The sequence below is a fragment of the Condylura cristata genome, unplaced genomic scaffold (genome assembly GCF_000260355.1).
Source record: "Condylura cristata isolate star-nosed mole 26May11 unplaced genomic scaffold, ConCri1.0 scaffold00002, whole genome shotgun sequence".
NCBI classification, from domain to species: domain Eukaryota; kingdom Metazoa; phylum Chordata; class Mammalia; order Eulipotyphla; family Talpidae; genus Condylura; species Condylura cristata.
In genome coordinates this window covers 86,433,701-86,505,311 of record NW_004567103.1, presented here as the reverse complement: position 1 = coordinate 86,505,311, position 71,611 = coordinate 86,433,701, and the positions used below count along the sequence as shown (strand labels likewise).

Genomic DNA, 71,611 nt, shown 5'->3' with positions numbered 1-71,611 from the left:
TGCCTTGTGAACCTTGATGACTTGAGAAGCGTGATGTTTCTCTCTTTTTGGAGTCCATGTGCCAAATCCTTCTCTGAAGGTTGTTCAATGAATCCTTCCTCTTCAAAGACTGGGAGCATAATACTTCTTTCTTCATAAACTAGGAGCAGAATGAATCAAGCTGACCTGGTTCTGCCTTATGTCCCCTTTAGGGCACCCCACCCTACAAGTCTGACTGGACCATTTCAAACCAAACTGTCTCATGGAACCAGCTAGCACCAATCACCTCATTTTCCATTTTTTTTCAACCCAAGTAATTAACTAAAGAAATGAGCTTGAACCTCATTGGTCCACTTAGTTCATATCTGAGTCCTTCTTTTTAGAATCCTACTGCCAGATATGAAAGGGCAAAGTGCCCAGCCTTCCTGTACTCAGATCAGGGCAGGCTGGTGTGCCTACTGGCCCCAGGCTACCATGGATGGAGTCAACTTTGCTGGGGCTGTGGGAAGGGGCTTGGGGCTGGCCTGCCTCAACCCCAACAAGTGACCTTGACCTGCAGTCTCTGAGGGCTGTGAGAACCCAGTCACAGTTTAACTTTTTTTCTTGAGAAGTCATAACCAAACCCAAGGTCACCTAGATTTGCGAGCAAAAGCAAAAAACCTGTGGGCTTTTAAGATGAGCAATTCAAATATCTGGTCCTTATTGTATTTTACTTGCAAGTTGCATGTAATAAAGTGGATTTCTCCTTCTTATAGTTCCTATAATTCAAACTTTGGACACCACACTATGTTTTTTTTTTTTGTCTCCCACACTTTGTTTCCTTGGCTGATTTCCCCTTAATTCCTTATTCTTTAAGTAGAGGAGAGCCACAGGGATCCATCCTATGATCTCTTCACTTTTTTTTTTTTTTTTTAACATCTGCTCACAGTCTTGGTGAGGCCATCCAGTCCTGTGTCTTTAAACATTATCTATATATTGTTCACTTACAATTGTTTCTATCCTTCTAGGCCCTCTCATCTTAATTACAGGTGCACATATGCCTGATTGTAGCTCTCCACTGATTGCATCTGGAGCTTAGTGGGTCTTAATCAAGGTCCTCTTGTCTAGTTCCTGTGCTTGTACTCCCTGGCATCGTCTCATTTCAGTTATGTGCACTGTCAAGGGGTCAATATTTACCTGGATGGTGGAAATTAAAGATGGTACTATTTTTATGGAAATAGTCTGGGGAATGATCTCTAGGGGAAATAATAACTATTTCCTGTACTTGTTTTCTGTGGAAGATGATTGACCTTAAGTTTGCCTACATCATTTTCCTTTCTATACTATTGAGTCTCCTCCCTGATGACTCCTGGCTTGGCCATGTGATTTACTCTGATCCACAGAATGTAGAATAAATAATATCCTATAACTTCTGAGTCTTAGCTGTGAAAGGATGTACAATATTTGTTTTCTTTTTCTTTGATTACCCCTCTGGGAGAACCATCTGAAAAAGCCTGGAAAGACAAACAGCTGAACTTATCAGCTGAGCCCAGGCCAGATAACTGACCCATAAAATTATGAGCAAATGAATTCATTTTTGTAGTAAATAGTAAGTTTTGGAGTGGCTTGTTATGTAGCAAAATATAACTGCATGGAGGGATCAAGCTGAGCTTTTTATCCTCTGTTTCTTACAAACTCCAGTACAAGTTTAAGGAGCTTTGGAGTGAGTGTTCACTGGGATCCCACCAGGTGGCCTCTGTTCTGTGAGTTGAGAAATATTTTGCTCAGAGAAGATGCATTCTGTACAAATCATGTTCAGCTTGCGAAGTTACAGGGCCAGTGTATCAAAGAAGGGTGAAGTTCTCTTCGGGTCAGTGTGGGGTTTCAGTAGGAACAGAAAGAGAGAAGCCAGCAGAGGTGAGGCTAGCCAGAGTCTGGTCATTCAGCTCCAACTTCTCCCCTGATGGCAAAGGCCTTTCTTACTGATGAACTCATTCTTCCTATATTCCTTTGGATTCTACCATTCTTCCTATATTCTGATAGTCTCCCTTCTAGGTGTTTGGTTCCTTACTCATCATTCATTCATTCACCAAACAGCCATTAAGATCATCCCTAGAGTCAGTCTCTGTGGACCAAGCACCACAGAAATTACTTAATTTTAGCTCAAGGAAACAGATAAATAACACAACAATTTTAATATTTTCTAGTAAGCAGAGTTACAAAGGTCAAGAAGCATTTTGGAGACATTGAGAGGGAACAAGAGAGTCAGGAAATGATCTCAAAGGTGGGGCCATCAGGGTGAGTCCAAAATGGAATGGAAAAGAGAGGGACATTTTCCAATATAGAAGGACATTGAAGGCTGGCGGGGAAGATACATAATGCCAGCATGGAACAACCTAGAGATCCGGATCAAGACTGATCCCATGGCCCTGTATCCTCTGCAGGGGGGTCTGTCTGTGTGCTCGCCTGGAGCTATGGTCTGTTGGCTCACTGCTGGGGACATTCCATGCTAGGTCCACACACCATTCACAGATCCATCCCCTGCTCATGGACATGTGGCTGTCCTATTCTGGAACTACGATAGGCAGAGCCTGAAGGAACACATTTGACAATGTTACTTGGTGCACACATTTCTGTTAGGACTATAACTAGCAGTGGAATGAGAATGTTCAGCTTTAGTAGATACTACTAAACAGTCTTCCAAAACAGGATTTCACTTACTTATATATTTTGTGGTGAAACAATCTGAATTTCATCCATCTGCTTTAATTAGAATTGTGGCAAGAGTCCCAATCCACCAGTGGTCTTGGCGAACATTTTTGCCAGCTCCAAAATTGCTGGTAGGCACTGAAATATTAGAACATGAAAGGATTTTGGAACCAGAAAGGCTTGGAGTCAAATCCTGCCTCTGTCATTGGTTGGTGGGGAACCCTGAGCAAGACCTGCCTCAAGGGCGCTTCCCCGTGAGAGACTGTGGTAATGGTGCCAACCTCATCAGGTTGTTGAAAGGAGTTGAATGCCAAAGTCCTAGCCCAGAGCCAATGTCCATTAAAAAGCCACTGTTAGTAATGTTGCAAATTATTTTGCAGGTGATAGCCAAGGACATGCCAACCAATAGTGCAGCAGACCTGTCCTGTCCCGCTGCTCCCCTCAGCTGTGTATTTCAGTTGATTCACCTATTCTGCTTCCCACTCTGTCTCTGGTGTATCCTCTCACCCTCAGCTCCCCACCTCTGTTCTACACCTCAGTTTTCTTCTTTGCAAAAGTAAATAAATAAAATACATAAAAAGAAACATTTCTGTGGAGGAGACTGAATACAAAGGCACGTGGACTATCTCTAGGCCTCCAGGCCTGCAGTACGCATCCTCCCTGGACACATGCGCCTCACTCCTCAGAGGTGACCTGAGTTGTCACATGTACCTGTGGGCAGTCTCTGCTGCCCATATCCCTAGAAACCCTGACCGTGCACACATGAGGAGGGGCTCCGGCTTGAATGGGTCTCAACCTTGGGTTTTTGAATAAAACATAGGTAGATTGAAAGGATTTAACAATTTCAGTTTTGTCAAATTGGAATATTGAAAACAACAACAAAAAATGTTAGTTATAGTAAATGATTTCTATAAAGATAGGACATTTCATTACCAAAAGAAAGTATCTCAGCATAAAGGGCAATCCTAACTAGATACACTAAGTTTCGGGTGTTTATTTTCTTTTTTCTCATTTCTCCAATAATTAGAAAGTTATTTGTGGACCAGAATAGCTAAGAGGATTTCAAGCTGTCCTACATTCAAAACTCTAGGCTTCAGAAAATATACCAGCCTTTGGGTACAGTGCTTATCCTCTCCAAGTATGCCAGCAGAGTGTGTGAGAGTGTGTGTATGTGTGAGCATATATCCCAAAGGCTGTTTGCATCTCAAATTCCTTTTCACTTAGGAACACTAAGTCATTGTTCTATTCAGACCTTCAACTGATCAGATGAGCTCCACCTCCCTCACAGTGGGCAGTCTGCTTCATTCAGAGGCCACCAATTTAACTGTAAATCTTAACCAGAAAACATCTTCATAAAAATATCCAAAACTATGTCTGACCAAATATATGAGACATGCCATTTATGAGTTCAACCAAGTTGACACAGAACTTAACCTTCACCCAGAGCTATTTCTTTAAAATTCAAAATGAATTAATGAAATGAGGCAGAAAGAAAAAGAAAAATACTGATGGTTTCACTCATGATGGCTTCACTCATAGCAGGAGTGTTAGCAGGAGGGTAAGGGTTCAGTATATATATATGTGTGTGTGTTACACAACACACATATGTATATATGTACACACATATGTATACACACATACGTATGCACACACATGTAGCTATACATATATGTGCACATATACACATCACACACATATATGTACACACATATGCATAGTGATTATAATAAAGTAAAAATGAACAGCAACTAACAACTAAAAACCAGAGACATTCTACAGGGGAGGAAAGGGGAAATAGGATCAAAACTGGGTTGGAAAGAGCACATGAGACTATGGTGATGGCACATGGGTGATGTGGTGGGAAGTCCACTGAAATGAAAAAATGTACAATATGAAGAATAATGTAAACAAATACATATAAAATAAAAAAAAATGAAAACAGTATTCTTTATGAATAAGATTGATTAAGAGGACTAGAAAATAGCATACACAGGTTGCCCCAGAAAGACTGCTTGGGCCTCCTCCAGACTCTAGGGGGCTCCTGTGAGCAGTCACTTGCTTCTAAGCCCAAGCGGGTGGGGCTGACAACCCTCCCCAAGCTCAGCCAACTCTGCCATGACTTTGCCAGGACTGTCTTATGCTACACCTGATGCCCTACTCAAGTCCATGGTCAGTGTCCAGCAGGACCGACACACTGTCTGTGTGGAGAGACTGAAGAAATGGATGAATGTGACATTTTAGGTGAACTTGGGGAGCTCTTAATAGCTTTCCAAAAGCTGGGCTCTCCCTTCATGTCTGCCTCTGCCTGCTTCTGCCCTTATGGCTGACAGGTGGATTCAAGCTGTGGGTGCTGAGCAACCATACCTTTTCCATGTCCCCTTCCCTGTGTCTCCAAAGGACAGCCACGGATCACATATACCAGCTGTCTGTCCTGACTGTCTAGCCCCCTCCAACTTCAGGAGTCTATCTAGCCCATGCAGGGCTGCCAATATGTCTGTGCTATTCCTGCCTTCTCTGGGCCTCAAAAGTCTTCCCTCTGCTCCCCAGAACTTCCAAGTGTCTCCCCCAAATCCCAGATGATGGTTCTGTGTTGGTGTCCTGTTTTACTGGACTTCTGCTTTCCAATGGGCCTGTCAGACACCATCACTCTGTACTGGGGATGCAGAGGACAAGACCCTGACTTCTCTCCATCTCCCTCACTGAGGACCCTGTATTCTGGTGAGTACCTGCCATGCTTTCTTCCTGCTGTCTGTCTTGGGAACAAGATATCTTCTCTTGAAAGAAACCCATCTCTCCGGTCCCACCTGAGCTCTGTGAGCTCGCTGAGCAGAAAAGAAAAAATCTGCAGAGTCAGATGGAAAGCCAGTTCTCTGGAACCTTGCCCTTCATTCTTGTCATTTGGTGAAGTCATGACCCAGAGTATATGAGCCACTAAGCTTTCTCATGCTTGGCAGGGCTTGACAGAGAGGCATGGGAAGGACAGTTCCCACCACTAGCCATGGCTCCCCAAACACTCAAATCCCCACCCTCACTGGTGTGAAAACGGACCTCAGGGTCTAAGGGTGTCTATGGGTATCCGTCCCCTGCTCTGCCTCCCCCTACCTTCTCCGTCCCCTTCACTGAGGACAGGACAGTGCTCCCCTCTTTCTCCTGTACAGAGCAAGGGTGGCCACAAGCCCACTGTGGCCTGGGAGCAACACCTCATGGCTGGATGGCCTCCCTCAAGCTGGCCTGGCTCTTGCTCACCGGGTCTGCTCCCCTGCGCACTGCGGCAGCTGCCCTCCCTCCTGGCTCTTCTCTGAAGGCCTAACTCCCTTGGGCTGAGTTTGACCTTTGCTCCCTTGCCCTGCGTCCTGCAGCTGTCTCCCAGGGCTCACACCACCCACCAGCAACCCTTCACCACACTGGCCTGGTTCCACTCCTGTTTCTGGGAACCTCCCAACCAGCTCTGCCCTCTCCCTGCCAAAGACCTCCCTCTACATCAGGCCCCTGCCCCTGGTCGAGAGGCACTTTGGTGACCCTCCCCTGGCAGCTTCCTGTGCAGACTGGCTGGCCAGGCATGGGCAGGGACTGCATAGAGTCTGCGCCTGTCATGGCCCCCACCATGTGCATTCATTAAACAACTCAGGCTCAATTATGTAATGACAACTAATTAGCAGAAAATCCTGGGGAAAAAAAAAAAAGCAAAAACTAGTGTGTAAGGTAGAAACAACTTGATTTGGATTATTTATTCAGTGGTGGAAAGAAAAGTGTGTAATTAAACATTTACTGAAGATCAGGGCTCATCATTAGAGCTGCTTCAAGTGCAGAAATTGCTACAGGCTTAGGGTTGTGCTTGTGCCACATGCTGGGGGAACCTAGGGTGTCTGGGGCTGGGGGTGGCTAGGATGGTGGGTGGAGAAAAGCCTCCAGGCCTTCAGAGGCAGCAGCTGGAATCCACCCTCACTTCCATGGATGGGAAAAAGAAGTCCAGGATGGGGCAGAGTTGGGCAGCCCAGATGCCATGCTTTGCCAGTGGGGAAGCCCACTCCATCTCTCTAGCTCCACACACAGTATAGAGCCCATCACAAGCAATTACACTTATTTGTCTGCAGGGACTGGGTCGTTTTCATTTCTCAGCCAGGCATCCAATCTTTTGCTCTTGTCTCAGTAACTCTTCAAATCCTGCCAGCATGGGCAGTGAACAGGTAGGCTTGAGCAGGCAGAGGCTGGAGGAGCCCGAGATCCGTGGGCACTGAATAGTCGACTGAGCTGCAGCTAGTCTGCACAGTGCTGATGGCCTTTGATATTGCACATGGCAGTCCCCATGGCTGTCAGCGTGGGTGAGCAGTTCTCCAACACCACCTAGGGGTGGATGGAGTGCTTACATGTCGGGCCTTAGATTCCCACTCAGTGACATCTGTTCCCTCCCGGAGTGGGTGGCTGAGCTGCTCTGTGACTGTTTTTGCTTTACTTCTTCCTGAAGTGGAAGGATCTGCCTGAGGACACAGGGGAGACTTGGGACTGGATTCAAGAAGCTGCCCACCCACTGTTTAGCTGGACACTCTCTGCTCAGCCCTGCTATTCTAGTCCAGCGCCCCAGGAAGGGCATGGAGCCCATGTGGGCGTGCCACCAGTCCTGGCATCTCCGCCACTTCTTCCTGCCCGTCTGCCCTTGCATCCTCCAGCTGCACACTCAGTGCCTTGGTGCCTGGGAGGTGGCTGCTCACTGGACTCTCTGCTTGGGGCTTGATCCCATCTCTGGCATGTTGGCAAGAGGCAGACTGTGGTTCTCAAATGCAGTGGCCTCCAAAATTACCCAGAGTTTATGATTTAGGAGGTCACTAAACTTTGTCTTTTTTTTTTTTAAGGTTTATTTATTTATGCATACAGAACTGGGGTACAGGCTAGAGGGGCAGGGGCAGTGAGAGGATTCACCAGAGACAGAGTAGAGAGCAAAACAGGCAGATTGACGAAGTACACTGCTGAGGGGAGCAGAGGGCTGGCCAGGAGAGGTACTGTGCTTTAACCCAATGCATCACCAGGGAGGGCCCTAAACTTTGTCTTTCTATGAAGTATCCAGATGTTGCTGCTGGCTGTAGGGAAAATAGGGACCACAGTGGGGTGGGGAGAGCTGGACCTGGCTGGGGAGAGCCAGATTACTCTGCTCTCTGTCTGTGTGGCATTGGGCAAGAGTCAGAGATGCTGGGCTGACACCTCATTTCTAATGTGGGATACCCCATCTCTCTCGTGTCATTGTTTCTGGAGGGACAGGAAAGGAGGTGGTGATGGGGATCCCCTTTTTTCTTCAAACAGGAATACCCTCTGTGTCAGGGTTCTCAAGTCGCTCTGGCCTCCACCCACCAGGGTAGATGTGTCTTCTGGGCCCTCCTCGCAGATAGCACTCTCTCCAGGAACAGGAGTGAAGGAAACTGAGGAATCAGGTCCTACTCACTCCCCACTTTCTCTGTGATAGGAGAGTCTGTCACCAAACTGCAGCTACAGGTCAAACACACAAGCAAGGACAAGTAGCGACCAGCTTACTCTGAGGCGTTGCCACAGCCACCAGCTGGGGCCTGGTCAGAATCCTCGCTGCCCTGTGAGTGTGTCCCAGCTTCTCTGGGTGCTACATAGGGCTCCGGGGCACACACTATTCATGGGGATCCAGGACTGGTGGCCAGACACCCTTGTTGGGAGCCTGGGGCACCGGTCTCTGCACTGCCTCTGGTTAGGCGCCTGGCCTTGCCCATGGCCACTGTCCTCAGAGGACTCTGAAGGCAGCACCACCCTCCTCCACCCCTCCTCTTCCTGTTCTGTGACCTCAGACACCCTGTGTATGCCACATGCTCTGAACTGGTATTTCAACTGGTATTTCACCAGCCCAGGGGAGCTCAGTTCTAAATTCCACTGACCACAGAGTTCCTTGCAATCCTCCCTCAGAGGCGTCCTTGCCTCCTTTCACTTTTCTTCTGCCAGCACCTCCCAGGAATGGTCAGCCTGGCCTGTGTCAGGATCCAGCTTCTTCTGGAACCTGTGTGAAAAATTCATAGGCAAAAAATGAGGTGGTTGATAAGAGTGTCTGGATTGCAATTTCTCCTTCATCTGACTCTGAAATAGCAACCCTGGCTAACTAACTAAACCTTATGCTTATATTCCTCCAACTCTATCTGTTCTTCTGCAAATGAAGAAACCCAGGGGTGCTGGGCAAGGTCACGCAGCAAGAAAGAAGCTGTGCTAATTGTCTGGCTAGTGAGAATAAAGCCTTAACCAGCATGTGTCCTACCGTGGCCCCACCAGTCTTGCCAGAACACCCTGGAAGTCTCTGGTACAGAGGGATTGGAAGCTATGGCCTTCCCAGATAACCTGTCTCCCCAGGTCCCTACCTCTCTAGGGGAGGCTGGGCCGTCACTCTGACTGACCATTTGCTCAATGCTGTGTGGCTGAGCTGTAGTTCCAGGCAAGGTCACCGGATGCATCTCTGTACCTCTTCATGGAGCCCAACACTGCCGTGAGCTGCTGCTTCCCCTTGCAGAATGCTCTTTGTCCTGTTGGAGCCCATAGCTACCACAGAAATAAAATCCGTTGCCAGATAATTCATTGCACACCCTTCACAACTCAACTTAAGACTGCCCTGTCCGAAGGATCTTGTGATCTTCCTGAGGCTCTATGTTCTGTGCACATGTGAGCTCACAGGTGAAATTAAACAGGGTGTTCTGGGCATGGTGACCAGGTCGTGTGGCCTTGGAGTGCCCAGCCTTCCACAGAGTCCACTTCAGCATGTTACAGGGATGCCAGTTGGGGCCCAGTCACACCAGGGCCTGCTGTGCTGGGTGGAGATGGGTGCAGTTGTAGGAGACAGGGTGGACCAGGGTCTGGTCAGCTTTTATTCCACAGTGATCATTTTCTTGCGGGGCTCCTCACTGCTCAGAGCTTGGGGTGTTGGTCTGATTCTACCCTCCTCCCTTGGTGGAACACTTTTGGGGTGTGAGTCTTTGTAGAGGGGACAATGGGGAACAGGCTTGCCCTCAGGCAAGGTCATGTCAGAGGCTTCTTCCATCACAGGATCCAGAAACTAATGTCATCAGGCTGGATCTGAAGAGAAACATTAAAAAAAAAAGGCCTTCAGAAGCCTGAGGCTGGAAACAAAGGAGCCCCCACGGAGAGCAAGGAAAGAGGTTCAGGTCGATGGTTCCAGAGTTCACACACTGCTCCAAGGGTCTGGGGGGACCCAGAGGTTTTCCATCTTGTCCCTCTTCTACCCTCTCCTTGTGAGCAATGTCACCCCCTGATGAAGGGAGACCACAGGTTTTTCAGTTGACGGGAAAATGGAGTGCATTTTCCGACACCCCTTCTCAGGAGGGAACACCTCCGCATCCCATATGGCCCCTGAAGTGCCATTGGCCAAGAGAGCAGAAAACTCCCCACCCCTGGTGCTCTGAAGCAGCATGGGAAGGGCAGCGGAGCGTGGGTGTGCCCTGACCTCTGCAGGGCAGGGGGGCTGAGCTAACCAGGGCCTAGGTGGTGGGTGTGCCTGCAGCTTCACCACTTCCCAGTTATCATTCAACAGCCTGGGGTGCATTCCCACTGTCTCTCTGTTGGGATTCACAACGCAGTTCTTATATCAAAGCGGGTGGTGATGGTGGTGGTGAAGGGGGCTTACTTTTATAGGGTTGGGAGTGAAAGATTCGTATCCTGTGTCACAGACAGGCTTCGGGGGACTCCCACGGAACACAGAACCACTAATGTAAAGCTGGCAGGCTGACTGATTGGGAAGCAGGAGGCCTGAGGGCTCTGATCTGGCACCCTGAGCAGACCAGGGCTTAAATCAACAACCAGGTGGCGTTTTGAAGTGGCAGTGTTTAGTCCTAGGGAAGAACTAGTAGCTACTGCTGTTTGAAGCTTGCTGTGCCAGGCAGCGTGGGAGTTCTGTGCTGACAACCCCTGCTTCTCTCCCATCCTAGCCTGGCCAGGTGAATGTCACACCTGATTTGCCAATAAAGACTAGCACCTGTTCGCCTTCTCTTTTCTTTCCAGACCCCACCCCCAAACTTTCCATGTGACTCCACATTTGTAGAGATAGCTGATTTCTTGGGAGGGAGGTGCTCTTGTTCCGGGCTCCTTCCTGGTCTGGGAACTCAACCTGAGACCACAGAAATATTATTGTCTGTGATTATTTTGGGGTTGTTGGCATTTTGTGTGAGCATTGAGGTGTTGCTAGCAGGGGCCCCAGCTCCCACAGAGTTGCAGTGAGGGAGGACAGAATTCTAGAATTGCAGACTCCAAGTGCTCCACTCTCTCTCAGCCTGGCTTTGCTGAGCCCCACCTCTTTCCCAGAGATCTGGGGATTTGTCCGGGCTCCCTCTTGTCCCTCTTTTTGGAGCTGTGACTTATCTGCTTTGTTGTCCTCTACCTGCCTGGCCACCACCACATTGTCCTTGGGCCCACACATAGCCCTCTTCATGGTGTCTGCTCAAGGGGCATTTTGGAAAACTTTTCAAATGTGGGCATGACCTAGAAGGTGACAGCATACTTATAAAAAGTTGTTTAAAAAGTGCTTCCCATTGGTTTGAAGTAAACAGTGTTTTTTATGTGGAAGAAAAGTCAGATGATTCTTGCCTCTCAGTCCTATTTTCATTTCCTAGAACACCTAAGCAAGTGTTGCATTTATTTAGAAAATGAAAGAAGACAAATGCATGAATGTCCATACAAATGAAGGAACGTAGGCAGAAAGAACAGATAAAGAATCCCTATCCCCAAATAGCCAAAACCTGGTGCCTCACTTTTATCTTCCTTCCTGAGTCTCTCCCCTCTTTATAAAATATTTGAGATTGGGGGGTGAGCTAACTTGACTTGATTTCATCAGTTCAGTACTTACTAACTGAATCTGGTCAGCTCAAATAAATCTTTTAAAATCACCCCCTCCCCATTTTATCAAGTTTATCTGTTTAGTCCCATTCATTGCTCAGTGGATAGCCCCTTTCTATCCTAGGCATTTTTCTTAAGGAACTTGGAGGGACCATCTGAAGCCTGAATTCCACAGCCAGATTATCAATGGCTTCTGGCCACATTTTCCGGCTGTCTGTTACTCCTGCTAGCTGAGCTATTTATACTTTGTCGGTCAGCTGCCTTGGAACAATGCACTGTAAGCAGTTTAATCCCTTGGCTGACTTCTTCATCCACAGAGTGTTAGAGAAAAGCTTGAGGAGCCCTGGGGTGGAAGGAGGGGGAGGGGTGGCCCTGGATCTTAATGCTATAGTTTCGTCAGCACCTCACTCTCCAGCAAGTCACATATTCCTAGCACCTAAATTCTTTGTGTCCTTGATCAGTTGTTTTCAGTGTCTTAAAGGATTTGGCTGATAACTGAGGACTTATAATTAGTGATATCCATGGGTTGTCCTGACTGGGCTGTAATGTAGGTGGCAACTTGTAAGGAGATACAGGGAACTCCATTGGCTCCATAACCTCAGGTTAGATGCACACAACACAAATGGGATATCCACGACCCTCATCACTTCTACCCCAGTTCCCAGAGTTATTTATGCTGTCACCAAACACTACTATCACCACTGAGTACACTTCCCAACCCCTACGTTACACCATCATCATCAATACCTCATGCCCACTCCAAGCATGACAAGTCATCATCCTCCATTACCAACACCAGCAGCAATCCCACCCCAGTCCCAAGACCACCACACCATCAGCCCACGCCCATTTTCCCTATTACCTCAGCTGTCCTTAGAATCACCATGTCTAAACAGCCGAAATCTACCTTCCTTGTAGATTTCCTTGTAGCTGCTTAAACTTCATTTTCCTTTCTAAACTGTCCTCGAGATATATGTATAAAGCTAATTTCTTTTGTGTGAAAGAGGAGTTGGCTTATAACGTTGCCAGGAGTGGATGATAGCCTTGGAACGGCCTACTTACTCTAGACCGCAGAGTATACTGAATGCTGTACTGGTCAGTGCGAACCTGATGTTCATGTTATTATTATTATTTTTTAATCTAGAGAGGTTTCTATGAAGAAAGGCACATGAAAATATTTATAGTCAAGGGCCACTGAAGCAATGACCATTAATTGGGCATCTATGAAGGATCAACAAGGAAGTGTGAGCAAGGGCTGCTAAGGGCAGAAGACCAGGAGCAGAGCAGCATGCTGAGAAGTTCATTTTTGTGAGGAGCCAGAGTGTTCCTCAGAAAAGAGTTAGCACCTGCAAAGGTGCTGAGGTGGGAAGAACTTGCCCTACCTGAGGAAAAAAATAGGAGGATGTGCTGGAGCCCTTTGGTCTTGTTTATTGTAGGGTAAAATTATACATCCCACACATTCCTTATATTAGATTTAATTTGGATCCTGTGTGCTTAACATCTGCTGTCAAATTTAACACATGCTCTGCATGTGCTAAACACTAAATGATGAGCGTTCATTATATTGCCTTTCTTTGACTTTAAAATCTTTCACCCGTATGCCTCTTTCAACTCCTGGCACCTTGTGGCTAGAGGAGGGATGTGATGACTATGATGAGCAGTCGACTGGGGATGGCATGTATAAAGCAGTTAGTGAATTTCATTTTTTTATTGGAAACTGTGAGAAGTCAGGTTGAGGTGGGAAACAAATAATAAAATACGATTTGTATCCCTCTCCTACAAGATCTTGCCGATGAAAATGTACCTCTTGGATGTGCATTGTTTCCTGAAAGATTATTTTTAAAATGTTGGTAGAATGAGCTATTTGACTTTGTTGACCACAAGCCTCTAAGGGACAAAAAGCAGGATCTTTACCTTTCATTACAAACCCTCATGATTTAATTTTCCATATGTAAATATAGATCCTTGTGGCCACCTTCTGCTAATGACACAGAACCCACTGTTGAGGTGCTATCTGCTGACCTTGAGTTTGAATTATTGATTCTCCCAATGATTTATATTCTAGAAGAGATATTGCAGGACTGAATAACCAGAAAGGCCAAGCTCGTGTTATACTGAGTGAACAGGAGTTGACAACTATTCTCTTCATAATGACATCTTTAACTGTAATTTTTGCTATAGGTTCTGCTTGCTTGTTATCATGTAGAAACATTCATTCCTTCCACAAAGAAATACTCTCTTTTCCAAACTTCCTGAAACGATCAGACCGCCTATCCTATTTTCCATGATGAAGCAATGCAGGAACAGTGATAAATGATAGTCAGGAAGTAATGGGGGGAGTCGAAGGTCACGGTCACACAGTATGAACCACCAACAATGGGAAGCAACCACTTAGTTCCCGCAAGCCAGGAGAGGAAAAGTCCAATTTCTTGCTACTGTGATTTCTTTTTTAAAGATTTATTTATTTATTTATGAATACAGAACTGGGGGTTAGGCCAGAGGTGTGGGGGTGAGAGGATTCACCAGAGACAGAGTGGGGAGCAGATTGGGCAGATGTACTGAAATACACTGCTGAGAGGAGCTGCAGGCAGATCAGAAGAGGTCTGCTGCACCATGTGGGGCACCTCCCTGGCTGGGAATCAAACTCATGCTGCAGTGGCTGCAGTGTTGAGCTTTAACCTGTTATGCCTCCAGGGATGGTCTGCTATTGTGATTTTTTAAAAGACAATCCAGAAATCCAAATATTTCTGGGATGCCTTATAATTTTAAATGTGGGAAAGTAATTCAGTGTTTTTTACAAAACTCATGGTGGAGTTGTGAGTGGTCTTCCTGGGCAGAATGTGGAGTTCTACTCTGAGCAGAGAGCAGGAGCCTTTCTGGCTCTCTCCGAGTTTCCCCAAGTCTGCTCCCTGAGGACACAGCATGTGATGCATATAAGCATGGGTTAGATTACCCTGACCTTCTCAGAATTTTATTTACAACATTGAGGCTTTAGGGACAGGAAATGACATTAGAGGAGGTCCCTTGCTTTGCTCCCCAGAGGATCATCTAGGTTCACCAATGGAGTACTACACTCAGAGACCACTGAGTCATTGAGAAAAAAGCTCAACCACCTCTTAGACACGGGAGAATAGTCACACTGAACCAAAAGGGACACAGAGGAGACTCATGCTTCACTGAACAAAAGGCAGTGCAAAGAGACATGTGGAGGCTGTGTTTAGGGGCAGGAATATACCATAACATGTGTTTCACTGCCACTTGATTAGAAACCCAGGGAGGGAAGAGTTGAAAGGTGTAGGGTTACACAGCTTTGAATGAGGGAATATATGTGACAGCGATGCTTGCTCCCAGAAGGCTAAATCCCCTTTAAAAAGAACAAGGACAGGGCCCTCCCTGGTGGCGCAGCGGGTTAAAGCACTGCACTGAGAATCTAAAGCCGCTTCCACATGAGTTCAATTCCCGCCTGCCCCGGAGGTGATCACATGGTGTGGCAGACCTCTCCTGACCCGCCCGCTGCTCCCCTCAGCAGTGTACTTCGTCGATCTGCCTGTTCTGTTCCCCACTCTGTCCCTGGTGAAGCCTCTCACCGCCCCTGAGCCTCAGGCCTGTACCCCAGTTCTGTATGCACAAATAAATCTTTAAAAAAAAAAAAAAAAAAAAGAACAAGGACAGTGTTGTGGACTCTGGTTCCCCACTCCCAGCCCTTGGTTTCATCACTGATGACAGCAGAATCCAGGATCTGAACCCCAAAGAAAGAGGCTATTGGTGGTGCCACAAATAGGAACCTGCCTCACTTCAGGGGACTTAGACCAGTTGCTTGACCCCTTCAAGTTGTGCTCCCCTCCCGGAGTCAAAAGCTGCAAGTTCAGGTCTCCAGAACTACAGAATTGCAGAAAGGTCAAACATCAAAAATTACTGGCAAAACCACCAAACCACCTGTAAGAAGGGTATACATAAATAAAACCTCTAAGATCTATAGCAGCAAAATGGGTAGACAAAAACCAAAACCACATGGTAACTTGAAACCTCAAGGCAATATGAAAATACCAGGAAAGAAAGAACAACCATCTAGAAAACACACACACAGAAGATTTTATTTTCTAGGCTGAGAAAGATTGAGAGTTTAAAACTTATATGTTAAAGAAATTCAAAGAGCTGGAATAAAATGCAGAAAAGTAAATCACGGTGATACCAGAGGATTTCAAAAAATCTAATAAGAAAGATACAAGAAAATTCAGAAAAAACAAATCAATGTCATGAGAAACAAAATTAATGAATAGAAAACAGAAATTGAAGATTTAAATAAAAGAATAATGGAGTTGCAGTATGTAAAACGATCAATAGAAGAGGTAAAATAAAAACATTCTGGAGAAAGCTATGGAAGTGGAATACTCCAAATGGAAGATCTAATCAATGCCCTTAACAATAACACTCAAAGGACCCAGATGGAAGAAGAAAGTGAGACATGAAAAAATAAATGAGAAGAAACACTTTGAAAGCTGTCTCACTCTATCAGGAAAGGCGATTTAAGGAAAATGTTTAACCCAGAAGGGGAGGAGAGAAAAGGGAGAAGAAAATTTATACAAGAAAATGATGGATGAAAACTTCCTAAACTTGAGGAAGAAACTAAATATAAAATCCATAAAGCTAAAAGAACACCTGGCTATGTAAATGAAAAAACGAGACCTATACCAAGATACACAGTCATGAAAACATCAAGAGGTCAAAACAAAGAAAGAATATTGAAAGTTGGCTAAGGGGCACTCAACTTCAACAGAGAAAGAAAAGTAAGAATTGGTAAGGATGTGAAGTCTCCTTGGTGGGAATAGAGGTTGGTCCAGACCCTGTGGAAAACAGTACAGAACTTTCTCAAAATATAAATATATCTACCATGTGACTCAGCAATTCCACTCCTAGGTACTTGCTTGAAGACTGAATAAACATGAATTTCAAGCATTGGGTATGCATTTCTTTTCATTGCAGCACTGTTTACAAAAGTCAAATTATGTCAGGATTCTAACTTTCCTAGGGCACATGAGTGGATTAAGAAGATATGGTGAGCTCTGTTGTCACTTGTTTTTTCTGTACATGTGGTCTGTCCCTTGGTTCTCTATTCCTTCCCACTTGTCTTGTTTGCTTCCTGCTTTGATGCTTCACAGTCTAATTATGAGACATTTATAATATCACCTGTATAGTATCTGCTAGGATAAATCTTCTCATTTAGTTGTGTTTCTTCAGCATGCTCTTAGCTCTTCTTACCCTTTGTTCTTCTATATAAGGATCAGAAAGGACAGAACAAGTTATGCAACCACACACATGACATAATGAGAGAAACAAAAATCTCAAGTACTTCCGGGTATTTGACTGGAGATCATTGAGGACAGATGAGTGCTGTTCTTTAATCTAGTGTCTAATTTTGTCCATAGAAGTCATCTATACCCACTGTTAGATTTAGTTATGTTGATTTCTTATTCTTGAGTCAACTTTAAATGTTAATTCCCAAAGCAGCATTTTTGCCAACAGTTGTTGCTAGTATGCAGTTCAATGCAATTTAAAAATCTCACCTTGAATCCAGTAATCTTGCTAAAGTCTCTTATTAATGCAACAATTCATCTGTAATTTCTTTAGGTTTACTAGATACATTGTCACATTATCTGCAAATAATGACTGTTTTGGTTCTTCTTGTTCATTCTTTATAATAACATTTCTTCCTTGCTTTCTATTCCAGCTGGGATCTTCATAGTTATGTTCCATGTAAATTATGGTAGTGGGTACTGGGGCTTTTACTTATTCCTAACCTTAGGGAAACACTTTGAATGTGTCACTATTGTATATGATATTTGCATAATCAGATTGTAGAAATGTCCTTCTACTTCTTGTTTGTCAAGCATTTTAATTTTTAAAGATTTATTTATTTGTGCATACAGAACTAGGGCACCGGCCAGAGGCTCAGGGGCAGCGAGAGGCTTCACCAGAGACAGAGCGGGGAGCAGAAAGGCAGATCTATGAAGTACACTGCTGAGGGGAGCAGCGGGTGGGTCAGGAGAGGTCTGCCACGCCATGTGGTCACCTCCGGGGCAGGCGGGAATCGAACTCACGTGGAAGTGGCTTTAGTTTCTTAGTGCTGTGCTTTAACCCGCTGTGCCACCAGGGAGGACCTTGTCAAGCATTTTTATAATGCATGCATGCTGACTTTTTCTTCCTCCGATAGCGATATTTTCTCTAGATTTGTTAATAGAGGACTTTCATTCACTGACTTGTTTAAAGTTTCAATCAACCTTATTTTATTTATGCTCCTAGAATAAACAGCATATATCATATGATCTTGATATAACAGCTTTCACATGTATTGCTGGCTTCATTTTGCTAATACATATTTTAGGATTTCTTACATCTATATTCATCAAACATAGTTTAATTTAATTTTCTTATACTGCTGAGGTTGAATTTTAGAATCCAGTTTATGCCAGTTTTCCACAATAGCCCATTGCCCTTTCTCTGGAACTAAAAGCATGTGCCTGCTGCATATCTGGTACAGTTCTTGTGGGCCCCATGCTCCTGGGTGTCTCTCATGGGAAGATTTAACTATTGGCCTAGTTTCTTTAATGGCTCACAATTATTGTTTTTATTTTTTCTCAGCACTGACATTTTAATATTTTTTAAGAAATTGAGCATTTCATGTAAGTTTTCAACTTTATTGTTATCAAGTTACTCATAACATCATTGCATTGCCTTTTTAATATCTGTAGCATTTAAAGCTATGCTTTCTGCTTTATTTCTAAATTATTTATTCATGCTTTCTCTCATACTTTTCTTGAGTACTTTTGCCTGAAGTTTAAAATTGGCCTTTTCAAGACCACCAACTGTTGGCATTATTTTTCTTCCTAACGTATGTTCTTATTTTCCATTAATTTTTGCTTTCAACCTAAGTATATACACTTCTTTCCATTTTCTTCAGGTATATTCTATTGTTATACTTACTATTATTTTAGGCTATAGAGTTCCATCTATATATCAAATTAATGTTCTATTGCACTTTGATATGAACTCTTATTAATTCAGTTTTTAATGCTTGTCTTTGCTCGTGTAAAGTTGTGGAATTTATGTCATATAGTAAATATATTTATTATTGATTTATAACTTAGTTACACCATCATCAGAGAAGACAGTTTTTAAGTTACTCAGGTACCAGTGCTTTAAAAGAAATTGAAACTTTTAGTCTTAATATGTAAACAATTGCTGTAACTCTTCCATGCACACCTGAAGAGGTTGTGCATTTCTCAACCTCTGATATGGATATTAATTGATTATCTATTTATCTAATATTATCATCACTGTCTATAACCTATTCAATACCTGTTATATAAAGATTGATGTGTCTGATTTTCAAATCTTTTGTCTCTAATTTTTTTTTGTTTGATTAATTGACAATAGCTATTCCTGAGTTAGTTGTGTAAGTAACTTCTAAGTCAATGTTAATTCTTCCTTTTTATCCTTGCATATCTATCAACACTCACTTCACATATGTTCAGATTATAATTTTAAATGAATATATGTTTATAATTTTATGCTAGCTTTTGGGGTAATCAGCATTAACTTGGTGTGGTATATTTTCTCATTGTTCTACTTCTTTCTTCATGTGTCAGTATGTTTTAGACTTGTTTTTTGTGACCATCTATTTTAATGATGCATTTTTAAAAATTAAAATTAATACATTTTTCTGAAAGAATTGGATTATTTCCAAAAACCTACTTTGTAATTTATGTCTAATCTTTTTCATGTTTCTTCTTCTTCTTTTCTTTCAAATTCATGAAATATTTTTTCCTAGTGCTCATTTTATACCTCTAGTTTAGAATTTAGACATTTTCCTATTTTATTTAATATGTATATTTAAATCATCAAAGTCAGAATTTAATTAATATCATTGTCATTTTTCCAAACACTAGAAGATCCAAGAACATTTTAATTTTAACTCCCTTTCTAAAGGTGGTGGTTTGTAGGTTTAGTAGGAACATTTTTTTTTAGTTTCATATTATTAGTGTTTTATAAAGCATTTACTTAGATTTGCTTACATATTTGCCACATTTTTCATTTATAATTTCGTCATTTATCTTACTCTTTTCATTTGTAATTCTTTCTGCTGCCTAAATTATTTTAGAATTGTCTTTAGTCATGTTCTTGAAAGATACCTTCATAAGTACACCATTCTACAATCCCTTTTAAAAAATGAACATAAAAGTTATTTTTTACTAAGGGAAGGAGTAAATTAATCAAATACAATATTTTCCAGGCCACATTAGTTTGCAGGATTTTGAGCCTTCCTGGCACAGCTGTGAACAACAAAGCTGTTTAGTCAGAACGAAGGTGTTTACCACAATTGAGTGTTCAAAGCAGACATTAGAAATGGATAATTTTCCTACTTTTTCTTTGAAAGTATTGTACCAGGGTCATCCCCAGGTGAGAGGATGTGGCAGATGACAGAAACTATTTAGAATGGGCAGGTTTGGGGGTTCAGGGATACCCCTTTCACTGTCCTGTAAAAATAAATGTTATCTGTAAAAAAAGTTACCTGTAAAAATAATTGTTGATATTTTTATGTTTCATATCTATTTTTGTTCATTACTTCTTTTATGTTTCATTAATATTTTTGTCTATGCTGTGATGTGCCTAAATGGAGCCACACAAGATAAAGGCGTACCCAGGAATCCCAAGCTCTTAAGGTTATAACTCATCTTCCCCATTCTAGTGGTTTGGGCACTTGTATACACAACAGCAAAGAAAGTAGATTCTTGGTGTGTGTAAATCTTTAATTAGTGTGGAATGGGAGAGAGAATAAAGGGTTTTAAATAACAGGATCCCAGTCAAACCCGGGAAATTACCTCTCATGGGCAAAAGCATAGTCAAACGGGTATGTTGCAAAGCTGGGTGACCAAGATTTGAGAGCACCAGAATAAGTTCAAAGCATGCACTGTAAGTTACCAGGAGAAAGAATTTAGGCAGGAACTACAGAAAGCTGGAACAGAAGGAGAGACCTGAAGTTCAAAATGTACCATAAAGTCAAAATAATGGCTGACATTGTCTCTACTAAATTGTCAAAGTCGCCAGAACCAAGCACCAAGGTCTAGGAACAGCCTCCCCTTATATCTCCCCCATGTGTCTCTCCTTCCCAGCTACCCTCCCGACCATTCAGGAAATCTGGTTCCTGGCAGGCTGGGAGTTGTAATCCAAAGTTGCTGTATGTCAGTAGGGACAGGGTAGAGGATGCCCATTTCTTGAACTGCACTGCTCATCCCCCTGTGGAGAGACGTATTCTGTGCCATGATTGTGAGCTCTTTGCACGCATCCTGCCCAGTGGAAGTGTCACGGAACAAGCTCTGTGACTTGGTGGAGTATATTCTCTCCTGGTGTATAGGAGGTACTATTCCTTTTCAAGGTCCCACAACTTCAGCTCCATTGAGGTCCAGAAAAACTCCCTGACTCACTTCCTGGGCAACATGATCCTCATGGGTTCCTGCTATCCTGATAACTGAGTGTCTGCATCTGGGTATTCCTGGAAGGCAGTGTTATTCTCTGCTTCGTTGTTGTGGGTGTCTCTGAAAATATTTGTTTGTCCAGTTGGAATAAATATCAGACAGTGATGCTGGCCTGACTAAGAGTTTTGTGTGCTCTTAGAGTAATTCTGAAGGCCTAGAGCTCCCGCCTCTGCATAAACTCTATAAAAATTCCCTTGCAGAATTAACCTGGGCTCACGTCTTGGTTGTTCTGTGCCACGTTATCCTAAGAAACCTAGAGGCATTTTCTAGTACCTCGGTTTCCTTATTTGTAAAAGGGAGAAAAAAGATAACTACCTCAACGGTTGTTGTGAAGATTAAATGAATTAACAGACCCTACCTGTATGTCAGTATAGTTGGAAGTGTTAGTTGTACATTGTGTAGTATCAGGCCAGTCTTACCCCAGTTTGTCTTGTATGGTCAGTGTAAAGGCTGGGTCTGCTTCCGTGCCTTCTGGAGGCCGGGGCTGCATGCTGTCACCCATCCCAATGACCTCAAACTAGTTTGCACACACACACACACACACACACACACTCAACAGTGCACCAGTGCCGCGGGTGTAAGTCTGGATCCCTTTCACATGACCTCATTCACGTTTTGGATGACACTCATGTTGGTGTACTCTTTCTCTGGTTCTAAAGACCTCCTCTTCTGGTAGACAACCTTCATTGACATGGGATTTGCAGCCCCAGGGCATGAGGGAGATGGGATTTAAAATACTTTGCATATGCAATGCCTATTCTTAGATGAGGCTCATTTAATTTCTGTGGCTTTGAGCAACTGGGCAAAGAACTTGATAGGAAGAAAGTGTCAGAAAGACAATTGAGTCCCACCAATTACTGTCTGCTGGCAAACCTCTGGGTCAGGAGTCCATGCCTTGTGCAGAGTAAGAGGAACCTAGATGGGGGTGCCTGCTTTGCAGACTCTCAGGGGATTCAGTGGTGTGGCAAAGCTGCACCTTGATGGGAGCAGGTGCCTACACCTGAGGGCAAAGAGGCAGAAACCATGCAGAAGCTCCGTCTCAGCAGCCTACAAAGAGTAAGGAATCTGGAGGAGACATCCAGGATTCCTGTGGAAACTTCTTTCAATGATCTTAGCGCTTTCAATTGTGACTATTAACTTGTAGCTCTCCAATCCTTTCTGTGCTTTTTTGGCATGCCTGAGTTCTCACCGGGTATATTGTGTATTTTAATGTTTTTCATTTAACATTACACTATAGCATTTCCCCAACTTATTAAAAATTCTTTGTAATCTCATTTTATTGCAGCAGAATATCTAATTGCGTGTCTGTATCATAATTCTCATAATAGTATCCGAATGATAAACACTTAAATAGTTCTGTATTTTCCTTGCTGTAAATAGAGAGGCATTTGTTTTTTAAACTGAAATTTCGGTCTGTTTCAATACATTTTCTCAGGATAGACGTCTAGAAGTAGAATTTCTGGGTCAAACAATATAAACAGCGATGCAAGTCTTGGCACACCGCCAATCTGCTGTCGGAGAAGTGACGCGAATATTCATCCTCTGCTGTGTGCCCCTGTGACCCTTACTTGCTTTGGATAAACTCCTCTTAGGTCTTTTTTTTTTTTTTTTTTTTAAGATTTACTTATTTGTGCATACAGAACTGGGGTACAGGCCAGAGGCTCAGGGGTGGCAAGAGGCTTCACCAGAGACAGAGTGGGGAGCAGAGCAGGCAGATCGACAAAGTACACTGCTGAGGGGAGCAGCGGGCGGGTCAGGAGAGATCTGCTACGCCATTTGGTCACCTCCAGGGCAGTCGGGAATCGAACTCATGTGGAAGTGGCTTTAGATTCTCAGTGCTATGCTTTAACCCGCTGAGCCACGAGGGAGGGCCCCTCCTCTGAGGTATTAATGGGATAAGAAAGACATGGCCTGTAGTACACACACACACACACACACACACACATTCCCTTTATTAGTAAAGCAGCTGCACATTCTTTCCTTTTAGAATCATTGGCAGGTGATTAAATAGTAGGGGGGAATAAACACATCAGAGAACTTCCTTCTACCTCCCTAGGGGATAGCTGCCATGAAAGGCCAAGAATTCAGGGACAGTTTTACGTTCTTTAGCCCCTCCCCCCTCCCTTTTAAAAATTAAACATGTCTAACTTTGGGAGTGTGGAGGGAACCCTCCATATAAACAGCCAAAATTATCTTTCATATGGTATATTTTAACAGGGTATTTACAGGAAGGAAAAGATTTCTTGGCACTGGCTCATTTTAACAATTTTGTGAGAAAGTGGGATGGAGCTTTTCATCCCCTCTTTACTAGTGAGAAAGCTAAAGCTCACAGAGTCAGAGAGTCACCTGCTTCTGCTCTGAGCTGTTTCTCAACTTCAGGCAGTGACAAGCCAACAAGGTGCCCACGTGTTTGCTCTGTTGTCTCCAAGTCTAAAGGTGGGAAACAGATGAGGTGCCTCAGTGGATAGTGATGTCATCAATCAGCAGAGCCCACCTGGGGTCGGGAGGCTGTTCATTGGTACCCCAGATGGCTCAGTGCCATTGTTGCCAGGAATCACGTGTATAGCAGAGGGATTTGTAATCTCCCAATTATGTCTAAAAAGGATTTTGCTTCCACTCCCAGGGGTCTGTTATAAGGTATTTTTCTGTATTCAGGCCTCAACAATTTCTTGGCCACCTTTCTCTGCAGAGGACTCCTCTGATTCATCCTCACCATTGTCTTCAAAGTGATGTGCAGACCTGACCATATCTGCACCCTGTGTCTTGCCTGTAGCCTCCCTACCTCCAAGGGCTTACCACACTTACTAGGCAACACTCAGGTTCACAGTCTGGTTTCTAGATCTTCTTATCTGGCTTTTTGCAGTCTTTGGGTCCAGCCTCATTCTTAGTGGCCTCCGCACAGGCCTCTGGGAAAAGCAGCATACTTGAAGTTTCATCTCAGTTGATTCACCTGGACTTCTTGGAGTTTCCCATCCATGCATCTGGTTAACATTTTCAGGATTCTTCCTCTAAGACTCCTTCCCCCTGACCTGCCTCAGAGTTTTCAGGTTTTTACATTGTGGACCATTTACAATCTGAGCTGTTGTAATCCATTTCCTTTCATAGTGAGGGTCCTCCAAGTTGGTGTGGACTCTGGGTATGGTGCCACATATTGCATGGAAACAGAAAACGTGTGGAGTGAGGGAAGGGATATCTGTGACAGGATGCTGGGTTGGGTTCTCACTATTCATTTTATCCTAACTACACTTGCCACGGAAAAGGCAAAATCCTTTTCAGACATAATTGTGAGATTAAAAATCCCTCTGTGGAACCCAAACCCAGTGTGAACCCAGCAGACGCCATCTTGTCTCTGACCGCCATATTAAGACTGCTGGGTGATCCATGGTTGGGGACAACCTGACTGCTAAGGAAAACAGGAGACCCTGTGCTCGTTTTCTTGGCAGAACCCTCCTTATAGCTTGTGGCTGAAGGCTCCTGTCAAACAGTCACAGTAAGACAAGTGGACTCCAGAGCTAATCCCGAAGTTTTCCAAGAAGTGATCCATGCTCAGACCATTTCTCTGTTTGACCCTGTAATGCCTCTCTGTCCTGACCTTGGTGGAACATACCTTGAGACTGCCCCCTGGCTGAACGCTGATCCCCATTCTCACATAAATCTGTCATGATTTTCTTAGACCCTGATTATTTTCACTCAACACACTCTTAGAAGGCAATATCTGATGAGCAACAGATGTGAAGGAAATGGTCCCTCCCAGAAGGGAAGGGCGTGGCGTGCCTGAGGCCTTCAAGCCGGCCAACCTGGAACTGCTGTATCTCTACAGACCTGAAGGTAGAATTCCTTCCCAAGTACTTTTTGAATTGGAGAGAAAAAGAAAAATACTTTCATTATGTAACAGATAAATGGTGGCCAAGTTTGTTTTGAAGTTTTGTTTGTTTTGAAGTTCAAGACTGAGAGCTCTATGTAGCACCTTTGGAGGTCTATGCTGTTGCCAAGAGAGTGCCAAGTACAGGGTAGACTAGTCATAGAGGCTGGTGGGTTCTGTCCAACCTATTCTCCAAGGCTCTGGATTTACGAGTCCATGCATGAACTAACACATTCCCACAGCGATACTGTGATAAAATACCGAAAACACAACCATCCCTGTCGCTGTGTCTCTTATACTAGCAAAGAGACGGCACAAAGCTGTCTACTTTAAATACCCCTCACTCTCGGTCCCCCAAGCCTCAGAGCAGAAGCTGCTCTCTGATCTGTTCACGAAAGGCTGGCTACCTTGAAGGGTTGTGTCCAGTTATTTAGAGCATCGCTAGGGCTTCATGAAATGTACTTTTGACTAACCAAAGAATGTCTGGAACATTTCTGGGTTGCTCTAGACTACCCACTCAAGGATGTTTGGACAGTAAGCAACCTTGGAAGATAGAGCTTGAACCTTCCTCCAGAGCAGAAGGAAGGCATGTGTACCTCCATGTCTCTGCTCAGGGTTTCTCTTCTGGAGCCAAATACACTGTGTGGGGAGGCTCCATGGGACCACACACTGCCCACATGAAAATTGGGGACAAGGAAAACTCACATAAGTATGGTTATGTTCCTGGCCTTGCTGGCCTTGCTGTGACCACAGAATTCTCACCTCTTCTTTCCATAGCATCCTGTTGACATGTTCAATAGCAAGCTATAAAGTCCTGAAGTTCCATTTAGGGCCCTTGGCCAGTTAAAAACCATCCCCACTGCTATGATGATAGAAATGCTCAGGCAAGGAAGGGAAAGAAAATGAGCAGCTTCTCCTTGAGAGGATCATAAAAAAAGACAAAGTCATCAGGAGTTCCTTCCACTGATGAAAAAGTTCTTCTTTCATATTTACTTAGTAGTTGGCTGGAAGCCTTCACCTACTGCCCTTTCTTCTGGTGAACAGATGAGCTCTACTTCCCAGCAGGCAGGATGGGTTGTGTCCTGTGAAATACAGACTAAACAATAGGGCCATTGGAGTAATGTCCAAGATGAGGGGTTGGACATGAGCAGTGTCTAAACCTTGATAAGTTCTAGAAGCCCCAAGCACATTTCTGCAGTGTATTTACATCTTGTGTCCTGTTTAATTTGATCATTGCATAATCCTTCCGGTAGTGACTGAACAGTGACAGCCTATTTCTTCAGTGGCTATCATTATTATCCATGGGTCAAAGTTCAAGTTTTTTGCTGGGGCCCAAGACGCCCAGTCCCTATCTGCAGTACAACTGACTGAAATCTCCTTTTCTCTTTCTAAGTCCTGCTCATTCTCCAGGTGGAACCTGCCTCTGGATCCTTGGAGTTCCACATTGTTCGAGATCATTTCTCTTACAGAATCTGTAAGATTTGCAAAGATCTAGCCTGGACCCCAGAACTGGGAGTCCCTCCTGAGTCCCTGAACCTGTGATTTCCATGAGGCTTCCTGTAGACTTGCCCCCGCTGATGAGGAAAGAGGCTTTTCTCTCTCTCTCCCACCCCTTGGTTACACAGGCCTGGGGCCCAGTGCTCTCTTGGCCATTGGAAGCTGTGTGCCCTCCAGCAAGCCTGTCAGTCTTTCTACAATCTCTCTGTACAGTGTCTGTGTCTATAGGTCTAATGGGAGGAAGAGGCCATTCACCAGTAAGCGTTGTTGTGAGGGTAAAAAGAGGAGTCAGGAGTCGGGCTTTCATCTAGAATGTGCGTGCTCCTCACTCTATTCTTTCCGTCTTGCTCTTCCTCTCCCCAGTCATCTCCTCTCTTTTTCTTTCAACTCCTCACCTTCCTCTTTAACAGCTTTCATTGAATTGATGCCACATTGTGATTTATAAGGAATGTGAGATATGTATGTGTGTGTCTATATATATATATATATACATATATATTTTGGACATCTGAGTGACCAGATATTATATAATTTATATATTTTATGTCTTATGTAATTTGTATATATAATATTTATGTATGTATATAATTAGTCACTCAGATGTTCCAAATATATTTGCCTTCTGTTTGGTGTTCATCCACAGTTTCCAGCTCCTAACTCATAGTTACCCAAAGCCTTGGGATATCCTGAATATTAGAGGGTAATATAGGTGTCTTTTGTTAGGTGAATGGGGTGTTTTGGAAGCACTAAAGAATGGGGACTGGTTGCCAGGGAAATGCCACATGGTTAGAAGTTTGGTACTTCCGATCCCACTCTCAGGCCTCTAGGGAGAGGAGAGGAGTTGGAGGTTGAGTTCAAAGGCCAATGGTCAATGGTTTAATCAATCATTGGAGGCATATCTGAGCTTCTGGGAGCCTCACAAAGATTCATTCTCATTAGGAGCTTGGTTAGCATATTCATTCTAAATTGTGGTCACTCCTAACTGTGGTCACTCCTCAGGAAGCGCTTAGAAATGGCACAATGAGGAGACTTTGTTGATCCACGCACACTCTATATATCCACCACCCTTCCTGACATTAGGAGACATACTATTCCTGCCACCAGCCCCATGTGTCTGTATCATAAAACCATGCCCACTTGAGAGGTGAAACCACTGAGGCCAGAGAGGTCAACTCAAGGTCTCAGGACCTGGAAAGAGGGAGCCAGGGCCCTGCTGTCTGTACTCTGGTCACTGGTCACTAACTGTTTTCAGGGAGAGAGGAAGGCTCACTCATATTTGTTAACAAGACTGTTTTCTCTATCTGCAGGAGAAAATCAGCACTCCAACTAAGCAGCCAGTCATGGCCACTGTGACAGTCCATTCTAGAAGGATACTGTACCTTCCACTGGCTTCTAGAAGCTGGTAACTGGGGAAAGGAAGGCTGGTGACAGCATCTCCCTTCTTCCCATCTGGCCCAGAGCCTTCTGCTCTGTCTGTGCTCTGAGAGATCTGGTCTATGGAGCTGAAGGGACCATCCCAGCCCTGTCTCCACACACTCTGTCAAGAACACACAATGCACCTGTGAAAAGCCAGCTGAGACGCTGATCTTTCCCCAGACAATGGTAGCAATGCCATTTGACTCTGAATGCTCGGTTACATTTCAAATTTATTTCCAATCGTTTAGCGCTGGATCAATGGAAGACAGTAGTGCCTTTTAGTTCAGGCACCTGCTGTTCCCCCCAAATGTCAAGGGCTGACATTTGATGCCCTGAGCCCCTGTCAGCCTGTGGATGAGTCATGTACTTGCTTCCTGGTCCCCTGCTACACCCTGCAAGGTTGTACTAGCATGACCATGACAAAGTACTTTCTGTGTAAAGTACTGACCCAGACTTACGCCGTCAGAACAGAGGCTGACCTCCTGGGTGGCTGCTGCACCTTAGGTCCCTGGGAGAGGCCCCTCCTGGCATGATTCCTCCTCCATTCCTCCTGCCACCTGGCACCTTGTGCGCCTAGGTGAGATACATATCTTGGGAGAAGGTGGGTATAAGGTGGGATAAGACAGCTCTTGCTGTCTGCTTGGTAGTGTAGGTGGTGGGGTGGGGTAGGGGGTGCATTTCCTTTTGTGGAGTTGGAGGAGGTGTCGGGGGAGCTAGAACTGGGCCCCTCAAATAAAGTACTCCTTTCTGCTGCTGTCGCTGGCTTCCTGAAGATATGGGTCGTCCTGCAGCGCCGCGTCAGCACTCTCTGCGAACTCCGTGCCCTTGGCCTCGTTGGTGTGGTATGTGCCCTTGTGCCGGTACATGTAGTGCATCATGACGATGAGGAGGCAGACTAGGACGAAGGCCACAGCGGCGATCACACCTGCAGGTGCGAAATGCAAGGTTGTCTGGGGCAGGTACCCTGGGACAGGTGGGGCCAGGACCCTCGGCTGTGCTAGGGCAGATGTGCTGCAGCAACAAACAACCGGGGGGCTGGTTCACTGCTGCCTCCCGCTTCTCTCTGCCCCGTGCACGCCCCCTCATCTCTCCCCTCTATTTTATTTTATATTTTTAGATTATTTATTTCTGCATGCAGAACTGGTGTACAGGCCAGAGGTGCATGGGTGGTGAGAGGATTCCCCAGAGACAGAGTTGGGGGCAGAACAGGCAGGTAGATGAAGTACACTGCTGAGGGGAGCAGCGGGCGGGTCAGAAGAGGTCTGCCGCGCCATGTGGTCACCTCCGGGGCGGGGATGGAACTCATGCTGAAGTGGCTTTAGCTTCTTAGTGCTGTGCTTTAACCCACTGCACCACCAGAGAGGGCCCTCTCCCCTCTATTCTTTCTTTTTAAAGATTTATTTATTTTTTCACAAGGAACTGGGGTACAGGCCAAAGATGTGGAGGGTGAGAGGATTCACCAGAGACAGAGAGGGGAGCAGAACAGGCAGACTGATTAAGTACACTGCTGAGGGGAGCAGCGGGCCGGTCAGGAGAGGTCTGCCTCGCCATGTGGATCTCCTCCAGGGCAGGTAGGAATAGAACCCATGTGCAAGTGGCTTTAGCTTCTTAGTGCTGTGCTCTAACACGCTGTGCTACCAGGGAGGGCCCCTCCCTCCCCTCTATTCTTACCCATTCTCTCTCTTCACCCTGCCTCTCCTCCCTTTACTCAATAATTTCCTGGAATTGAAATTGATCGCTAGCAGACACCCACCATCTCAGTGACAGGGACAGTCACTGCAGAGTGTGCCAAATTTGTATTCTGCACTTCTGTGGATCTGCCTAGAACTGAAGGGCTCACAGGATCCAGCACTTAGGCCTTTAAAGCCAAGACAATCTGCCCTGAGGGATTTCCCAGGGGGCATAGGACTCCCTGGGGTATAATACTTCAAATGCTACAACCAGAAAAAGACAGGAGAAACTGGATTAGCTGGCTGCCTGGGTGTGGTGTGAAATATGGGTTGTGCTCATCACCCCCTCCCCCAAGCTCCCAAGCTCTCCTGGGGTGAGCCCTTTGAGTCTGCCAGGTAGTGTGGAGGGGGGCTTTCAGCAAAGCACTGGAGGGGGCATGTTTGCAGATACCCTGCAAATGTTGGTGGGAATGGCACTCAGAAGGGGTCAGGAGGAAGGTCTTGGCTCTGGGAGTCAGATCACTCAGGGATGAGGAGTGGAGAAGGGGGCATTTTTGTGGCTAAGGAGGGCATTCTTGTGAGGTTGGAAGTTCAAATTCAAGCATTTACTCTGAAGCCTCGGAACAATTCTTGAACCTTTACTTCAAGTGTGGACATTGCTGTCATCATCACATTTATAATATTGTCTAATTAAAAGATACCAGGTGCAGTGTTCCAGAGAGTTGGACAATGTCTGGATAAATGGAATTAGACAGGCATCTTTATTGCCTGCCCTTCTTTCTCTATCTGTAAAGGTTCTTTGAGTTAGTAATGACAAGCCCGGAGTGAATCCCAAAGAATTAATAAGCAAACTACCTCCCAAGCTTAGTGGTTCCTGAAATAGTTTGGGGTGATGACACAAGATAGGAAATAGAGCTAAGGCAGGGTCAGATTTCCTTTAGGATGGAGGGATGAGGACAGGAGCCCTGCCAGGAACAGTGGGGGATGAGAGAGACAGAGGACAGGGACGCAAGCAGGCCTGGCCAGACCACCCAGTCCCTCAGCCGCCCTCACAGCCCCCTGTGCAGCTTCTGAATTCCTGTGGATCTGCAGTCTTGACCCGTGTGCCTTGTCTGTCCTCTCCTCACCCTCACCTATGGGGTGCTGTGTGGGCCTTTCATTACAGGCACAGACTCTTCCAGTCCACATTCATAGACTTCTCTGAGGGAGGGAGACTGCTAGCTTGCACTCTCACCTGTGTGAGGCCCTGAATGCTTCTCAGTCCCCAGCTACCTGCGGCCCCAGGACAGCTCACCTGCAATGATAGCGATGTCCGTCTCGGTGGAGGCCATCCCAGGGTCAGGTACTGTGAACAGAACAAAATAGCAGAAGGTAAGAGGGGAAGAGCCCAGCACATTAGCTCCTCCACTGGGCCTCACCCTCTGCTCACACATACAGTTCTGTGGCGAGGCCAGGGTTGAACAGGCAGCAGGTTAACAGGTCATTCACGGGGTGCACAGCGTCCCAGCTAATGCCGACCTGTGCTGGACAGGGACTACCTGTTGCCTCCTTGATCTGGTGAGAGCGGCTCCTGCATCTGGCAGAAACCAACAGACATCCCCCACAGGCATGATGGCAGGCACACATGGTTAGTGCAAGGAGCACCTCCCTCTCAAGGCCTCAGTTTTTCCGTCTCTGTGGAGACCCAGCATGGGCATGCCACATGCTGGGTAAGTTACCTTCCCTCTATGGTACACAAAGTCTTCACAGCACTCCCAGGAGGTCTCTGGCATTATTCACCCATTTCACAGGTAGGACACTGAAGTTGGGGTGCCGAGATGGCAGCGCCCATCCATGGTTGGCTGGGACTTCGGGACTTGCAGGAGGTTCTCCCTTTGGGACGGCCTTTTTTCTGTCCTGGAGAAGCCTGTTTCTGTCTGGAGTTTCCTCCCTGTGCCCCAGTTAAGGTCTTTGCAGCTGCTCTTCTGTGGGAAGGTTGTCTGAGGTGCTATTTCAGGCACAGAGTGAGTTCTCCTGGAGCTCACTGGCCTGGCCGGGGACTGGGGTGTCAAGGAGTTCAGGGACCTGTATGGTTCCTGGAGCCATTGCACAGAATGTTTTTCTCCTCTGGGAGATGGGTGGGGAGAAGGATTTATCAGACCATGGAAATATCAGTGTTAACATGGAAATCCCATGCTCCCACTGCAATAGCTATGCATATTAAAGCAGAGAAGCCTGCTTCATAATAGTCATTTCCTCTCAGATAATCACTTTAATTATAGTGTGATGAGGTCATTCTCCCCAGTGAGGCTGCCAGATGCTGCTTTCTGATAAGAAACTGTTGGTGCCAGATCTCAGGAGGGCAGTGGTGGGAGGGGAGTGGAGGCTCCAGGCTGGGGACCCAGAGGAGAGAGCTGGGCTATAAGGCCTGGGGTCAGTACGCAGCCTGGAGGCACGAGGAGAATACAACAAGGTCTCTGGCCACAGAGAAGAGTAGGCCTGGAGTGAGGGTAGAGGAGATGCTTCTCACACAGTCCTGAGTCAGAATGGGTAGGAAGGCCTCACGCATGTGGGACATTGTGATTGAGGCTGTGATGTAGTGATGTAGTGTTAAGCACATAGTAGGTGCTTATTTAATGTCTACTGAATAGGTGATTACATGAATAAGTGTATGCATGTGTGAATGAATGGATTCTGTCCCTGGGTTCCTAGACCTTACTTGCTTATGAAGCACCACACCGTTCAGTAAGAAAGAACAGTCTTGTTTCAATCAGCATGGATGTTTACCAAGGTTCAATTCCCAGAACTGCCCTTCGGAATTTTCCAGGGGAAAACCAGCTGCCAGGGGAAGCAGGGACTGTTATTTCCTCTTCTGTTAAAACAATTAGCACCTGCCTACCAGTATTTGAGATGTTTTAACTCATGTTGTCCCTATGACTATCCCATTCATAGCACTTCTCTTATTCCCGTTTCACAGATTTGGAAATTGAGTTCCAAAGAAGTGCTGTGGCGTTTCTTGGCTCATATTACTCTTGTGAGAGTTAGGAGTCAACTAATTCAAGCCTGAGGCCTCCAGCCGGTGTGTTACACTTGACAGGCACTGACAGGCAGGTAACTGGTTAAGGACCAGTCAAGGTACTGCTGGAATCCCTTGAATGAATTTCCTGACGTGTTTAGGTTCCTGTTCCCAAGCCTGTGTTGGGAACACTAGAAATTCTGGCCAGGCCTATGGGATGGGAGCAGCCTGGCCTCCCTTGGAATTCAAGGCCATGGAGGGGGTCCGCTACCCTTGCCCTGCACCCCTTCAGCTGAGAAGAGCTGAATATATACAAGTTGCTTGGTGTGAATGATCCCAAAGTAAGGACCAGAACTGACACCTAGGTCTGAACTGGACAGAGGAGGAAGCTCTGTCTTGGAAAGAGGGAAGGAAGTGAGACAGCAGTTCCCAGAGTGTGACCCATGGACAAGCAGCCTTCTCTGGGCATCTGCTAGAAATGCTAGTTTCTAGGCCCTACCCTAGACCTGCTGGGGCTGAGAACCAGCAATCTGTGGTACCAGGGGACTACTGATGTACACTCAGAATGAAGAGTTGCTGGGGTGGGAGGCTTCCTAGAGCAGTTATTTCAGGATTGGCCCTTGAAGGATGAGGAGTTTGCTATACAATCATGTCAGTGTTCCTGAAGGTGCTCACCACTTTCTCCTTGTTACCCATGACACCAAGGATCCAGAAGCCTCCATTTTTGCTCTCCTGGATCTGCAGATGGTGGGTGAAAGACTGCCATTATGCTATTTAATCCATTCAACCAATAGCCATGATGTGGTGTATATAGAAAAGGCTAGTTGGAGGGAGCTCAGTTCCTGCCCAGGAGGCCCTTGCTGGGCTTGAAAGGCAAGTCTGTGGTGGGGTTAGGATGGATCATTGTGGGCACAGGAGCCGGGCATGTGTTACAGAATGAGGGACCATTCATGGCAGGTGTGGGTCTGCTATCAGAAAGTGACAACCATTTTTCTCTTAGGGTGGACAAACATGAGAGGCCCCGACCCCTTCTGAAGAGACCTAGGGACCCCATGTTTTCCTTTCCTAGTTTCCATTAGGTGGTTGCCCCTACCACACCAAGAGAAAGCTCTGCACCCCCAAACCATGCTCCTCTTGCTCACAACTCTGTGCCAGCCTTAGAGGGGGCCCCTGGTACTGAATAAGCATTGCTGGCTATTATGTGAAAGCTGAGTCCCTATGGAGGAACCAGGATCAAACTGTCCACATCATTGTGAGGACAGTTTGTGGGTTCAGATTTAACAGCAGTGCATTCAGCAAAATATTCAATATTGATTGGCTATAGTTTTCATAGATTTATAAGCAAGGGTAATAATACCCAACTTGTAGGAATTTTAAATGATATATGTATATATGGGTGACATATTTTATATATTCTGCAGAAAACTACATGGTCTGTAGTTCCAAGAGGTGTTTGCTCGGTTGTAGTCACTGCTTTGATTTCAATTCATATTATCACTTTGGTTTGTACCCAATTCAACACCAGTCACCCAAGTGCCCAGCTCACAGCCACTGTGAGCCCACATGGGGCTGGCACACTGGCATGGACCTGTAGGGGTGTTCAGGTGGACAGTGTACCAACACATGGTTGGAGCATCTGTGTTGCCCACAATCACTGCAAGGGGCCAGGGCAGGTGCTGAGAGAGGGCAAGCGAGTCTGATTACAGGGGCTGATTGTGGGTTTCCTGGGTGACAGGGACAGTGGCAGGTGGGTTATCATGGAAGCATTTGTTAAACAACTGGTGCCAACTCACAGGTGTGTCATGGTGTAGAGGTGAGGAGGAGGGAGAGAGGCAGAGAGGGGGAGATAGACAAAGAGGGAGTAGGAGATAGAGATATGTGGTGGGAGGAGAGTGGGAGGAGCAAGAGTGGGAGAGATGGAAAGACAGAGACAAAGAGGGAGAAGGAAGATAAAGACCAAGACAGATGAGAAATAGAGCTTGGGGTGTGGTGAGGTGGACAAGGCGTAGCTTAGCGAGCCTCAGGTGACCTGTGCAGTCATGAGGGGAGTATTTGTGGTAGAGCGGATTTGCTGACACACACGTCACAAGCATGTCTATCTGTGTCTCTTGCAGATAGGAGACCATGACTCAGACAATGCTTTCAGAAGGGCTGGGTTCGAGGAGCCCACTCTCAGGTCCAGCAGAGCAGACAGGGAGAGAACCAAACACCCTTCAGCCTGGGCAAATGTGAAAAAGTAGCCCAAAAGTAGTCATGTGTCTGCTCTGGGTTTCTGAACCCTGTGTGGCCACACAGCTGCAGGATTCCCCACAAGAGCATGAGCAGGGACCGCAGATGCTTCCTGTGAGCAAGTGGATCCTGAGAGGAAGAAGAAAGGAAAGGACTGGGCCTCACAGACCTTCCTGTTTCCAAACTCACCCTGGGGCGTCACCACCTCCCAGGGTGCAGCGGAAGGAGCAGCGAGGCAGGTCGAGGGAGGCACCCATGGAGGGCTTGGGCAGCCTGGGTGTGGGAAGGACACTGCCCTGACTGTGGCAGTGATGCCAGTCCTGGGGGCTCAGGCACACAAGACTAGGAGAAAGGGGAACACGGGGCCCTGGGTGAATGTCTGGGCCAAGTTGCCACTTAACTCCTCACTTAATCCTTCTGTGAGGAAAGGGCTTTCCTTCTCTAAGTCACAGATAATAAAGTGCTCACTCAGAGAAATCAAAAGACTTGTTGAGCTCTCACATCCAGGAAAGGGAGAGCCTGTGTTCTAACTTGGGGTCCTTCCACTAAAATGTACCAGCTTTTTAGGCGCCAGCTGCTGCAAGCCTCAGGAGGCCTCAAGGACAGGCCTGGCTTTTCTCCTGTGGAAACTGCATCTGGCTGCAGCCAGTCCCTGCTGGCTCTAGATGCCTACAGGGGTGTTCTACTGCCTGTTGTCTGGTCAAAGGCAGCATCCCAGGAGGCAGCAGGATGCACAGGAGACATTCTCTGCCAGCTGGCAGCTTGGGTGCAGCTTGGGTACAGCTAACAGAACCTTGGACTCTAATGGCAGCTGGCTCCTGACGTGGCCTTGGTAGTGTGTCTCAGAGGGTCCCCAGGACACATGTTCATCCTCCTCTGTATGCAGTAGTACAGAGGAAGGTGTTCTCTTCTTCCCCAAAGGCTTTGAGGCCACACCTCTGGGCCATCTCTAATCTGGGCCATCTCTAATGGATTTTTCCTTTGCCTCAGGGAGGGCAAGAAGCATCCATTTCCTGTCTCCCATCTTCCAGTGGCCCAGAGGAAGAATTCGGGAACTAGCAGAGGACTCTCAGATAGTGAATTTCCTTTGAGTGAAGAGTGAGGATGGTTTCAGACTGGAAGGGTAAGGTGCTTTGAGAAGAGGAAGATTAAAATCATGAAGGGAGGCCCTCCCTGGTGGCACAGCGGGTTAAATCACAGCACTAAGAAGCTAAAGCCACTTTCGCATGAGTTCAATCCCTGCCTGTCCTGGAGGTGACCACATGGCCTGGCAGACCTCTCCTGACCCGCCTGCTGCTCCCCTCAGCAGTGTACTTCATCGATCTGCCTGTTCTGCTCCCCTCTCTGTCTCTGGTGAAGCCTCTCGCCACCCCTGAGCCTCTGGCCTGTACCCCAATTCTCTATGCACAAATAAATAAATCCTTAAAAAAAAATCATGAAGGAAAATGGGTTTGTCATGGAGCCCCTGGAGGGTTGTGCCATGACAGCGGAGAGGACAGCAGTGAGGGCAGACCAGGGCAGGCGAGGCTCTATGCTGTTGACTGAGAGCATTTCAAGGAAACTACAGTTTTGTCGGAAAAATCACTTCACAAGTGGTCTCAGGAGGCAATGCTTGTGTGAGCCTGCTTTGGGTTTGGGAGGAGGACAGACACTGGGGCAGGGGCCGGAAATTCTGTGGTCACAGAAAGTTCTCCTTGGCTCACATTCAAATCTCTTCTTCCTGCTCTAGAATCTGGCATCAACGTCCTCGTGCAAGTGAAATGTTGGCAGCTGAAATCTATTTACTGACTTTTGCTAGGAAAAAGGTCAAATGCATCTGCTTTTCTTTGATGGCTTTTGTTCTGCTCCCTGGAAGGATGCAACAGTCAAGCTATAACAGAGGGAGAGATGGTCTCAGAATACCCCAAAGAAATGAACAGATAGTTTTTTACCACTACACATCACTCTTGCAAATCAGCCAATGTTCAGTGAGTCATTAGCAATAATCCAAGCCCAGGCTTACAGGTCTTGGGAACTTATGACTTGGTTGGGGAGATGCAGCCTTAGTCACCCCAAGGCTAAGTCACCCCAACATGCCCAGATAGGCTTCCCCAAACTGTGTCACTTTAGCATATGGATCATTTCAAGCTGAACAACTTGGAAGAATAGAAGTTGGGAATCTTAGCCTGAATTCAGTTATCACCAGGAATAGTGTTTCTCTTAAAGCACCCCATCTCTGTGGCAGGGCAATCACACAGCAACAGAGCCTCATCATAGTGTAACAAGTGGTCCCCAGGAAAAGGGGAAGTTCCAGGTTCTCTGCCACACCCAGAAGGAGGGTGGAGCTGAGCAGAGAAAAGGGGAAGGAAGGAATCTGGAGAGAAAGAAGGAAGCTGGATGGCGAGCCAGAAGGAGACCTGAGGAAGCCACATGGAGCAGCAATCATGTGAGGAAGAAGCCGTGCTTGTTTCCTGACCCAGGACTGGTTAAAGAGATGTGGGTGAGAGACCCGTGGGGAGGTGACTATGGCAGTGGTTATATTGATTTTAATTTTTCTCTTTTCCTCCCAGACTGTCTGGTCATTTCTGACCCTTTTCCATGGGTCCCGGACAGAAGGTGCTTTAGTCTTGTGGCGGTTTTCAGGCCTTGCTTAGGGGCAATCCCTTTTGGGTTGACTTTTGTCCACGAGGGGATGGGTAACTTCAGGTGTTTGATTTCGACATTATATTCTTTGTTTTCTGTGTTGTATACTCACTGTATTAAAGTTTTATGTTTTGTCTTGAGGCGGCGGGTGGCAGAACCGATTTGGAGCAGGCAGGTTTGGGGGTTCAGTGGTGCCCCTCTCCCTGACCTGTAGCAATAGGGGTTGCCTTCTCCTAGCTCCAGGTCCAGGCTTCTCTCCTGGAAGCCCTGGGCCTCTAGCACAGTCCTTGATCCTTATGTCCCACTGGTTTTAGAATCTACAATGCAAATAGAGTCTCCAGAGGTAATTCAATTTGTTCTACTAATTAGCCTGATGAAATCTGATTGCCAAGAGAAGCCAGAGAGTTAAGGGAAACTTTTTTCTCCACCTCTTATGAAACAAGGGTCAGCTGAACAAAGTGAAGTGGCCACTTACCCCTACGGGCAAGGTGGGGTTTCTCCTGTAGGAGGAGAGACTTGTCAGCTTTGGTTTCCTTAGATGAAGGAGGGGAAAACCACTGTCCCCTTTCACCCATGCCCAGCAGACACACCCTGCTTTAGGATTTTGAGATGAAACTTAAAGTTGAAAGAAACAACAGGATTGTAAGAAGCATTGTGAAGATCAGTCAGCCTTCTGGGTTGGGTTCTTGGGGAGAGGGTGGTTGCTGGGAAAGCTACTTGGGACTTGATCAACATCTGGCCTGTCAAGGGGTGCAGAGGCTCGAAGGGGTGTCTGGTCTTAGTAGGCAACTGAAGAACTTTAGTCTGAAGACCATGCTAAGGCCTCCAAAAAGGAGCTTAATACATGTGTTCTTCAAAGGCAGAGAAAATTTAGACTTGAAACTGTTGGCGTGGCCTCATCACAATAAGAGAGGAGACTCGGCTATTTAATCTCTAACTTGCACCTGTCTTTTTATCAAATCTTCAACCTTCATATTGGAAAAGAACTGAGTCCTTAAGAGAGGATTGATGGCCCTCCCCGGTGGTGCAGCGGGTTAAAGCACAGCACTAAGAAGCTAAAGCCACTTTCGCATGAGTTCGATTCCTATCTGCCCCAGAGGAGATCCACATGGCGCGGCAGACCTCTCCTGACCCGCCCGCTGCTCCCCTCAGCAGTGTACTTCGTTGATCTCCCTGTTCTGCTCCCCACTCTGTCTCTGGTGAATCCTCTCACCCTCCGCATCTCTGGCCTGTACCCCAGTTCTGTACAAATAAATAAATCTTAAAAAAAAAAAAGAGGATTGATGTTCAGGAGGAGAGACTCCGGACGCTTAGCTGCAGCCAGAGAGCCCACCACATCCATCTCTGACCAAGGTTGGGGACCAGTCTCAGCAGGGGAGACAGATGGGAGCTGTCCCATCCATGTGCACAGGGGTAATCGCCTGGGTGCTATGTGGTTTGTACAACATCTGCTCTCTGTGTGGAGCTGACTGCAAGGTCCTTTATGGGGTGGCTCTGCTCCCCAACTGATGTCCTTCTCTTCCTTACTCTGCTCAGCAGGGCCAAGCAGCAGCTGGGATGTGGGCTTGGTTCTCACTGCCAGTTCTGCAGCTCGTTGTTGCTCCACTAGCCTCAGATCTAGCCTAGATTTTAAGCCCTATGTTCACCTGGCTGGAATGAGCTCAGATGTCCTGACACAGCTCACTCCCAAGGGAGGCAGCCATCTGCCTCTTCCGCCCTGCAGCAGTTCTCTGCTTCAGCTCACTGCACTTCCGTCTAAACTCTCCTGCTTCCTGTACTTTCTGGTTCCCTCCCTCATCCGAGGCTATTTTGCTTGCTATTTGGTATCTTTTTACCTGATCTTGGGATAGATGGAGCTATTGGAGAGTGTGAAGGTGTTGGGATAGGCCTCAAGATGTCCAGGACTGGCTTCCTTACGACTCCCACTCTTGCATGTGGATTTAGAATTGAGGTGACTTGAGACTTTAGAGGCTAAGGAAAAGCTGTAGCCCTTCTCCTAGCTGAGGAAAACATCTGAACAGTTTGGAAGAATGAAGACTGGGGTGCTATGCAGAAGGGTTATCTGTAGAAACACCCTCTCTGTCTGAGAGATCCATCTAAATTTGTAGAGAAACACGTCATCCTGAGGCCTTCCTGGTGTCACAAGTCTCAGCACTGTGAAGCTATTAACAGTCACTGCAGCATGAGCTGGATCCCCGACCAGGGAGGTGACCCACATGATGCAGCAGACATCTCCTGACCCATCCGCTACTCCCCTCAGCAGTGTATTTTCAGTCATTCCTTCAGTTTTGCTCTCCACTCTGATTCTGGTGAGTCTTCTCACTCTCCCCATGCCTCTGTCCTGCACCCCAGTTCTTGTATGCATAAATAAATCTTTGAAACAAAACAAAACAAACATGTTATCCCCTTTGTAGTGTGAAACCACTCTCTCTCTCCTTGATGCCCAGGACCCTACCTCCTTCCTAAGTTCTTGATTAAAACTCTGTCCTCTCTTAGGTCAAGATGCAGTGGAATCTTCATAACCTATGTACATTACCTGTGTGCATGTTGCTAAACTGAATTTTTCTTCTGCTAAAACATCTGATGCTGAGGCCCTCCCTGGTGGTGCAGCGGGTGAAAGTGCAGCACTAAGAAGCTAACGCCACTTCAGCATGAGTTCGATCCCCACCCCAGAGGTGACCCACATGGCCCGGCAGACCTCTCCTGACCCAACTGCTGCTCCCCTCAGCAGTGTATTTCGCTGATCTGTCTATTCTGCTCCCCACTCTGTCTCTGGTGAATCCTCTCACTGACCCTGTACCTCTGGCCTGTACCCCAGTTCTGTATGCATAAAGAAATCTTGTTTTTTAAAAAAAGCATGGTGGGGAATTTTCCACTGTGTCCCAACAAGAGCTACTGTCAAGTGAAGGACAGGCTCTTATCTGTGGGAGCTGTGGGCCAGGTACCTCCTTGACTCTGCCTCTGGTCCAGGGTAAAGGAATTCCCTAGCAAAGGGATTACCCTTGTTCTCAAGGTAAAGGGTCTGTCCTCAACGGACATTCATGTACATGTGACAGGAAACAAGTACCCAAGACCTATGGCCCACTGAGGAGGGGACACACTTCAGATTTTGCTGCTTCATTTTGGGGGGCGCAGGGAGCAGGTCACTATGAAGTGGGAATTGACTGAATTATGGCTAAAGTAGGATAATGTATTCACCATCTGCTAAGACAAAATGCAAGGCCTGGAGGAGGGAAGGCGTTAAACACCCTATGAGTCTCACTGTTTATTTGAGTGGTCTGCATTGCTTCTCAGGAAGGGTTACACCTACTGTAAGGGCAGAATTTTCCAGGCAGTTGTACTCAAAGTTGCCCATCAGAATTTCCTGGAGGGGACCCTCCCTGGTGGCACAGTGGGTTAAAGCACAGCCACTGCTGCACAAGTTCAATCCCTGACCAGGGAGGTCACCCACATGGCACAGCAGACCTCCTCTGGCTCGCCTGCTGCTCCCCTCAGCAGTGTAATTTCAGTCAATCCAACTCTGTCTCTTGTGAACCCTCTCACACCTCTGGCCTATACTTCAGTACATGTATGCATAAATAAATAAATCTTAAAAAAATAAAGAATTGCCTGGGGGACTGGTCACACCACACTTGATCACCACCCCACTCCTGCCCACTACCTACCTCAGCCTCAAGATTGGCACTTCCGACGCCTCTCCAGGGGCTCAGATGCTGCCCTTTCAGTCACTGTGCTTAAGACTCAGGGATTAAGGTCCTTGAGGCCCAGCCCAGATGTTGTCATTGCTTACTGTCCTTGGCCAGGAGGTTGTTAGACTCCAGACCATAGAATTTGGGGCCTGGCCCCCTCTCAGCAATGCAAGCAAGAAGCCACAATCACAGCTACTCCAGCCTCAGCTTCAGCTTGGTCTCCTTCTTTTTCAGAGCCAACTGGTGCAGTAGAGACGTGGCACAGTGGGAAGTGAGAATCTGTCACTTCTGCCAGTCCCCCTGACTGCTCTATGACTGCATAGTGAGGGAGCAGGGGTGCTGTGTGGGCTCAAATGTTTGAACAATGATTGGTGGGGAAGGGCAGTATCCTCAACATTATTCTTTGCACATTCTGAAGGCGTTTTCAGCTGCCCCATGGATATGATTTGTATGCTCAGTAACTCAGACTTACTGGAGGGAAAACAGCCACTGATGGCTGCTTTAAGGTCCCCTGGGCTTTGGATTCAGCAGGAAGCTCTTCCCCAAAGGAAGATGTCTGTGTACCTACGTAGCACAACAAATGGATACCTGGAGACAGTCTGAGGAGCCCAAAAGTGACTGCCTGGCCCAATCAGAGTTTGCTTGGCTTCCCAACTCCGAGTGCCACCGGGAGTGACTGGAACGTGGATGACTTGGACATTCCTACTTGTAGACCTCAAGTGTGTGTCGGTGTCCTGCTCAGGACCTCAGGACCCGATGCTGCCTGCAGACCCTGCAGAAAGCACCACTGGCCCTGGGGCTGGCTAGAGCGGCTGGGGGAGGGGTGAGAGCAGAGCTAACACAGGCCTGCAGTCACTCTCAGTCTGCTGCAGGGGTGGGTGGGAGTGATGGGATTGGGTGGGAATGGGTGGGCTCCTGGACCCAGTTTCCTCAAGCACAGAAAGCCCACCATGGGTTTCTTGTGAGTAGTAGGCAGTGTTATTGCTATTGTTAATGAGGCTGACATAGCCTTGGTCAAAGTAAGGTCCTCAAAAAAAGGCACCTTTAAGGCATCCATGTACTACCCTGTCTCACCCTGTGAATCAAGAAAAATCATTTCTAGTAATTGATCTTAGAGAAATAATCTGAAATGAAAACAAAAATCGATGCTAGGGAAACTGTACTGCAATTCGTTTTAAAATGGAAAATAAAAAAGAGAGCAATCTTAATGGTCCACATTAGGGAACTGGCTATGTAAATCACAGTGTACTCGTATCTAGACTATCATGCCACCACTGAAGTGGTGCAAAGGGATCTGTAGTGACAGGAAAATGGTTACAGTGGAAGGAAAAGGAGCAGGATACTTAGCTAGGAAGTATGTCAAATGTGCCAAAACAAGTCTTAGGAAGAGGAACGAAAGATAGTACAGTCCACAGCTTGAGTGGGGGCTTTGGGTGGTAAAGGGAGTTATGAGAGATACTGCTTTTTCCTAATATATCACTGTTCATACCTTCCAAGCCATCTACCAAATCACACACTTCTTTTAAGCTCAAGGACTAGACTAGGCTTTCAAACCTGTCTATGGTCTGCTGGAATCTTGACAGTCTCGCTCCAGAAGGTCCTGGCAGGTCCCTCCCCCATTTGGCCTGCCTGTTACACCCTCACTCCAGCCAGGGTCTGCAGCATCTTCCACAGGCCACCACTGGACTGTCACTGACTGTACATGCGGGATGAGTTTGCACACCTGGCAGGGAGGGGCTTACAGCCGATAGTTCCACTTCCACTGAAGAGTATTTGTGGGGGATGAGAGGCTGCCATTGTGAACTGAGAAATTCTTCTGATGGCTTGAGCCTAAATGACCTCACTGAGAGCCTTCTTCTGCAGGTGGAAACGGGGAAGCTGGCCCTCTCTGAGAAGACTCTGAAGCTGTTTAAGAGAAACAGCCTCAGCCCACAGCCTCACTTCTGGAGAGTCACTTCTGGAAAGAGTCATGGTGTCCTTCTCTCAAGGAGTCCCAGATTTGAGTATTTTCCTAAAGACTTGAGGAATCCCTCTGACTTCTCGCCTAGTTGAGAGTCTCTGACCAGTATAGTAAGAGTACTGAGGAAAGGTAAGATTTTCGGATTTATCCTTAGTGGGGCCAGTAGGATTTGCCGATGGATGGATGAAGAGCATGTACATACAAGGAAAGCAGTCAGGGTTTTGCCCTGAGCAAGTAGGATGGGGTTGTGATTCTGTGGGAGCAGAAGCCTGGGGGAGGAGCTGTACCTGGGGGGTGGGTGCCAAGGAAGGACTTGTGCTGGGCAGCACTAGAGTAGGCTGGCTATAGGGCAGGGAGCCTGGAGCTTGGTGGAGAGGAGGGGAAAGGGTCTCCAGGACATTGGTGGCACTCACAGCCGTGGGCTGGACAAGACCTCTCCTGGCTAGCATGAATGAAGAAATGGCAAGAGTGGGTGCTGGGAGAGGAGGAGGACTGGCATTGGAGTGGGACAGAAGAGGCAGGCAGTGAGTCAGAGGGAACCGCGAGAGCTGGCTGCGGCCAGTGCAGGATCCCTGTGGGCTCAGTCCACACGGTCACAGCTTCCTCTGCGGCATGGGCCATCTCCCAGTGCTCTGGCCCCTGTGTATGTACTAAACCCCATCTGGTCCTGAGGAGCCCTGAATGTCACTGCTGACATTTCCTCCCCCTCCCGCCCCACCTGCATCACCAAACTGTCCCCTCCATCAGGTCACCCCGAAGCACACCTTCTGCAAACAGAAAAGAAAACCTCTCTGACACTGCTTCTCTCTCCAAGTCCAGCCCCTCTCTCTGCTCCCCTTTTTTTTTTAAGATTTATTTATTTGTACATACAGAATTGGGGTACAGGCCAGAGGCTCAGGGGTGGCGAGAGGCTTCACCAGAGACAGAGTGGGGAGTAGAACAGGCAGATCGACGAAGTACACTGCTGAGGGGAGCAGCGGGCGGGTCAGGAGAGGTCTGCCTAGCCATGTGGGTCACCTCCGGGGCAGGCGGGGATCGAACTCATGCGGAAGTGGCTTTAGCTTCTCAGTGCTGTGCTTTAACCCGCTGCGCCACCAGGGAGGGCCCTCTGCTCCCCTTTAAAGCAAAGTTCCTCAAAATAATTTCTGTACCTGCTTTTGATGTTTTAGGTGTTTCTCTTTTTCCAGTGACATAAACTGAAGTGAAGCTTTTTTTTTGGAATGTTGCAGTTAGAGACAGGAGAGACAGGAAAAAGGCTTGAGAGAGAAGTGTGGGGGGCTTGCTGTGGTTATGGCCCTGAGGGGGGCCAGTCACTGGGCTATATGTGTTGGTGTGTGAGCTTATATAAGGATGGGTGTAAGTGGGTTTGTGTGAGTGAAGGTGAGTGAGTGTTTAAGGGTGAGGGCACGAAGGGGTGTGTGTGTATGCTTTGTATGTGTGAGTGTATGTGTTTGTGTGTGTGGGTAGGGTGTTTGAAAGCTTGTGTCTGCGTGTGGAATGGGGCAGTATCCATCACAGTCAGCTGTTTGAGTTCAGCTACAGAAGAGTTAGATGTAACCAGATTGAGCCAGTAGAAGAGGAGGAGAAAAGACCAAAAGAATTCTTTTTCTTTCAACCAAAAAAACATCTGAGGGGAGAGGAGAAAAGGAATGACAGAAAGCTCTTGTCCCTCTGGAATTTACATGCTAGGGAAGATGAAAATATGCTGCACAGCATATTAGGTGGTGCTAAGGAAAGTGGCGGGAGAGGATAGGGACCGTGGCTGGAAGTTGCAAATTCAAATAGTGTGACCAAGGAAGGGGTCACAGTGCAGCTGGAATTTGACCAAAACTGAAGAAAGCACTTGAGGGAAGCCTATGGGTATCTAGGCAGAGCGTTTCAGACACTGAAGATAGCAGTGCAAAGACCCTGCGTGGGAACAGCCCTGCTTAATTTAGGAACAGCCAAAAACAGGTGTGGCCAGAGCGGAGTGAGCATGAGTGAGTCACAGAGGCACGGCTAGAGAATACCCAGTGGTGGTCCATGTGGGAACTGCCAGAGCTGTCCAAGGCCCCCTTCTCACTCTGGTATGGATGGGAGCCGCAGCAGGACTGTGAGCAGAAGAGAGCCATGGATATGGATTGGTGGATATGCTGATAGGATGGCCGAGAGGATGGGCAAGAAGATGGCCGAGCGAGAAGGGGCCATTTTATATATATATAAGGAGCCATCTTTTATATACATATATATATTTATTTATACAAGAACCGGGCTAGAGGTACAGGGGTGAGATGATTCACCCGGACAAAATTGGAAACAGAACAGACAGAGCTACTGAAATACACTGCTGAGAGGAGCAGCGGGTGAGATAGGAGAGGTCTGCTGCACCATATGTGGGTCACCTCCTTGGCCAGAGATTGAACTCAGGTTGTAGCGGTGATAGTGCTGAGATTTAACCCCTACGCTAGTAGGAAGGCCAGAGTTTTTATTTTTGTTTTAAGATTTATTTATTTATGCTTATAGAACTGGGGTACAGGCCAGAGGTGTGGTAAGTGAGAGGATTCACCAGAGACAGAGTGAGGAGCAGAACAGGCTGACTGATGAAGTACACTGCTGAGGGGAGCAGTGGGCATGTCAGGAGAGGTCTGCTGCACCATGTGGTTCAGCTCCCTGGACGGGGATTGAACTGGTGCTGCAGTGGCTTCAGAGAGCTACATAATGTGGTGTTTTAACCCATTGCGTCACCAGCGAGAGCCCAGGAAGGCCAGGTTTTAAAATATATTTTATAGGAATTGACATGCAGGGGTTTAAATGACAGACTGTGGAGTCTAAGCTGCATGTGGAGGGCACAAGGGTGGTGGACAGTGGGAGTTGGTCAGGGTGTTGGGTCTGAGGTGCTCACAGGCTGAGGAGTTACTAGAGTTGAGGCTTGAAGTTGCCTGGGCCTGCGGCTGTGAGAGTGGAGGAGGGTGGAGAAGACTTGGGAGGTCCAGGAATGGCCTGTTAGTGTTCACCATGGAAGCTGATGCCTGATGCTCCATAGAGAGGCTGAGATAAGTCACTGGTATGTATGTGAGGACAGTGTGGATGATGAAGATGGAGATATTTGAGAGAGACAACCCCAAGGAAAACAGGATGCAGGTTTTCTGGAAGAAAGGGGTTATTAGGGAGCAATATGTCAGAAGTGGCCACTATTTCCACTCAGGAATCCAGGGAATCCAGGAGAGAAACAGCAGGGTCTGTGGCATCCTCGGGCAGCCAGGCCCACCGTGCCAGGAAAAGGTGAATTTTCAGAGGAGATGAGGTGGGGGTAGACACAATCTGGGGTGCCTGTGGGCAGAGAGTTGGAGAGGCGGCAGACTGGGTTCAGGAGCTGACTGGAGATGGGCATAAGCAGAGGGAAGGCATAAGGGTCTGGTGTCCTCTGTGTGCCAGGCCAGTGTGTTCTTTGAGCTATCTGCGTGCTCTTCTCTCCCACAGCTCTCTCCCCAAGAAGGACCCTCTGGTGATTCAAGGGCTAAAGTCACTGGTGTGACAGTCACAGGCTCAAGAAGCTGGCCTGCCTCATGTTAAGGTCAGCTGGAAACCTCTGGTCAATGGCTAAGGTTCTTTGGTTAAAGATTTAGTCTAAGTTCCACTGCCTGAAATTTCTGAACCTTTGGACTCTAATTTTCAATTAAGAATCCTCTAAATCGGCTTCATCATTTCTAGAGTGTGGGCCACAGGCAGAAACAAAGCCATTGGGAGGCAGAACTGCATGGTAGCTGGAGCTCTGAGCCTCTTCAAACTACCGCCCTGCTGTGTAGTTCAGATCATGTCACTTCCAAGAAGCCTTCCCTGACTGCCACAAAGAGCAAGTCCCTTTCATTATTCCTGCAGGGTGTGACAAGTTTTCTCATAAATACTTTAGACTTTGCAGGACACAGATGGTCTCTGCTACACATACTCTTTGTTTCACTGTTTTGTTTTTATGTTCTCTATAACCCTCTAAACATGTAGAAAACATTCTTAGCTAGTTGAATCTACTTAAGCAGGTTACACTGGATTTAGCCCGCACACTGGGGCTTATTGAATAACTTGTTCAAATCACGGCTAAATTCTGTGCAGTTGTCTGTCTGCACTCATTTATGAGCTACTAGAGAACAGGACTATATTTTATACCTTGATATCTGACACAGTGCTAGGAAAATGTGTAAATGATATATAAAAAATAGCTCCCAAAATATCCCAGGTGACTCTTCTATCATGATTTTTCTCTGCACAACTGCCTCTTACATGTTAAATAAATAACTTCCCTAAGAGGCTCCACACCAACCATTAAACAGTCACTCCACAGATGTACCTGGGCTTCCAATGACAGCAGTGGCTGTCATTCATTAAAGTCTGGTGTGCAGAATGGCGCTATAGAGTTCTGAGGACACGGAGGCATCCTCAGTGAGCTCATGTGCGTGCATGCCCGTGTGTGCCCGTGTGGGCGTGCTCATGGCTTGGTCCCTGTGTCCAGAGTCACTCACGTGCCCTGCTTTGCTGGTCCTGCTCTCTGGCAGAATCATGTGTGCTAATCCTTGCCACTTCTCTGGAGGACTTAATTTACTTAAAAAAAAAATCATATAATTACATTTTCAGCATAATTAGGTACCTAATTACATGATTAAATGTCCTCGATCGGGCTGCACGTGTAAATAACAATGATTTAGTCAGCCACACTTTGTTAGTGGGTTTCTAGAAGGCTTATCTGTGGGCAAAGTAGAGGAGGAAATGGTTTTGCTCCCACCTCACTGATTTTAACAGGCAGGAACAAAGGGACTGTGTCCTGTTGTGTGAGAAGGGCGGATGAGTTGGCAAGCTGGGTTTTCAAAGTTGTGTATGGTCTGCTCAAATGGTAACCCTTCCCATGGCACATGCTCACAGGATACTGAATCATCCAGAGGATGTGGGACCCCAGTGAATTAACCAGAAGGGTAGAGATGCAGCAGCGAAGGTGGAAGGGAAGCCCCAGCGGCAGGAAGCCTGCCCTCTAGAATGTATTTCCTCCTCCAGAGCAGAGTGGGCCTCTAATAGGACTGCTGCCTTCTCCCATGCTGGGAAGCATTCTGAGCCTCACTGTTCTCATGTGTCCAAGGGGTGGTGTGAGGATGACCTGAGATGAGATGTGAATGGTTCAGGAGCATTCGTATGCATTATATATTTGAGGATGATGTGTGTGGTAATTCTGTGATTTTTTTTTTTTCCTGTTTGAAAGGGGATAAGGAAATGGAAGGTGCACTTTGATCTAATTATTGGGATGCATTTCTTGGGTTGGTGGTAAAGATAAAAAAAAAAATGGTGAAGATAAAGGACAAATGCACATCAGTAACTGCCTTATAGAAAAAATGATCCCGAAGTGCTTAAGGCAGTGTTCTGGTGTACACACACAGCACAGATGCTGACTTGTGAGCCAGAGGCATGACTGTGAGGTATGGTTCCACTATATGTGGCCCTTCAGCCCTCAGCCCTCAGCTTGCACTGCTGTTGAGAAGGGAACACATATATGGGTCCCAGAAGTCCCAAAACAGACCCAGTTAGGTCCTTCTCTCTCTCTCTCTCTCTCTCTCTCTCTCACACACACACACACACACTGGCCATTTCTAGTGATCTAGGGGACAGGCAGTGCTTGCTTATCTTCTGTAATATCGTGGCTTCCTAAGTAGTTCTCTCTGTGCTATTAGTCTTCCTTTGTCCTCTGGGTATCATGGCAGGAAAGGGATTTCAGGAAAGAGTCAGTTTACTCTCTCATTTTGCCCCTGGCAACAGAACCAGGAAGCTGCCTGCCCTAATTCAAGGCCCTGTTCTGTCTCTACTTGGGCAGGAAATGCCATTTCTCTTCACTGCTCTTACCCTCCCACCCCCCACTGTTTCTCTGGCTGATGAAGATCTTCTATAATAGGTCTCAATTCATCACCAGCACACTCCTGCTGTCTTCCCTGCCCACCCTCCCAACCCCCTGTTCAGTTCTGGTGATTTATATTTCCCCAGCATTAATCTTTGAAAAGCAAAGAAGTTACAAACACATACATAACTCTTCATTCTGTCAGTTGAAATCCCATGACACAAATCAACTGCCATCTAAATTAAATGTTTCTTTCATAGAAAATGATAAATGCCCTGGGGACTAATCTAAGTAAGTCAACAAACAGCCTTGTTTCACTTCAGAATTTTGAAGGTGGTGTGGTTAAAGTCTGACAACTGGTTAACATCTAATGACCAAGTGGAAAATGAGCTCTCACATTCCTGCTGCTTGCACACAGCCAATGTGGACAGAGGCCTGATGTATTTTTCTTCCTCAGGGATCTTAGCCCTTCAAAGTAGGTTTAAGTTCTAACACAAAATCTTAAGGGAAGATGAGTAAGGCCAAACACAGTTTACTCTTCTGTCAGAAGGGAGCACTAATTTTTTAGACAAGTCAGCAGAGTGGAAACAGTTATCCAGAAAGTCATCCAGATGTAGGGTTGGATCTTGTTATCAGGATTGTCAGATGGCTTAAAACTGTACAGATGTTAAATGATTTATCCTTTAAACATAATGATTTCATATTGTAACAAAGCTATATTTTTTCTTTTATAACATTCAAATAACTTAAGAGTCTTTTTCAAGATAACTTTTTAATTTTGTTTTGGGAAATAAAACTGGTTTTATGAAAAGGCAGGAAATATATGAATTATTAAATCCAGAGCATCTTGAGTTTATTTTCCACTCTTTTTTTCCTTGTCTTATTACTTCTTCTACCATTACAACACAATGAATATCACTAATAAACTTATTAGTGATTATTATTCCACGGTGTGGATAAAAGGCAATGAAACATCTCAAAGGTCAGCCTAAAGAAACTTGATATTTTCTTAGAAGAAATAAATGGGTAAGAGTTTCACTAGAAATTTTGAAGCTATGTAGGGAATGAAGAAAAAAGGATAAATCATTTTTAGAAGATCCTTTGGGAACTGCTAAAAAGGATTGGTAGGGCTTGGTTAGAGGCCAACAGCATTAAGAATAGTGAGTGTGAAGAGATGGGGGTTCAAAGGGGGCATATGTGAAGAGGCAATCTTGTGCATTGGAGTCTGAGTTTCTGGCAGGAGAGTGCATAGAACTGAATGAAGGAGAAGTTAGTGTGGGGAAAGAGATGGGCGTTATTAATAATGATTTCTTATTTTGTATTTAAATATATCCACTTACATTCACTTAAGTTATGTAATGATCATTTTGTAATTATATAAAACAAATTGTTATAAAATAAATTATTACAAGTTTTAAGGATTAATAGGCATTTCAGTTTTTTAAATTTATGTAGAAAATATGTTTTTAACCATTGTCAAGGCATCCAGGACATTGAAATAAAGGATGAGTAAGAAAAGAATCTCTAAAAGTGTCTCTGAGGATGTATTTTAAGGCTAGAAATGTCCCTTACTCATAGATATCTTACAATTGGGAGTTTGGCCTGGAATTCAAGTATGCTGGATTATAAGCAGCAGGAGACTCTTGTTAATGGTTCTCAGCTCTAGCTGCACATTAGATTTATATGGGAATCCTGTGAAAAATATCTATGCCCAGGTGTAGGCCTTCTAGGGTTTCCAGACAAAATGCAGGGCACAAATTAAATGTGACTTTCAAATAAACAACAAAAAATTAATATATGTGCCAACTATTACATGTTCGCTCCAGATGGTTCAGTTCCTTATACACACTGCTTTCCTAAGTGAGCTACATCCAGAGGAGAACAATGATGTCCACCAGGCCTGAACCCAGAGCTACAGGTAAGTGTCAGCTTGAAGTCCTACATTCACTGCACACTGTAACATCCTGTCTGCCCATGTGAGCCTGCCTTAGCCACAAGGACCCTAATGCCATTTAATCTCACAATGCCAGGTGCTGACTCCCACTCTTCTCTATGAAATGTCCACTCCATCTGGCCTACCTGTTGAGTGTCTACACATCAACCCACACAGGTCCCAGCCTTTCCAGGGATGGCATCTCTCCTGACCTCTCAGGAGGAAGTAAAATACTGTTCTAATGGGCAGACATTTCAAACACTAAGAGGACTCTGAGGATGCAGGGAGTGCATGATGCCTTCCTCCAGTTCTTCTTGCCCCTTTCAAGGCATCCCACACACTATAGTGGACCATGTAAAACTGTCTGAGTAAACTCTTCTCAGCAGACTAGATGGAAAGGCAATGGGAAATACCACTCAGATAAGCAATTTATTTGAAAGCAAGACTTTGCAGAGATAATTCAACCAGCTGAATCCAGCACTCACTGCATGCTAGGTGTAAAGCCACTGATTGCACTTATCCCACCAACCCTGTAGAGAACTTTAACACATACTAGTCCTTTATACTGATGAGACTCTTGACTGGTTCCACGAAAGATAACCGAGGAACAAGTCTGGCCTGTCTCAGACACCAGCTCACGGGAGCAGCCCTCTGCCTTCCTCCTGCCCCTTGGTCTGCCCTTCTTCTGCCTCTTTGGAACTTGTCAATTTCAGTGTGTGTGGGATGCTCTATTCTTGATCTGCCAGTTGTCACCCCACACCCCAAACTCAGGTTCCATCTCAGGATGCACTGTGTGCACCGGCCTACTCTGGGGATTTTAATCAGTAGATACTCGTCCTGGTTGTGAAGCCAATATTTTGGATCTGCTTTGCTGGAGCTGCCTGGGCACTCTTGGGGGTCATCTGAAGGCAGCTATGCTCCTCTGCACCCATCCTGCAGGTGAGACCCTCTGGGTAGCAGGACCTTCAGGGAAGGCTTCTGTCACTGGGCCAGGGTGCTGGGTCATCCTTCCTGACTCACCTCACATGGACACCTGCTGTCTCTCTCTCAGTCTTGGAGAACCCCATGGCCTCTGTTTATAACCATGTGCATGGGGCTTAGGGCAAGGTGCAGTCAGGAAGTCAGCCGGCCACTTTTCATGGGTCTGCACCCTGCTGGTGCCTCACTTTGCATCATTTCACACTCATGATGCTTTTCACAGTCAAAGCCTGCTCTCATGGGACAGTCACAATCACGAGTACCACTCAATAGCTGAAATTCTCCAGCAGGCATTTGCATCCCCACTTTATAGATCAGGAGATTGCAGCTCAGGGAGTTGGACCCTGCCAGGGACAGAGGCAGGATTCAAACCCAAGCCCACAGCCTCCCATTGTCAGTGCCTGGTCTGGCCTCCCACCGTAGGGCTGAGCCTGGTGATCTAGGGCATCCTGAGTGCCCACTGCGGAGTACTGGGCACAGTGACTCAGCAAGAAGGGATGATCTGCCCCTTTACAGACAGGACAAATAAGGTTAGAGGGACCACATCACTTATTGAAGTACTCATTCAGCTAACCCTATCTCTCTACCCTAAAGACGAGAATGGGAGCATCAGGGCTTGCCTTATGGGGAATTTTATGTGGGAAATCTTAAGACATTGCCTGATATGTAACAGAGACATAGCCTGATATGCCCGGAGGTCCTGGGACCTTTTCAGAACCCCTTCCCCCCTAAACACCTTGCCACACAGATGGGGAGCAGCCACTCATTCCCTTTCAGGCCCGATTCACTGTGGTCACAAGAAATCTCTTTTGGTGTCTAAGAAAGAAAAAAAAGTTTCCTGGGTCTCACTGCCCTTATTTCTGAGGGGCTGGACCCTGCAGACTGTGAAAAAGCAGCAGGATATATTGGGCCCAGTCCCTTTTATCAGCACCAGGCCTGCCCAGCACCCACACCAGATCTCCCTGCAGCTGGTTGATAAGATAAGAAGCCACTTCTCTCTGCTGCAATAAAGGAGAAGGGAAAGGCCCCAGAAGAAATAGAATGTCCTTAACATTATTATTGGCACCGGAGTTGCGATGGAGGGTGAGTGAAACATGTACATCTAGAGGTGTGAATCTTCGCTCCCCAGATTATACAGCTCTGTAAACTAATTGCAAATCGTAAGATTTATTAAGTACATAAAGGGGAAAATACAACGCCTTGGCACCAGGACACATTTGTAAGGCTAAGATATTGCTGCTGGTAGATCGGAGGCTTCAGATAGAGACCAGAAGCTCCCTCCTCAGGAGCCGTGGGGAGACTCCGGCTCAGAGTCTGGCTGGAGACTGAGCTGAAATCAAGAAGGTGGATTTTATGAGATTGGAGGGTGCCACTTATGTGTCCTGAACTGTGTATGTGCTTGGGGGAAGGGCAAACTGTACTTATGCATGAAGCCACTTGTGCCCATAAAATTGGGACACAGAAAACACAGCAGCACAGGCAGGAGTGTGGTCTAGCTGCCAGTGAACCTGTGGGTGTATAGGCGGTGGGGTCAGGCACCACCTGAATGCTGTGAAGCTCTGCGGTTGGCTATTGGTGTGGTCTGGCACACTCACTTCACGTCCTTTTCCTGAGCACACAGCGTACCAAGTTGGAGGAGGCATACCAACACTTCCTGTGAGCACAGGGCACCTCCTGACCCCATTTGCAGAGTGCGCACAATCCACACGGATGCCCTCTCTACAGCCCTCTGCCTCCCTACATCGCTGTGTGAGGAGAGTGAGATGGTGAAACAAGGACCGTGAATGTGCTTTCGTGTGTGTGTGCGTGTGTGTGTGTGTGTGTGTGTGTGTGTGTGTGTGTGATTCTGGGTACAAGCAGATGCCTTGGGCGCCAGGGTTCCAGCAGTGCCTTTAGGTGCAGACAAGAAATCAGTTACTTAGTCAGCACCTGGGGGCATTGCTGGGAGGCGAGGGCGGGGTGTATGTCTCACCAGGTGCAGGTCTGTGGCAGTGCTGAAGTGGCTTTGGTTATTTCACTGACCGTTCATCAGCCTTAGAAGAATGGTGTGCAAATAGAAAGCCAGTGGACAGAAACTGCCCACATCCTCCTGGTCTTATGAACCTGATGGCTAATGTCATTTGCCTCTGGGGAAGTTAAATTAATTTGCATTTCTCACATGGGGGGAGGGTGCAGTCCTGAGTTCTATCCTGAGCTGTAAGAGCTGAGCCAGTCTCTTAATCTCTTTGTGAAGAAAGAGCCTTTCTTTCTGAGCTGTGCTTTCCTCTGCCTGGAGGGCCAGGTGAGGTTATGATGATGTGGACACTTCTTTGCCCAGGCAGGTGGCAGCTTGGTCCTCTCAGGAACAATGAGCCAGAGGTCACTATTGTCTACATCCTTTCAGGTTTCTCTTCTCTGGCCCCTGCTGGCCAGCCCACCCAGTCACCTAGGGGAGAAGCTTCTGTGCCTTGTGCATGCTATGCTATTGCACCAGGGATTATATCTACCAGAGCTGCAGGTGGGGTCTCTTGTTACATCCCCTGGCACGGTCTGGCCCAGTGGAGCCCAATCTGTATCCAGTCCCAGTCAGTTACACTCCCAGCTACCCATTGAGGCTTCTACATGCCCTGTGGACTACAGGTACTGCAGGCTGGGGACCAGTGGCCCTGAACTATCCTATTTCTCCAAAAGAGCCCTGCACAGGCCTTATGGGGCCAGTACAACTGCCTAGAAGATGCAACTAGACATTTTAGAGGTTTCTAAAAGTTGGTGTGTGGCAGTGGGTGGGAGGGCATGTGTGTGTGTGTGTTTGTGTGTGTGTATGTGCCTGCACATACAACTAAAGGATCTTTTAGAAGAGCTGAGAAGAATTTGGGCACTTGGTGAAATTCCTCCTGTTCCCCTCCCACCTCTGCATTTCAGGGACGCTTTGAAAGTTCCTCAATACCACCCCCCACCCGACTCTGCCCCTTCTTGGTATCTACCACATGCTCTGGCCTAGAACTCAAGACTCTTGATAGAAAGTTACTCAGTTGCTGAAAAGAACTACTTCCTGAGTCACAAGCAATCTAGCAGGGGGCTTCAACATCCCCAGACTCAGGAGGAAATGGATGTGGGAGAAGAGATAGAGTAGTGGGTGTGGTAGACCATCCTGTTACTCTCCTTTACCTCACTTTCCTGACTATCCATCTCCACTCACCTCACTATCTCCTAACTACTCTCAACCTCCTTTCCCTGTCATGTAGGAATCCAGGCTTGCTCCTACCTCAGGACCTTTGCACTTGCTATGCTTTCTGCCTCCTGGGTTTTCTCTCAGCCCCATGTTTGGCTGCTGGCGTCAGTCAATCTTTCTCAACATTGCCTCCAAGTGAAGACTTCTCTGGCCATGCTCTTTAAAATGGCACCTTTCCATCCCTCAAACTAGCTAATCTCTTTCTGGCTTGATTGTCCTTCCTCTCTCTTATTACTGTTGAATGTACCTTTCCCTCAAAGATTGAGAGTCTTTTAAAACTGAGAAAGGCTAGACAAAGCCTCCTGTCTATGCTGGCTGTATTGAAGCAGCATGACTATTGGTCCCACTCCATTCCAGGGGGTCATTAGACACAACCCAGAAATCAGATATCAATCACACCATGTACCCATATGTCTGTGTCTGTCTGTCCATCTCCATTGGAATGAAAGCTCTCTTTGGGGTTACTGTTGGCTTGCTCACTATCACATCTTCAGGGCCTCTACTGGGCCTGCATATACTTGGGGGTCGGTGCACATCTGTGGTATGTGTCCCTGAGGTCACAGGCTTGCTGGTGCAGGTGGTAGAGCCAAGGAGCACAACATAGACTCAGGGAGGCCACAACTGACCTCAGGCCCAACATTTCATAATTGGTCAAATGTAGACACACATCTCCCCTGAGTGCCTATCTCTAAGAGGCCTGCTAATAGGTTTTTGTAGGGTCAAGGACCATTTACTTGGGGAGCCATTTACTGGCTGTGTGGGGAGATATCTCCTCCTTTGCCTGGCCCCTGGTAGGAAGCAGTCTCTGAAGCTGGGAGTGGGAAGGGAGGGTGGGGATTTTCTGTAGCAGCAGCAGAGCTCCCAGTACCTGTATTTACAGAGGGAGTAACTACAGGGCAAGAGAAGGCAGAGGCCACAAGTGGGCCCCTCCCCTTGGCAGCCAGGGTAGCTGCAGATCAGGTAACAGAACAGGTGTCCCCTGCAGGCCCAGGATAGGTATCTGGCCCAGTGGCCTTCCTGGCTGCTGTCTGGCCCTTTGACCTCAGTTGCAGGTTTTTCTTTCATGGCTCCTCATCTATCCACTAGGCAATGGTATCCCCTGGACAGGTGCAATGGTGGTTTGGTGGGCTTTAGGCAGAGAAGTTGAACCATGGTGATGCTCGTGTTCTTTGAGAAGTCTGCAGACACTTTCATAATAAGCCACACATGAAACATTTTAGGCTTCGGGGTCCATATGGTGTCAGTCCCAGTTTTGCCATTGTCACATCAAAGCAATCACAGACACTGTAAACAGGAGGACAGCTATGTTCCCACAAAACAGGCAATGGGCTGGACTTGGCCTGCAGGCTTTAGGTTGTGGACCACTGGCTGTGTCTCTATAGCACCGAGTCTCCTCCCTTTCAGGCTAATATTTACTGTGCGCTAGCCCCACCCCACACCTGGCCTTTATCTGCATTTTCTCATTTAAGGAGCCAGACTGAACCCTTGAGTGATTGAGCTGCCTCTTGGACCCCAGTCTGTCACAGTTGAAGCCTGTGCTTTTAACCTTGCAAGGCTCAGCTGCTGGGTGACAGGCATGCTGTGTGACTGTGGACCTTGCTCACGAATTACAGAGACTGGCACAGGAGGGCTTAATGTGTCCTAAGCACCCTGTGTAGCCATAGGTCAGTGGAGGCCAAAGGCGTTGAGGTCACCCTTTCATAGGCATCCTCAGTACTTAGTGGAATCAGGACAACAGCTGGAAAGGTAGCTTGGGAGAACTGGGGTCCTTCTTCTGATTTAAGCCGTGCACAGGCCCAAAGTTATGCCTGTGGCTGGGGCTGTGGGCTGGGCCTCTCTGACCTGGCTCTGTACGCCTTCCCTGACCAATCATGCTGGCCAATCTTGCCTGCCTGAGACAGACAGAGCCCTTGGGGGTTGGGCTCCAGAAAAGGACAACTGGAATATCCACTGGCCACACTCGGCCTTGTCCAGGGACGTGTGAGGACATCTAGGCAGCCTATGGCGGCAGCATGTGAGCCCCTGAGTGGAGCTGCTGACTAAGGGACATCATGTGCTTAGCAGAGAAGGCCTATCCTCTCACTTTTCCTTGGGCAGGGGCCTACTCACTCATGGGAAGGGCAGGAAGGCTCAAAGGAGAACCCTGGAGACCCTGGGGGCAGGAGAGAGGTCAGTGAGAGTTCGCCTTTTATCTGTCAGACAATCAACCTCTGTCCTGGTAGTACGGGCAAGGAGGGGGTACACATAATTCTGCCTCTGGCTTGGTACAACTTCAGAGATGACTTTTACCAGAAGCACCTCCCTGGAAACAGAAGGAGAAAGGATTACTGAAGAGAGTCTACAGAGACCAAAGCCTCAGGAAGTAATCAGTCCGGAAGCGCCCATGAGTGGGAAACCCAGCCTCAGAGGTCTCCTGCCTGAACTTGGAAGGAAAACCACAATTCCATCTGCCTTTGACCCTGATCTCCTCAAAGATGCATTTTGACTTGTTCTGGCATTGTTTGTTTTCTCAGTAAGCAGCAAACAGTGTCTTACTCAAATGAGTTGTTTAAAAATAGCATGTTCCAAAAGGTCTTTTCAGAAGCTCCACCATTCTTAAATAGGAAATGACCCAGGGGTAACTGCCAAAGTCTGATATAAATAAATGTAGCTACAAAGCCCATTGGAATCAACTTTCTTTCACTCTTCCTGTGAAAGAAAACTTTGTTCTCCATTGGAACTCCCCATTTCTTAACTACATGAGTGGTGGTTAGACGGTCTGGGGGTCTGGACCACCTGTTGCTACCCACAGACACATCCTGCACCTTGAGGATGGGGGTGCTGTGGGCCAATAATCGTGAGGTCCCCTAGCTAGCATGTGTCAGCTCGTACACAGGCCAGACTAGCGCTCCTTAAGCAGACGCCTTATACATTTTCTTTCTGTGTTTTTCTTAACATCCTTGCAACTTGTCTTCACTTAGCCATTCTCCACAGCTAGAAACAGAAACAGTCTTGGCAATCAATGTGGTGTATTGACAACTTGTATCTTCAATTACAGAATCTTAACAAGGTAAAACTGTGAAGTACTTAAGCAGAAATTCACCATAATTTACTCTTAACTAGTGTTAATAGCTTATATGAAACATCAGTTTAATTTTGCAGATTATATTACTTGAATGGTCTTCAACTTAAATATCTATGTAGCTCTTTCAGTGAATAACCAAAGAACATAAATGGTTCCATTTGAAACCTGATTTCATGTGATAAGACATTTCTCGGGACCTCCCTGTTGGTGCAATGGATTAAAGCACAGACCATGAGCTAGACACAGCTGCTTCAGCATGTGTTAAATCCCCAGCCAGGAAGGTGACCCACTCGGTGCTGCAGACTTCTGTCTTCCCCGCTGCTCCCCTCAGCAGTGTACTTCATCCACTCTGTCTCTGGTGAATGCTCTCACTGCCCCTGCACCTCTGACCTGTACCCCAGTTCTGTATGCAAAATAAATAAATCTTTAAAAAAAAAAAAAAAGGAACGCAATTTCTCACGAGGGGGATTGGATGCTTCTCATTCCTGTCAGGATGGTGTCTTGCTGCCCTACACTTATCCATAGTGCTTTGAGGGCAGGGATCACCTCTTATACTTTCTTTGTCTCTCCCTCAATCCCTCTAACAGCTGTCAGGGTGAACTCATTGTAACCTTATTCTATAGTTTCTATTGATGTTTCAGCCAGGGGCACATATGGTGATTAGCAAACATTAGTGCATAAATTCTTTTCATAATAGGATCTTCCATCTGGTTTCCTTTCTAACTTTCAGATCCCTGCATGGTGTCTGAGCCCAGGGTGCCCAAAGTTTGATAAGAAGTCCTCTCATGAATTGCAATCGGCCCTTGAACAATGCAGTTGCAGGTGCTGATTGCTCCCCTGTACACAGACCATTTTTCTCCTTTCAAATTTACCTACTACTAATAATCGAGCATTGACTGGAAAGCTTCTTGGAAACATGAACCATTGACTAGTACAAATTTTGTTTGCTATATCCTTGTGATATACAATTGCGATCTTACAATAAAGATAGAAAAAAGAATGTTATTAAGAAAATCACAAGGGAGAAAAAAATACATTTAAGGTGCTGTTCTGTATTTATCAATACTGAAAATTTACATCTGTTTACAAGAAAATCCACCTACAATGCAGGCCAAATTGGGTCAGTGCAGCTGGGAAAGTGATTGACAGGTGTTTGTACATATGGTTCTGTCATCAGCAAACAGCCAACCATAGTGAGACCATTTGATGGCTTCATGTAATGGAAACATCCCCAGATTATCACTATTGAAAAATAATGTCTGAGCTTAGTTATCTTACTGGAAAGCACTAGGCAGGTGTTTACAAACTTTGTTGTGTGAAGATCTCAGTGTCCAGTGATACCCTACAAGTGGACGGACCATCATAAAGGGACCTTGGGGTATGGTCACCAGCTGTAAAAGTCTTTTACATTTCCAAAATTCATCTAAGAATTTACTTTGTAGAAATGTCATTCCTGCTGAAAATAATTGCAACGGGGATTTGTATCTCTATTTGGAGGGCTCAGAGGATAGGATAGGATGCAACTACTTTCATTTCAGAAAGGACCAATGCCGTAACACACACTTGAGCGGAGTGTGGTCAGTGGCCTGCTGGGCTGAATGCTCTGACTGCTGGTTGACTTTCTTTTCTGGGATGATCTTGGTTCTTATCCTCCCATGCCAATCAGGCTAAAGACACTTTGAGAACAGAGTTAGTGACCCCTGTGCAGCCACTGTACACAGGAATTGCTCTGTGGGTCAAAACCAAAGTGGATCTTGGTGATCAGAAAGTGGCAAACTGTCCTGGATTCACTATAAGCAGAAGAAGGCTGGAAGACTCATGGCTTGTGTCCTGCCACTCCAGGGGTGCCTGAAAACCCGGGACTTAGAAAAGGCCCTCAGGTCATGCGATGGACTGGGCACAAAGGAGAGTGTGTGTGGAGGTCAGATCTGGACACTGAACTTGAGTTAGCCACCGAGGCATGTATGTGTCATAGAGATACCTGCCCAGGGAAATCTATCTTTATGAACAGTCTTAACAATACTCTTACCTTAGTTAACAGACTCAAGGCAGGTTCCATGAGGAAGGCATCGAAGAGTGAATATTGAATCCAAGCCCCAAATGATCTTGGTGAATTCTCCAAACCTGTGTACCCCACTCTGTCACGTGGGGTCTGAGGGAGCTGGCCTGAACATTACACTAGCCTTGGGTGACATCACAGACAAGGCTTTGGGAAGCAGAGCACATTTTGGATGGGGTATTGAAGACACGCCAGAATAAGACGAAGTGGGAATGGTGTCTGAGAAGTGGTGGCATGGGGAAAACTTTGAAAATCATGTCCAAGGCCATGGGCACTGTAGGCTCAATTCTTGGTTTGTTTCCAGTTATTTCTGGGAAGTTAGAAGGATCCATGGACCAAATGTGCATCCTGCTCCAAGCTAGATCAGGTTGCCAGATCTCCTCTTGCCCCTGAGTCCGGGTGTGATACAGGTTGAGGAATACAAGGGAATGGGAAGGAGTGTATTAGCTTATACAAGTGTGCCTGTGTGTGTGCCTGTGTGTGTGTGTGTGTGTGTGTGTGTGTGTGTGTGTGTGAGAGAGAGAGAGAGAGAGAGAGAGGCTGAGAGAAAGAAAGAGGAAGGCAGGCAAAGTTACAGGAGACAAAGGTCCAGCCTCAAAGTTTCTGCCCTTTGGTGACACTACAGTCCCAGCACTGTGCCTTAACATCACTTCCATCCTGTCCCCACTGAAGAACCTGATGGTTGAGTGTGGTGCAAATAACATACCCCAGAACGAATCCCAAAGCACCCAATGTTGGTCCATCTACCACATCTGGCTGTGTGGGTTCTTGCAAGTCACTTAACCTCTCTGCATTTCCCTTTATTTACCTGTCAAAGAAGGAGCGTAGTGCTTCTTGACAGAAAGAGGAACTGGATTTGACACAAAGTACAAGGCACCATTCAGTCCCCTGAAGTGTGGTAGTTAACAAAAGACCAAGCTGCCAGCCCAGAACCCAGGGGTGGCTCTGTGGCAGAGGTATTCCAGGAATTGGCCAGAATTGGTGGGGTCATTATTTTCTCTCATTGCCCTTACCGTGACCCTGAGTGGCAGCCACCCACAGCTTTTCTGGGGGAAAGTGGGACCTGTGTTGGCTTAGCCTCGGCTGCCAGGACTCCAAGTCAACAACTCTGCCCTTGTGTGTCTCGATGGGCATTTTAGTCGCAGCTGCTGGGCATCAGGTGGGGGCAGCAGGGGTGGGCAGAGCACAAGTGGCCCAGGGTGGGTGGACCAAGAAAGGCCTTTTCTTTGGTGGTAGGGAGAGTGAGCTCAGAGCTGCATGGACATGAGAAGGGTGGGCAGCCTCCTGGCATTGCAGGTTGCCTTACCCCAGAGGTGGGGGGAGGCCATGGGGAGAAGACTTCTTTCTGTATTTCTAATCTGGCATGAATAATGTCTACAACGCATGTAGATGAGGGTGCATTTCCTCACTGCTAGGTGCTGTTCACCACCCACCCCTTTGCACCTGTGCTGGGAGGCACGTGATACCATCTGTACCTCCATCTAGAATGATTCTGCTCCCCAGCAGACTCTGCTGTGCCCCTCACTGGGTGACCTCTTTACACTGAAGTTGCCTATCTTCTTGCTCAGAGAGCGGCCTTCCAGCTGTCCCCTGGCTTCCCCACAAGTCAACTCTGCCTGGAGAGCATCTGCCTACCTCCTTCTCCCTGGTCTTGCATATGTAATTCTCCAGGGAACATGAGTTGCTTCTGTAGTCATGAGACAGAACAAAGCAAATGTATGTTGAAAGTTTTCAGTGAACAGTAGCCTATTTTCTCATTTACAAAGCCAAACAGTAAGAGGAAGACAGAAGCAGAATCTTGGGAACCCTGAGGCATTTGCTTTTGACTCCGGATCTCCAGAGGGCAGAGCAAGCAGGAGAATGTCTGTGAGAATCTGTGCCCCCGGCCCCCACCCTGCCCCCACCCCACCTCTAACCTCACCCTCACCCCATCCCCCATCTCCACCCCCCCACTCTCCCCACCCCCCAATTCCCCAGCATGGGTGGGCTTGTCAAGGGCTGCAGGGGGCCTTTGTAGACTTAGTTGCTTTACCTTTGTGATCCTGTCTTCCTCAAAATGTGTATTTTACAGTGGCATTGCTAAAAAAATAGATGCAATGTTTAATTTTACACATTGGACATTTCTGTGGATTTCCAAAAGCACACAGGCCCTACATGGTCTTCATGTGTGGTCTGCCTGGGGTGAGTCCCTCCCAGAAAAACCCTCCATAACAAGCGTGGGGGGCAGCTGTGACTCGCTGCACATCAAACTGCTTCTTGAGTTTCAAGTTTCAGTATCATCACGTGCAAGATGGAGATAAAAATACCTCCTGTAGGAGGGCTAGAGGTTGAAATGAGATAACTTATGCTACATGAAGCCTTCTTTCTATGCTCTGAGTCACAGGTACAGTTGCCGTAAAAGGAGAGAGTGTCAGGATAATTTATAAAATTTGTAGAAATGGAAAAAAAATGCAACATTTGAAAAATAAGGACTGCTCAGGATTTTCAGCTATAGCTGAAATTAATTTTACTAAAATAAGGCCTTTGGTGGGAGCTAAAGAAGGGTAATTCAAATGCAATACAGCCTAGGGCACCATTAGGGGTAACAAGACCCATCTCTCCACAAGTGCTGGGCCTGGGGGGTGTGCTGGAAAGAATGAGAAAGCAGCACCCTTCTAGGAGAGGGGACCCAAGCTGTGAAGGGCATTGGAGAGAGTCCCAGTTGAGAACCTGTTCAAATGTAGCATCAGAGAAAAGAGAAATGACCAGTGAAGAACAACAACAAAAAGATCAGCAGGACCACATGGGCCACAATGGTGGCAGGGCCTTCCTCACACAGCACTGAGAGATGATGCAGATGAGGGAGACCAACTGCACTCTGCATCAGGCCTGCTACCCTGGCTGAGCCTACCCACCCACCCATTGATCCATCCATCTGTCTGTCCACCCATCCAGACTGTTTTTTAAAAGATTTATTTATTTATGAATACAGAACTGGGGAACAGGCCAGAGGTGCAGGGGCAGTGAGAGGCTTCACCAGCGACAGAGTGGGGAGCAGAACAGGCAGATCGCTGAAGTACACTGCTGAGGGGAGCAGCGGGCGGGTCAGGAGAGGTCTGCTGCACCATGTGGGTCACCTCTGGGGCTGGTGGGGATCGAACTCATGCTAAAGTGGCTTTAGCTTCTTAGTGCTAAAACCCGCTGCACCACGAGGGAGGGCCCCAAACTGTTTTTTAAAAGCTCCCTGGAGAACAAGACAATGGAGACACCTGTTCGGCTATTATTCCGAGAGGTTAGGGAAGCAAAGATGGTCCCCAACCCTCACCCCCAGGATGCTGTGTAAAGAAACTAAGCAACAGGGGCTATGGGATTTGCTCAATGTCCCACAGTTAGAGTGAGAAGCCACGACAGGGAGAGTGAGGCCTGTGTGCTCTCCAGGCCACTCTGACCACACCACACCCTCCTGGAGGGAGGGAGCAGAAGGGCTGAGGTAGCCTGCATTGCTCAGAGGGGGCTAGCTTCCCAGAGCTACTGGGGAGGCATTAAGATCCCTCGTGGGTCTGAGGACCTTGTTCTGATTCTCCGAGACCCAGATAGACTATGGCATCCTGTTCTTGGGAACAGGATGTGTTACCTGCCAAATGGACAGAGGTGAGGATGGGAACAAGGAAGGAGTAGGGGTGAACCAGCATCATTCAGGACACACACTCAAGCTCTAGCATGAGTCACTTGTCCGAGGCATGACCACAGGGCTTTTATCTATGACAACACGTTTTATCTGAACACACTCCTGAGGGGAAAACTGTATTATAACCTTATATTCAAGACTGGCTATAGAATATGTTAGGTGGCAAGCAAAATGTCCTGGGTGGGGGGGCTTGGTCAAAATTGAAGAATTTCAAGACAATGACAGCAGAAGATTAAGACAAGTGAATGCAAGGGCTCTTTGAGGGGGTGACTACTTGGGTGATGACACAAGAGGCCCATCAACATGTCTGAGGTCACAGCAGGACAGAGAAGGTTCATATTCAAGTCCAAATCTTACACTAAGTTCCCAATAGTATCCTGACCTCAGTGTTTTGGCAATGGGAGAAGGCAAGTGTGACTTTATCAGGGAAAAGGAATTTATTAGAGAAGCAGAAATAAAGAGAATATAATAGAGTGTCACAAAGATTACTAATCCTGATTGTTTTAAATTCTCAGTCTGATAATTTCCACACCCAGCCATGACTTACTCTGATTCTCCGTGTCTCCTCAGTCTGTGCTTTTGCCGTTTTTTTTTTTTTTTAATACTTATTTATTTGTACATACAGAACTCAGGTACAAGTCAGAAGTGCAGGGGTGGTGAGAGGCTTCACCAGAGACAGAGAGGGGAGCAGAACAGGCTGACTGATGAAGTACACTGCTGAGGAGAGCAGTGGGTGGGTCAGGAGGGGTGTTCCACTCCATGTGGGTCACCTCCAGGGCAGGGAATCAAACTCACACCAAAGTGGCAGTGGCCAGCTTGTAGTGCTGCAATCCTAACCCCTTGCGCCACCAGGGAGGGCCCCACTTTTGCCTTTGAGTGTGCCTTATAATTTTTCCCGACAGAAGATGCCCAAGGTAAAAGAGTCTGCTGTTATGTGGAGGGGCAAGATCCCAGTCTTAGGGTAAGGTCTTGGTCTTCTTGGGGTCCCCTGGTCTGGGGACTTCATACATTTTTTCTCAGTTTTATCTTCCCCCTTTATATGGGACTGGATGCCTAGAGTGAGAAGAGTTGCTTTGCTCTGCCAGCTCAGTTAGGCTCTGGTAAGACCCCAGCAAGTTAGGCTCTGATTAATCTCCTCTAGGACCCTTGTTATGTGTGGGTGTACTGGAGGATTTCAAATGGTTCTCTCTTTCTCACTCCCCACCCCCCAAGCCCTACCCCACGGCTCCCATAAGTTCAGGGGGGATTTTCTGGATGTTTATTGTGAGTACCTGTCTAGCTCCAAGAATTTCTTACAGCATTGCAGGGAACTCTCCCTTCCCCCCACCCCCCACCCCCGACCCATGACTGGATCTCTGGGGGTTTTAACTCTCAGAGTTGTCTACATTAAGTCTTCAGCAACTGCTCAAAAGTAAAGAGTAGAACAACAGTAGAACAGCAGGGCCCCAGACCAGGCAGGTGGCAGCTAGTCCCACTGATCCCAGGACAGAGTGGGCCTGTCTGTTCAAGCCCAGGCCTGTCTGTGGAGTGGTGATAAGGACAGGCTCTCTGGTGTCTGTGAAGGAGGCCCTGGGCTGGGATGGTACCCCATGTCCTGGGCTTGAGCTCTGGCGGGAAGAAGCCAGCCCTTTTCAGAATCTGCCATTAGATAAGACTTTGTACAAAACTTAAAACTTATAATAGTGATGGGTAGGAACTAGCATTTTCTCAGCAGTTCGGATTACTAATAGGTCTGCAGAAAATCTGAGTAAGGAGGGGTGGGGAGGAGAATATGAAATAGGAGCTTTTAATGGAAGGAAAGGAGAGCTAGGTGGTGGAGCTGAGGCCCATCTGTGTCTTAGTATTGGTTTTTGTTTAAGTTTCTGGCTATTTCTGTTTCATATTTACTGTCTTCCACTCTATGATGTGTTTTGGACTAGTAGCTATTAAATTTACGATTTTTTTTTTAAAGAGTTATTTATTTGTGCATACAGAACTGGGGTACAGGCAGGCCAGAGGTGCAGGGGCGGTGAGAAGATTCACCAAGGAAGAAATGGGAAGCAGAACAGGCAGATCGACAAAGTACACTGCTGAGGGGAGCAGGAGGCGGGTCAGGAGAGGTCTGCCGCGCCAAGTGGTCACCTCGGGGCGGGCGGGGATCGAACTCATGCTGAAGTGGTTTTAGCTTCTTAGTGCTGTGCTTTAACCCACTGCACCACCAGGGAGGGCCCAAATTTGTGATTTTTAAAGGGGATTTCAGGGTCTGGAATGGACTCGGGCCTAGGAACATTGACCTTGGTTTGTCCGTGCAGAGTCCATTCATTTCAGGGTTATTCACTGTGTATCTCTCAGTGCCCGCACCTGAAGGAGGCAGGAGGACAGAGCTGATGGGGTGGTCAGAATTTTTTTTAAAGATTTATTTATTTATGCAAACAGAACTGGGGTATAAGCCAGAGGTGCAGGGTGGTGAGAGGATTCACCAGAGATAGAGTGGGGAGCAGAACAGACAGATTGAAGTACACTGCTGAGGAGAGCAGTGGGTGGGTCAGGAGAGATCTGCTGAGCCATGTGGGTCATCTCTGGGGCAGGCGGGGATCAAACTCATGCTGAAGTGGCTTTAGCTTCTTAGTGCTGTGCTTTAACTCACTGTGCCACCAGGGAGGGCCCGGGATGGTCAGAATTTTATGAAGGGGGCAGATGCATGAATCTGTTGGGGTTGCAATGTATCACTAGGGTGATGTGGGCTTTCTTCTGGTATTCAGAGAAGGTACAAATTGGGCCTTTATGGCCAAGCAGGTGCATGGCACATGGACAGAGTATATGTGTGTGTGCTTGTATGCATGCCTGTGCATGTGGTGGGGGCTCTGAGAGTGTCCCAGAGGGCTGAAGCAGGCAGTTGTGAGGGTGCAGCTAGAAAGTTAGGGAAATCCCAGCATGAGAAGGGACCATGAGAGAGCTGATAAGGGACAGTCCCAGTCTGTTGTGGACAACAGTGTGGAGGGAAGCAGTAACCTCTGTGGCCAGGCCTGGTCACAGACAAAGTGAGCAGTGTTGGAAAGTGTGAACTGAGGTTGGACCACAGGCTTGGCCAAGGAGCTTGGAGTGGTTGGCAGATTCTGAACATCCATGCTGTGCTTAGGGTTGCAGTCCCTCTATATGCAAAGCTACAGTGATATTTCCCAGTCACAGCCCTTGAAGAATGCCCTGCCTGGCACACCCAGGAAACAGCAACACTCCCCTCCCCCACCTCCAAGACACACACATACACCACCCCTTCAGGCTGATTGCAGATGTTGCTGAATCTGACATTCTGTATCCACAACCTGGCTGCACCCTCAATACTTGGGTTCTCTGGGGTAGGTCAACCCCTGGATCTCCAGTGTTTTATCTACAAAACAGGTAAGAAAATGCCTACTATACTAGAGTGATACTAGAATGGGTGATGCTGTCAGTGACCCCCCAGACCCTCTCCACATGGACAACCTACTACAGCCACAGGCTTTGGCATATAGTACTTCTGTGGCTTTTGTTACATTTTAAGAGCAGCAGCTGACTGCGAGGGAGACCAGAAGCTCCCTTAGGCCAGGTTTGTTTTGATAAATTCCGTTAAAAACATCAGCCACCAATACCACTATTGCTGGGCAGGGTGCCAAGCTCCCAGTCTTTGGTTCATCATTACATGGTTCCTGTGAAAAGCTGTTATTATTCTTGCTCACAGGTAAGGCAGTTGAGACTCTGGGTATTGGCTACCTCCTGGAAGCCAGTGCATGTTGGAAAGATGGTCAAGCTCAGGCTCCATGACATGAGGGCCTTCATCTTTTCTCTGTCTCGAGGGCCCCAGGAATGGAAAGACAAGTCACTGCCTTTTGGGGTATGTTTCCTCCTTGGCCCAGAGGAATAATGGGAAATAGGCAAAGGGCATAAGCAGTTTCTTTCCAGAAAATAAACATACAGCATCTTATGAAGACATGAAAACTTGCTCATCTCACTTGAAATTATAAAGACATATTCTAAAGTGACATGTTTACTCATTAGATGGGTCTAGATAAAACTACATGTCAGTGAGGATTTGGGAATATAGCAAATTTCACTAGTTACGGGGAGTGCTCGAAATTCACATGATCTCTAGGAGGGCCGTTTTTCAGTATCCAACATTTTTTTTCATTATCTAAAACTTCTGGGGGTTGAGGGGAATTTATCTAAAAGCACATAAAATGCTACTTACAAGGGCTGTGATGGTAGCACTGAATATGGTTACAAAAATCAAAGACTGTTAACAAGCATATATCCATTTGCCGAGAAATCGGTTAAATAAAATGACCAAGTCATTTGTATATTCATACTATTCATACTATAAGAAAGTGGGCTAGTCTGTATATGGGAATAAAGGCACAATTTTTATGATATATTCTTAGGAATAAAGCAAAATGAAGTAGAATACATAAAAAAAGTTTTGTTATTGGACATCAAAAATAATTGCTTATACATATAATACTTCTAGAAGGAATCTCATAAATCAGTACAATAACTTCCCTTGAGGTAGAAAGTTGTCTTTCTTTTTCTTTTCATTTACTCTGAATTGATCATTCAAATTTGTCTGTTTTGTTTCTAGCTCATGCTGTCTGGGCTCCCATGTTCTCTCAGTCTCAGAAGGTGCTCTACTTAAGGTCCCCACTGTCTACATGTCAGTCACTCAAAAGGCGACCTGACTTGACTTGTCCCACCCTCTGCATTGATGAGGGGCCTTTGCTGCTCACTGGAGACAGAAAACGCTACCAGTGCCAACACACAACCCCCTTACCCCTGCTTGCCAAGGTGTGCTCTCAAGGGACTCTGTAAGCCCCAGAAATCTCCACCCACTTGGGCACCCTTGGAAATGTCCAGCTGAGGCCTATCCATGTTATGTGACTCCCAACGTTCAGGTATCTGGAGGGACTGAGCAAAGGCTGAGAAGAGATTTGGGACTTCATGCAATCCCTTCTGTTTAGCCGGAGGTGCTGGGTTCTTTTTTTTAAGATGTTATCTATTTATGCATATAGAACTGGGGTACAAGTCAGAGGGGTCATGAGAGGATTCACCAATGACAGAGAAGGAAGCAGAGCAGGTAGATGGACGCCTGCTGCTGAGGGGAGCAGCGGGTGTTCAGGAGAGGTCTGCTGTGCCATGTGGGTCACCTCCAGGGCAGGGATCAAACTCCCACCGAAGCAGCTGCTGCTGTCTTCACAGTGCTGTGCTCCAATCTGTTGTGCCACCAGGGAGGGACTTAGAGATGCTGGATTCTACATACAGCTGCCAAACCTGGCCATCTCCTTACTTAGCATGGATCCCTCCTGCTCCCCAGCCAAGGACACGGCAATGGATTTCAGCACATGTGTCATTCAAAAGATTTTTGACTTCTGGGTTTTTGGAAGTAGCTGAGCCCAGCTGCGCCTGGCCGAGGGAACAGTGGTCCATCTCCCTTTTAACTCCCAGTTGTGAGGAACATGTAAGCACAGACAGGATAAAGACACATCCTGCCTGAGTGATCAGAAACAGGGCTCCACAGTCCTCCCACAGCAGAGATCCTGCCATAAATCAAGTCCTTAGGGTAATCTGGAATGGTATGCAAGCAAATGCCCTATCCTCATCAGTTTCCTGGAGGGAGATATCTACAGCCACTCAATGTTCAAGGCCTGAAACTTGAATCCCAGAGAACCGCTGGGAGGGAGTGGTAAGGTCCAGGCTCTAGGGTGGGCAAATCAGCCCTTCAGAGGCTGATTTGGACTGCCTTTCCTCTATGTCAGTCTTTCCTGGAATGACAGTGGCTCTGTCCCCTCAACCCTGCATTACACACCACAGTCTCTCTTACACACACACAGACACCCATAAACTCATAGACCCACTGTTTCATGAAAAATGAACACAAAGATGCCTGACATTTATCCATCACCTGGCACGAGTCACTCTGTGCTGATCCATTTGTCAAGAATTCAGTTCTCACAACCCCATGCAATAGATGATGAATCTACTGCGAAGACTTGCCGCTGCTGCTTGGCTAACTTGGCTAATGGTGGCACACATAACCCCAATGAGGTAGGGAGGCCCTCAGTCCCATGATGCCTGTCTGTGCACATCCACACACACCAGGACATGTAGACATACAGGGGTATCTGATGCACAGAGACCCAAGCTCCAGTCCTCTCGGTGAGCCACACACTCACTGAGAGGATTTCAAAGAGTATAAACAAACGGGCACCTCCATGCCCATATCATTATCGTATTCACTTCTTAATGTGATCATACTAACGATTCAGAATATCTCCTTTCTGACAGTCTCTAATAATGAACCAGGGTGGGGGTCAGGGGATAAATATTCCTCTTGATAAAACAAAAGTTTTTTTTTTTTTTTTTTAAATTCAAAGGCCCAATGACAGAAGAGGGGTGGAAGGAGGCCCAGCAATGTTTCCCAACATCCTCACAAAAAATCTCAGGGTGTATGATTTCCTGTCAGCAAGAAAACATGTGTTAGCTTTAAAAAAGCAAGAGCAAGCTTTGCCCAGGCACTAGATCACAAAAAGTCAAGGGCAAGTCAGCTGTGGGGTCCTGCCCATATCTGCCTGTCCCTCCCCACAGGAGGCCAGGAGACAAGCGCCCTGGAGAGGAGTCCTGGTTAGGCAGAGTTTAAAGGGTACTTAAAATCAGCCTAAAGCTTGATCATGCTCCTGGCGGGGGGCAGCCCAAAAAACAACTTGTGCTCTTTTCTCTTGGCCGCTTCCTCTGCCTTCACTCTCAGATCCTCCTCTATTGCTTGTTTCGGGGAAAGAGGGGGGAGAAAGTTTCTTGCCCCAGATACTTCCCAGTTTTGGCATAAAGAAACAGAAAGCCAGCGAAAGCATGCAAAGTGGTGGCTTGGAGGCCTTTCCCACGTTTAGGGACTCCAGACCAGAACTCTTGCTTCGGGAGGACCGGGAGCCTCGCGGGAGGAGCCCCCAGTGCCGCTACAGGAACCCCAAACACTGAGCCTAAAGACCCAGACCCGGAGAGTCTCTGGGCTCTGAGCCCTGCGTGCGCTTCTTGCACTAGCTCTAAGCACCGGTTGGAGTTCCAAGTCTCCTCCAAGTCTCGGGGCTGCCCTGGCCCTGGCCGGGAACTCTGCTCGCGCGCGCACCGCGTCCCCCTTTCCCCCTCCTTGGCGGGTACTCACGGTGGCGGGAAGGCGACGTGCTGTTGGGGCTGGTCATCGCCGAAAGTGCCGGGAGCCGGCGGTGGCAGAAGCAGAGGGCACGGGAAGCGGGTGGCGAGGGTCGCGCTCCTGTGGTGGCCCGGACCGGCCACCGCGGGGAGGGCGCGGCACCTGTGTCACACCCCTCTGGCGCGGGCCGCGGGGAGGGACTCTGGTCTCAGATAGGCAGGCTTCATTTATTTATTTATTTTTTTTCTGCAGCCTGGGCTGATGGGGTTTCCACCCTTTTTTTTTTTTTAAGCACATGCACCCGCCCACTTTTGAACTCTTCTAAGAGCCAACTTTCTGCGCAAGAATCACATTTTTTTTTTTTTTCCTGTTCCTGTTTCTGTCTGCAAATACCAGATACTAAGGCTGTGGTTAAGAATTCCCCTGTGCTTGGACTGTAAAACTCCCAGATGTGACAGAATGGCCTGCCCAGGGGCTGTCAGGGACAGTGACCAAATAGGGACAGACCTGTATTTGAATGTTGGCTGGCTGCTCTGTCACAGGATAGCAGATGGTCTCGTCACCTCAGGAGCTGAGCGTGGATAGCCTGGGAAGAGTTCCAGCCTTGCCTGCCCCTCAGGGCACTGTCCCAATCCGTGGGTCAACATTTGGGAAAGATTCTTAGAAAAAAAGTTTGCTGGACAAAGGTCATGTGATTTATTAGGATGACCTTTGTTA

At 47.0% G+C, this 71,611-nt stretch overlaps 1 protein-coding gene across 1 annotated transcript; it reads right to left on the bottom strand.

Annotated features, from left to right (window-relative positions):
- Positions 1-28,012: 28,012 nt before the first annotated feature.
- On the bottom strand, positions 28,013-71,107 carry GYPC (glycophorin C (Gerbich blood group)). Its single transcript, XM_004674897.2, has 3 exons — positions 70,907-71,107; positions 30,784-30,834; positions 28,013-28,744 (listed from the first exon to the last, which is right to left on the bottom strand). The coding sequence occupies exons 1-3, from the start codon at positions 70,941-70,943 to the stop codon at positions 28,548-28,550; spliced, it is 285 nt and encodes a 94-aa protein (XP_004674954.1). The 5' UTR covers positions 70,944-71,107; the 3' UTR covers positions 28,013-28,547.
- Between the last annotated feature and the right edge of the window lie 504 nt (positions 71,108-71,611).

Bases quoted from the DNA above. Each gene is read 5' to 3' on its own strand.
- GYPC (XM_004674897.2), bottom strand. From the start codon at position 70,943: ATGACCAGCCCCAACAGCACGTCGCCTTCCCGCCACC. The intron at 30,835-70,906 runs GTGAGTACCCGC...TTCTGTTCACAG, and splicing joins CACGTCGCCTTCCCGCCACC to TACCTGACCCTGGGATGGCC. The intron at 28,745-30,783 runs GTGAGCTGTCCT...TCGCACCTGCAG, and splicing joins GGACATCGCTATCATTGCAG to GTGTGATCGCCGCTGTGGCC.